This window comes from Rosa chinensis, unplaced genomic scaffold (genome assembly GCF_002994745.2).
Source record: "Rosa chinensis cultivar Old Blush unplaced genomic scaffold, RchiOBHm-V2 RchiOBHmChr0c28, whole genome shotgun sequence".
In the NCBI taxonomy this organism is placed as follows: Eukaryota; Viridiplantae; Streptophyta; class Magnoliopsida; order Rosales; family Rosaceae; genus Rosa; species Rosa chinensis.
In genome coordinates, this window is record NW_020126839.1 from 27,227 (window position 1) to 99,315 (window position 72,089).

General features: G+C 38.1%; 6 protein-coding genes and 3 pseudogenes across 6 annotated transcripts; 2 read left to right on the top strand and 7 right to left on the bottom strand.

Annotated features, from left to right (window-relative positions):
• Positions 1-7,608: 7,608 nt before the first annotated feature.
• Positions 7,609-8,721, bottom strand: LOC112181327 (annotated as a pseudogene).
• A 2,108-nt stretch (positions 8,722-10,829) lies between these two features.
• On the bottom strand, positions 10,830-12,115 carry LOC112181340 (protein PHOSPHATE-INDUCED 1). Its single transcript, XM_024319728.2, has one exon. The coding sequence runs from the start codon at positions 11,933-11,935 to the stop codon at positions 10,976-10,978; it is 960 nt and encodes a 319-aa protein (XP_024175496.1). The 5' UTR covers positions 11,936-12,115; the 3' UTR covers positions 10,830-10,975.
• Positions 12,116-14,106: 1,991 nt separating this feature from the next.
• Positions 14,107-15,209, bottom strand: LOC112181339 (annotated as a pseudogene).
• A 9,629-nt stretch (positions 15,210-24,838) lies between these two features.
• On the top strand, positions 24,839-25,828 carry LOC112181330 (NAC domain-containing protein 71-like). The gene has a single exon (XM_024319720.1). It carries the CDS (start codon positions 24,839-24,841, stop codon positions 25,826-25,828), a length of 990 nt encoding a protein of 329 aa, XP_024175488.1.
• A 2,829-nt stretch (positions 25,829-28,657) lies between these two features.
• LOC112181331 lies at positions 28,658-31,962 on the bottom strand (annotated as a pseudogene).
• A 4,332-nt stretch (positions 31,963-36,294) lies between these two features.
• On the bottom strand, positions 36,295-40,549 carry LOC112181332 (tRNA dimethylallyltransferase 9). The gene is given in 6 exon segments (XM_040512313.1): positions 36,295-36,572; positions 38,196-38,499; positions 38,612-38,834; positions 39,030-39,228; positions 39,550-39,658; positions 40,534-40,549. Coding segments are annotated over 5 exon segments (738 nt in total). The 3' UTR covers positions 36,295-36,572; positions 38,196-38,308.
• Positions 40,550-57,021: 16,472 nt separating this feature from the next.
• LOC112181325 (protein PHOSPHATE-INDUCED 1) lies at positions 57,022-58,124 on the bottom strand. Its single transcript, XM_024319718.2, has one exon. It carries the CDS (start codon positions 57,982-57,984, stop codon positions 57,022-57,024), a length of 963 nt encoding a protein of 320 aa, XP_024175486.1. The 5' UTR covers positions 57,985-58,124.
• Positions 58,125-62,025: 3,901 nt separating this feature from the next.
• Positions 62,026-62,868, top strand: LOC112181333 (NAC domain-containing protein 71-like). The gene has a single exon (XM_024319722.1). The coding sequence runs from the start codon at positions 62,026-62,028 to the stop codon at positions 62,866-62,868; it is 843 nt and encodes a 280-aa protein (XP_024175490.1).
• Positions 62,869-63,417: 549 nt separating this feature from the next.
• LOC112181334 (synaptonemal complex protein 1) lies at positions 63,418-68,991 on the bottom strand. The gene is made up of 16 exons (XM_040512315.1): positions 68,908-68,991; positions 68,743-68,805; positions 67,515-68,352; positions 67,185-67,433; positions 66,981-67,108; positions 66,827-66,896; positions 66,633-66,743; positions 65,981-66,088; positions 65,786-65,896; positions 65,629-65,715; positions 65,138-65,218; positions 64,939-65,049; positions 64,610-64,690; positions 64,424-64,486; positions 63,935-64,037; positions 63,418-63,620 (listed from the first exon to the last, which is right to left on the bottom strand). The coding sequence occupies exons 3-15, from the start codon at positions 68,220-68,222 to the stop codon at positions 63,936-63,938; spliced, it is 2,010 nt and encodes a 669-aa protein (XP_040368249.1). The 5' UTR covers positions 68,223-68,352; positions 68,743-68,805; positions 68,908-68,991; the 3' UTR covers positions 63,418-63,620; position 63,935.
• Between the last annotated feature and the right edge of the window lie 3,098 nt (positions 68,992-72,089).

The window sequence follows — 72,089 nt, forward strand, 5'->3', positions numbered from 1 at the left end:
TTACATAAGCTTACGATTTAAATTATCAACAACAAGATAAAACGTAAATGCTCCTCAGAGTTTACTACATAGCGGAAGTCATAACAATGGCAAAGCCAACCAAATTTGCTTCCTACATGTTCTGCTGCCAACAAGCTACCTCAGCTTCAACCACGATTACCCTGACTTGCAGAAATAACCCCTATACCGTTGGAATGGTGCACTAGGTTATCACACAACAAACCCGGTAAGCTTTTGCAACCCCGTATGAGTAACTCAAAACAACTCACACAAAACCACGGGATAAAACCCGCACGTTTAAGCAAATCACGGGATAAACCCACACGAATCACAAGATAGACTCACACAAATCACATTTAAATCAATAAACAAATCACGGGATAAACCCACACAAATCACGTTTCAATCAAGAAACAAAGCACGGATAAACCCACACGAACCATGAGATAAACTCACACGTTTCAATCAAGAAATAACTCACACAAATCACGTTTAAATCAATAAACAAATCACGTTTCAATCAAGAAACAAAGTAAGAGATAAACTCACACGATTCACTTTTAAATCAATAAACAAATCACGGGATAAACCCACACAAATCACGTTTCAATCAAGAAACAAAGCACTGGATAAACCTACACGAATCACGAGATAAACTCACACGATTCACGTTTAAATCAATAAACAAATCACGGGATAAACCCACACAATCATGTTTCAATCAAGAAACAAAGCATGGGATAAACCCACACGAATCACGAGATAAACTCACATGTTTCAATCAAGAAACAACTCACACAAATCACGTTTAAATCAATAAACAAATCACGTTTCAATCAAGAAATAAAGTACGAGATAAACTCACACGATTCACATTTAAATCAATAAACAAATCACGGGATAAACCCACACAAATCACGTTTCAATCAAGAAACAAAGCAAGCGATAAACTCACACGATTCACGTTTAAATCAATAAACAAATCACGGGATAAACCCACACAAATCACGTTTCAATCAAGAAACAAAGCACGACGGACAGACTAGAGCTCTAACTGATCGTATCCACAAACCCAGCCAAAGGCGTGAAGTCCTATTTTCCCACCCACGATCACATTTCGTGATCCATAATCCTCAACTCGTAAGTCTTTGGATCCACGGTATAAATACCAAAACATTTAAAGGAGTCACAGTAGACCCAAAATGTTACACGAATCTAAAATGAAAGATTCCCCGTAATTGATCCCTATCAATTACTCCTGGTACAAGACCCATATTTAAATAACCCACCGCGAACTAAAATGTTCCACAAATACACAAATCTCAACACTTTTCAAAACAAATCGAAATCAACATTTCCACAATCATTTGTTTTCCAAAAGCCACAACCCAAAACAATAAAAAGCATCATTTCATGCATATTGTTTTCATAAATCTACAAACCCACCAAAACATATATATTTCACGTAAATATATATATACGTAGTCATCCGCTCAGGAATGCCTACTAATACCAACTATAGTTTGTAGTTAAATCAATAACTCTCAAAAGGATAAAGGTAAGCCCGTTCGTGAATGAACTTCGTAAGATTACTCACCTCGAAATTCCCGCTGCGTCTTCAATACAGAAAAAACAGCCTAACCACCAACTAACGTCCAAGAATACTTCGTCAAGTACCTAAGGAAAGTACAGCCTTGATTCAGTCAATGAAACAAAGGAATACGTTCGAAACCCTAAATCGAACCAAAATTCCCCAAAGTGACGTCAAATGAGGCGAAACCACATCTGAGACCACCCAATGTCTCCGGAATACTTATACGATCGACCATGTCCCAACCACAAGTCGATCGGACGCTCAAATTCTCACAGATTGAATAAATCCACCGGTATGAAACTGTAAAAATCATGACAATTCCATACGAACTCCAAAATTTGCATATTATATATCGAAACGCTCGTATCGACGAGTAGAAGATATATAATACTAGAAATAGTTCCTAATATGGCCGGAACGCCGCCAGAATGCCGTCACAGACGGTGGCGCACCGCCGCCGGCCAAAACTCATTATTTCCCAAAATTCCCAACATCAAAGCTACTCATCTAAGCATGCTTGTGAATTTTCATACTTGCTCGAAGTCAAAAAACAAGCATAAAGGGTCGAAAACTACCTCACAAGCTTTGAATTACTGTTCAATCTGAGTTGGACCAAGTTTCACTTGAATCGATCCAAACACCCACCAAGGATAGATCAAGGAGGCTGCTCTGAGCTCCCCAAACTCGGTTTGAAGCCTCGCCGACGTCGGATATTGGAGAACCAATCGGGTCAGATTCCTCCAAAAGTCGCCGCCTTGCTGCACCTCCTCCGCCGTGAATCGTCACTAGAGGACACCACAGGGAGGAGCGGACGGCAACTATGAAGTGATCTGGAAAGTTTCGTCGCCGGAGACCACCGGAGCTCGTCGGAAAAGCCGAGTCAGGTTTCCGGGTTCGGGTCGGGTCAGTCGAAAAACCCAGATACCGAAGGTATCAGTTGAGAGAGAAAAGAGAGAGAAGAGTTGGTTTCTGGAAAAGGAAAGTGGAAAAATGAAAATAGTAACTTTCCCGAAAGGGAAACTCCTATATATAGTAACTTTCTAAATTTTTCAACGCTCATAACTTTCTCATACGAACTCTGATTTCTGCGTTCCACATATCCATGAACTCGTATCGACGCGCTCTACAACTTTCGTGAAGGAATTTTTTGTAGAATCTCAACGCATCAAAAGTCAACCCTTGCCCCCCCCCCCCCCAAAACGACCATTCCTGAATAATTATTCGCCCGAAACACTTCCGCTCCATCCATGAGCCACAAAACTATCCAATAACCACTAATTAAATTCCGGAAAATCCTCGAAAAATAATTACAAATTTCCGAGGCATCACAACCGTCATAAATACAGAATGCTACTATAACACATGTACAAAGCTACTAAATCAGTAACAAAAAGCTACTGACATAGGTAAAAAACTACTATAAAACTTGTACAAAGTTACTGGACCATTAATAAAAGCTACTAATTTTGATATAAAGCTACTATAACACATATACAAAGCTACTAGACTAGTAATAAAAAAGCTACTGACATAAATATTGATTACACAAACCAGCTAATTATACATGTTGATAGTGTAACACAAATTTCAAATAAGAAATGCTTGAAATATGAAATCACAACAGTAAGAAAATTGAATTTCATTCAGGATCATTCTTTTTCATTTTGATAAGCTATTGACAAAAACTACTTAAAATCAATCAAAATGAAAACAAAGAAGCTACTGAGATTAGATTGAAAAGATACTAACATAGAGATAGAAAGCTACTATCACTGTGTTGAAAAACCACTGTAACAGTTATAGCAAGCTACTGACTTGAAATCAATTAAAACAAAAACAGAAAACCTACTGACATCAGCTTGAAAAGATACTAACATAGGCATAAAAACTATTATTACTGTATTGAAGTCACATGTAGTCCATATTTACCAACGGCTGAATACAAAATTCGACTGGTTGATAAAAGAGATTTTAACAAATATGTTTGAGCATCAGCTGCTCTAATGGCAATTACATGATTCACCACAATTGGAGGCAATTGGTATAGAAAACAGAATGGTTAGTCTTGGTTGGTCCCTGCTAAGGGTTGGAAAACTCGGGGTCATGACTTTCCAGCTATGCGACTAATAAGACCACCACGAAATGTATGTAGGAGCCTTCTACCAATTATCATCTAGCAAAAGCTACATTATATGCTGGACCATTTATTGATTTTTCCCTAGGGGTCTGGAAGACAACGGAACTACCTATGAAATCCAACACAATGTATACCACATCAAACTAAAAAATAAGGTGTAATTAATGAATTTACCTTTCTAGAGCAATAGCAAATAGCATATCTAGCTCAATAGGTCGTACATCTCCATCCTAGTGTTTGTCACTAACCCATACAAATTCTTAATAACACAACTCATTAATAATCTTCCAAATGAAAGATAAAACCCTGAAAATCTAACAAGAATTCATCTTGATGGTTCAAATATCACAAAGCCCTACAATTTAACAAGAAGCAGAAGCAGGAGAATCAAAGTAACAACATATGGATGGATTTGTTCGTAACAAAAAAAGTGATCAGTTTCCAAGAATCAAATCTGAACATGAACCAAACACAAGAATCAATGTCAAGCATCCACTCGCTTTAGTTATTTGCTGCGCTTAATACTAGTCTCCATGCTAACAATTCACACATCCACAAAATCAAACGGAGCTCCGTTTCCAGTTGCATAGGGATTTACATCAGAAATCGATAAGTACAACTAACCTGGATGATGTGTCGATGACGGTGACGGGAATATGATCGGAGGAGGTGATCAGTTTTTTGAAGACGAAGCACAGGCCTATCTGATCTCGGAGCGACTCCATTTGCGCCAAGTCGGCGACGGCGAAATCCTGCAGATCGAGTATAAAGCACAGCCCAACCATTTCGGCTCTTCTTCGTCATCACTACCAGAGAATCGGTCGCTGGCGACGTGAGAGCGACATCGAGATGCTTCAATTCAACAAGCGCCTCCGCTATGCTTGGAACGCTGAGAACTCTCGCCGTCAGGTGTACCTTAGGTTGAAAGGTCATTGGTTCTGCTTTGATGAAGGTTGTAGCCGTCTTGGCCGCCGTTGTCGGAAGCCAGAAAAACAAAAGCGACGAGTTTTGTCGGAGGACGAAGAGGAAGAGAGAGGGCTTCCTCGGGAGAGTCGCATAGAGAGAGGGAGAGTGGTTATTCTAATACCAGGCGGTTAGTTTTCTTAGGTAGAAGGGTAAAATGGACAGAGAAAAAATAATTTAAAGAGGCAAGTGGCCTTATGTGTACAAAACAATTTAGGTGACTTTATGACTAATATAAGTCTCAAAGTGATACTTGTTTGTAATTTTCTAAAAAATTTATTCCATATATGACGTAAAGGTTACGGGTTCGTAATGATTATTTTAAGACTACTAATTAATCAACACCAACCTCCACCCATGCATTGAGATATATTAAGAACATCACCAAACCACTTATAGAAGTTAAAATTGAGAAGCAAATTTCCAACGTATTGGAACTGGTCTCCAAGTTTGAACCAAAGGAACTGCGTGCGTGCAAAAAAAAAAAAAAAAAAATTTAAGAAACATGTAATGAACGAATACATTATGTATTCATTCTTTCGCTCTGAATTTATAGTAGAAAATGAAACATCAATCAATCTCAAGTGTGTGCGAACCTCAAATTGCGCAAGCCCCACCAAAAAGATTGCAGGAACTTCCGAGGAAAAAATGCTGATCTTGTAAAGTTAGACTGAAGAGCATAACGAAATATACCAAACTCGAAATTTTTTTTATCCTTTGGATCGCATGATGCCTTTATATGAGTCACGTTGCAGGTTCTAAGTACTCCGGCTGTTACATCCCTATGATCACAGTGGAAATCTTATACATGACATGGCATAAGCAACGAGGCTTCCCTCCAACAGTGTATCTCTCTGTCAACAGCAAAACCGTACCACAAGGCTCCAAATAACTGATGGAACAACAAGTGAATAAGGGCACGTTTACTTACTTCGAAGGAAAGGGAATGATTACGGGATAAAAACATTCCTGCGTTTACTAACACATAAAGGAATCGGAATGATTCAGGGTAAAAGAATTCCTGCGTTTACTAACACATGAAGGAATCGGAATGGATGTATGTCCCACCTCCTTATCAGGAATCGATTCCTGAATACTCAGGAATTCGATACGAAGGGGGAGATGGGTTTAGGAATCATTCCTCCGGAATTAATACCGATTCCTTTCTTCTCCCATTCCACTTGTCTCCGATTCATGATTATTTTCCATTCCAAGTAAGTAAACGTGCCATAATAGTGAAATTTCATAGAAAGTTTATTTTACTACGTACTTAATAAACTTACACATTTGAGAGGGAATGAATGTAATTTACAGAAAATTATTGACAATTTCTCTTTTTTTTTTTTTTTTTTTAAATAAAATGAAAAAAGGAATATAAAGATAAGATGAAGAGTGAAACTTTTTTTTTTTTTTTTTTTTTTGTGTCTTTTAAAGATAAAGGCTAAGACTAGGACTTATATGAGAAGCAATGATAAATGGAAGAAAATCCAATATAGCTTGAAGCCATCTTCCTATTCCAGATTCTCTGTTAGGACGTTGCTTATTCAATCCAAAGATGCAATAAGCCCGTAGAGTATATTGGATTGATAGAAGGAAACTCGAAGAACTTTATACAAAACTCAGTGGTGGAACTGTGTTTCAGTCTGATGGGGTCCAGACCTGCCCAACGTACTATCAGATGTATACTTATATGTGCATTGCTGTTAAACAATCTAAGAAAAAACCTTCCATTCATGAAGAGGACCCCCCCTCCTCCTCCCAAATCCACGTGATAATCAATTCATATATGAAACTTTAATAAAACAATCACTAATAATAAGAATATAGTAATATTAATTAAAAATCAGGTTGCTTTTTTTTTTGAAATGAGAGTTATCTATCAGTTTGTTTCGAATTTATTATTTACTTATGGATTATATTGAATATGATTTTAATTTATTTTTGGTGTAGTTTTTTTTTTATAATTTATGTCTCGACCCCCCCAATGTTTAAATCCTGATTCCGCCCCTTATATGGAATTGGACTTTCAAGCTATCATTGTCTGCTTCCTTAAGATGAAAGTAATTTTTCTTTTGATGTGTACCTCCTTTCCTAGACCTGATACAATTTGAGTTCGATTCATTTTTAGCTCGTTTAGTTCGTGTTTGTAAGATAAATGAGCGGTTTTTTTGTTTTTTAAAAAACTATGATATATTTGGCTCGTCAAGCTCGTGAATAGCTCATATTTTTTTTGAATAGCTTGAGCTTGACTCATGAAAATTTAAAATATAAATATAAAATTGTTATTGTAATAAAAGCCTTTTTTTTTTTCATTGCCTTCCTTTTCAATTAAAAGGCAAATTGAGTATAGCGTGTAACAAAGAAAGACAATATTTGTGCCTCAATTAAAAAAATACGATGGGGTAACCAATCAAATTAAATTCGGATCATTATTTTTATTTAAAATTTTATTCTTAATTAACTTTATTGATTTAGAGCCAAATTAAGCCAATTCGAGCATAAATTGGACTTGAGCTTTGTCCAATAATCGAGTTGAGCTTGAGCTTAAAAAAAACATTCAAGCCGAGCCGAGTTTGAGCTTGAAAAAAGTTAATCAAGCATAAACCCGGCTCAAGCTCGATAAAAAATAACTGAGCTGAGTGCCTGAATTTGATCACCATAGTATTCGCTTAAGCTTATCTCATTTACACCCCTAATGCTTTCTCAAAAAAAAAATTTACACCCCTAATGAGAAGGGTCATAGATGGAAGTATGATGAGAAAAGGAGACAGAAATGTATGAGGTTTATATTAAGTAGTTATTTTAGGAGTGTATATAAAATTTCTTTTTATATGATTTATAAGTGTGATATAAAAGAATAAACGAATAAATAATAAATAATGAATAATTTCAGAAGTAATCCTACTCCCTACTCCCTACATAATTTCTAGTTTCCCACAGCGAAGTGTCAAACAAGAGTTGAACAAGTTGAGGTTGAGGGATCGAACAAAGCAGGGAGCAAGTACTTCTTCCCATTAAAACCATTGGCATTGTAGCTAGCACCAGTTGTAGCTTCTACCAATAGGTCTCCAGCATAACCAGGATGTGCCCCTTTCCCATAGACACCAGGACAAGCCGAAGCAGCCTCTAAGCCTCTTTGGGACCCTGATAAAACCCATTCCCAAAAGGGTTGGTCACCCAGCCAAAGGCTAGCCAGGTTTATGATCATGCCATCCACACCCACATCGTTGTTGGGTGCAACCAAAGCTGGATATTGTGGTCCATAAATTGGCTGATGGAATCGCCAAGCACATTGACCAGGGCACTGGGTCTCGGAGTTTCCGACCCAGATAAGAGACCCAAATGTAAGCGAATTTGGAGCTCTTGCCTCGAAGGAAAGAGCTTCTTGAATACCCATGTGTGCCACATTTGCTAGAGAAAAACCCATCAATAATGACATCTGATGAGGTCAAGACAACATTGATGGCATTACTCTGGCCACCAGTGGCCTCCAACTGTTTGATGTGCGTTCCAAGAGATGGGACTTGCCCAGAGAGTAGCTTTCATCGAGGATTTGGGTACCCAATGAGAGGGAAAGAGATGAGGTTTTCTTGGCATTGGAGAGTAATAGTATTTTTCTATGGATTTCAACCATGTAGCAACAGAGGGTTGATGTTTAGATGGAGAAGAAGAAGAAAGTGAGGTGATGAAATCGGACACAATTGCGCGCTGGGAGGGCTTGAATTGCCATACCAGATTAAATTGATGGATATTTTGCCGTGAGAAGAGGGCCACATTGTGGATTGGAATAGTATAGGCTGCTGGGTTTGGTCTGAGCTGGTCTCAGCAAGGCTCCTAGCTGCTGAGCTAAAATGGCTGAACAAAAATATGAGCGAGACTAGTTGTAGAAGTAAATATGAGGAAGCAAAAGTAGCCATGGTCATCTGTAACAAAGCTATCAATTTGAGAATTGAAATCTTAGTGATTCTACTAAAAATGTATGAAGCTCAAGGTTTGATATATCAGTTGGATTAGAGTGAACTATGAAGATGCCTATTTATAGTGCTGAAGACTTGAATGAAAGAAAGTGCATGGAAGGAGCCAAAGAAAGGAGGGAATTGAAGAGAGTGAAGTGGGAGAGCTAAAGGCCAGATGACAACGCGTTGCATTTTAAATTTAGGCTGCTTTTATTCTGGCTTTTTCGACCAAAACTAAGGATGACAGAGTTTAGCCAGCCGAGTGCATTAGGAAAAATGAGACCATCCCAATAAGGATGAAAAAGACAAAGTAGTGCACCGTCTTTTCTGTGTTAGCAGGTACTTTTTCTTAATTATTGTTTTTATATGCCATGATTAATATAACCCTGCTAGTATTAGTATTATCTATTTCTAGGTTTTCCAAATGGCTGTTTGCTTATCTGCAACTGCTTTAGCGAGAATTTTACGATATTGCAGAGTATTGAAATTCCGGAGCAAAAAATGAGTAGATTGCAGATTGTTTGTAATATACTGATATACTCTGGCCCTGTGAGCTAATCTCCGGATATAAAGTAATGTGAAGTATTAGTTAGTGTCACTGACTAAGTAACTGTGTTAGTGATGTCATCTGGGGTAGTGGGTAGCCAGGGTAGGTGTGAGAAGTGATGTAGGCATACAGCTGGGTTATAGAGGCAGTGAATGAGTGAGTTCGAATTCAGCGCCTGCCGCCCAAGGTTTAAATTTTGAATGAAGTTATTGCAGTGAGGTGGTGGCCTCTCCGGGGAAGGTTTTTGGTTTTGACTTTGCTCAATGCTTTTGTTTTGGTAACCTTGTGGCCAGGACACGACTCTCCTTTGTATCTTCCTGATCTTTCTCCAATTAGGCTCTTGAAGAAAATGAATAAATTATAGCCAACTAGATCGAAGCCTAGAGGAGAAGAACCTTGGGCGATAAGTTAATTTTCTATCGAGAGTATTATGATGGGTCGGAAAGTTCTGTGCCGGATAGTGGGGTGGGTAGTGGTCGGTGAGCATTTTGTGGATATCAAGCATGAGTACCTCACCATATGGAGTAGTTGCATTGTCAAGGCCGGTCTGGTGGTGTACTTCAAGGTATATATGGCTCCGGGCCATTGTGTGTTTATTAGCAAATGGGCGGTTCAATGCCAAATATGCGGCATGTGGAGCACAATTGGACATTGGAGACTATAATCTTTATGGTGTTTCCTTCCTCCTTGTACAGGCATGATCATGCTCCAAGGAATTGTGGTTTTTAGGACCTACCACCAGTGGAATAAGTTTGAGGAACAATATGTAAGAGAGGGCAAAAGGGCATGCGTTTTAGGAGAAATGTAAACTTTTCTTTAATAATTAAAAAAAAATGAGGCGATATTAGTTATTTGGAGACAGATAATTTTAGAGAGCAAATTGAGAGCAAGAGTAGAAAACTTAGATCCTATCAAGGAAGATGAAACTTTTTTTGTTTCTTTGATAAAGCTAGCTTTAATCTAAAGACAATTTATTTAAATTCCTTATGCATTCTTTATTCCCATGGAGTACTTTGCGTTCATGCAATCATGCATCACTCAAGTGTTCAAATGCTAAACGACATTGTCACCTAGTGACACTATGGTAAATGAGATTAAGTTACAAAATCCAATGATAACATCATGGCATGCATTTCACTATTTTGATAGACTTCTCTATTAATTTCATATATTAGTGTATGAACTTCGTTTGTATCAGTTCATCAGTTGATCAGAGATGCCTTTATATAGGTGCAAAAATTTATAGTTAGCTAAGGAAATTAAAAGCTACCGGTAATTACAAATTTCAACTTAAACAATTCCATTACTATGAACGAGTAGCAAATACAATATATATAAGCGTAGTTGACTACTGGAAAAGGTAATTAGCAAAGAGTAATGAAATGGTTGGAGGAGACATTCTGTCAGTAATCAACTGAAGTTTTTGCCTTCTATATGGACTGAGCTTGGTTTGCTCTGGATGCAGATTTTATGGAACTTTCGATTGAAGGAGACGCCGAATATGTGATTAATGCTCAGGTTTGCTTTTAATTCATTTGAACTTGATCTTAGTATGGTAATCTATTGATGGAATCAGATTACGATGATAATTTAGTCTTTGCATTACTATCTCAGTGTCTCATCCTTCTATCATACAATAATGCATGTCGAAACTTTGTATTATTATTTTGATTATACAAAAGAATATAAAAAAGAATGAGATTTCAAGTATTAAGCTCCCTAATGACAGTATTTACTACTTAGTCTATACCCTATACTATAAGTACTCCCAAGTAGTCTCAAACAAGAGTAGAACAAGTTGAGGTTGAGGGGTCAAACAAAGCAGGAAGCAAGTACTTCTTCCCACTCAAACCATTTGCATTGTAGCTAGCACCGGTTGTAGCATCAACCAAGAGGTCTCCAGCATAACCAGGATATGCTCCTTTCCCATAGACACCGGGACAAGCCGAAGCAGCCTCTAATGGAGCCTCTTTGGGACCCTGGTAGAACCCATTTCCAAAAGGGTTGGTCACGGTCCCGGCCAAAAGACTAGCTAGATTGATGATCATACCGTCCACACCGACATCGTTGTTGGGTGCCACCAAAGGTGTGGTCTGTGGTCCATAGATAGGTTGGTGGAATGGCCACGCACATTGACCCGGGCATTGGGTCTCGGAGTTTCCGACCCAGATGTAAGCAAACTTGGAGCTCTTGCCTCTGATGAAAGAGCTCTTTGAAGACCCGTGTGTACCACATCTGCTAGAGCAAAACCCATCAATTAGAACATCTGATGAGGTCAAAACAACATTGATGGCATTCCTCTGGCCACCCTTGGCTGCCAACTGTTTGATGTGTGTTCCAATAGACAGGGACTTGCCCAGAGAGTAGCTCTCATCGAGGACCTGGTTACCCAATGAGAGGGAAAGAGATGAGGTTTTCTTGGCATTGGAGAGGTAGTATTTCTCTATGGATTTCCACCATGTAGCAACTGATGGTTGGTTTATAGATGGAGAAGAAGTGGAAAGGGAGGTGATGAAATCGGAAACAATTGCGCGCTGGGAAGGCTTGAATTTGCCATACCAGATCAAATTGATGGAGATTTTGCCGGTGAGAAGAGGGCCATTGTGGTATTGGAAGAGTATAGGCTGTTGGGTTTGATCTGAGTTGGTCTCAGCAAGGCTCCTAGCTGCTGAGCTAAAATGGAACAGAGAGAGAAGTAGAACAAAGGAAAAGACTTGTTTGGAAGCAGAAGAAACCATGTTGTTTTTTAACAACGAAATCAATTTGGGAAGTTCAGTGATGCTAGAAAAGATTGATAGAGCTCAAGTTTTTGTGGGTTGGATTAGAGTGGACTATGGAGAGGCATATATATAGTGCTGAACTGCTGAAGACTCGGGGGAAAGAAAGTGCATGGAAGGAGCCATAGAAAGGTGGGATTTAATTGGAGTAAAGTGAGAAAGCTAAAGGCCAGCAGGACAATGAGTTGCATTTTAAATTGGGGCTGCTTTTGCTCTGGCATTTCAACCCAACTTAAGGGCTAAGACTAGATGACAGGGTTTATCCAGCTAAGTCAATTAGGACGACGAATAAGACCGTCATCAATTAGGATTCCAATAATTGCATACCACTTTTTGCAGTTTTTCATTAGAGTATACTGCATTGTAGACAGTATGTTTTGCTTAAATGTTTATAGTTAGGAATGCAGAGTGCAGTCTCTACTTTTCATAATTTTTTTTGTTTCGGAGCGCGTATGCGTATGGTGTATAAAATTGGAGGAGATATACAAATCATTAGATTGGAGGTAAAAAATAGATACTCACTTTCAAAAGTTGAAGAATAACAATTTATTGCCATGAAGGAAACTTATCTTTCTAATATTCACAAAATGGTGGGATATTAACTGTGTATATAGCCTTCAACTTGGACAAAAGTTGGAATTTAGCTTCCATGCAGCTTGAATCTAGTAAGTTTACACAGGGCCTATTTGGGACATGAAATGGAAAGTACTATACTTGTCCCATACAAGTCCACTTTGGATCTTGCCAAGTAATTAGTGTTCAGAAATTAGACTTGGAGTTGCCTAAATATCAGCTTCTAGTTCCAAGTTTTACTTTGACATTGTTACGCAAATGGGTAAATGACTAGGATTAGAGTATTTGATTTGGCTGTCGGCTAGGGTTTAGTAGAAGAGTATTTGATTTGACTGTTGGCTAGGATTTAGTAGAACTTAAGTATGTGCTTGTGGATTTGGGAGTATTTATTTATATATGATACAGAATACAGAGGAAGGTAGATTTGGGAAGAGGTACAGTTGGGTAATATAGGGAGTGAGTTAAAAGTCAGTGCATGCCTCCCGGACCATGGTTTCAAATTCAATGGAGTTAAGTAATTCAGATGAGCTGGTGTGTAGGCTTCTGCCATAGAGGTCTTGGTTGATAACCTTGTGAGAGAAATGACTCTCCTCTGTCTTCCTGATGTTTATCCAATCATCCAGATCATGTGATTGAATTTTATCACTTTAGTCCAAGCAACATATTTAATTGCTCACCATTCCATCTGGTATCTTGTAGAACTCAACAAAATCCATTACTCTATATTATGCACATTCTACTTTTGATCATGATGAACAAATATTTTGTGAGCTAGCTACCCAGTTTCATGTGGTGATTGGTGGAACGCTACATTAATAAGAGCAACAAAAATTGCAGATTAAGCATAATGGTGTTTCTGTAGAAGCAAGTGATAATAAGGGGGAATAGTAGGGATCTTAGCTAGATTCCTTCACATAAACTAATGTAGAGTAAGGTTAGGCTACTCCTTGGGAATGTTATATGGGTTTTGACTTTATATCATTTTATTTTGGCGACCCTTGTGAGGGACATGACTCTCCTTCTCTGTATCTTTCCTGATGTTTACACATGATCATGTGTATTTAGTTCTGATCATGTGTATTTAGTCCATTCTATCATTTGACTTTAGTTAAATATATTTCATTGTTAATTATTCTAGCTTCTTGCCTTTACAGAAGGCAATATTCTATTACTAGATTACTATATATTGTGCAAATCCCACTTTAGATTCTGATACACAGATTGGACAAGAGTGGAAAAGTTTGATTCTGTCATTAATCAACAGAAGTTTTTGCCTTATTAGCACGAAATTAGCAAAGAGTAATGAGATGGTTGAAGGAGACATTATGTCATAAATCAACTTAAGTTTTTGCCTTATTATATGCACTGAGTTTGGTTTACTGTGGATGCAGATTTTATGGAACTGAGATTGAAGGAGACGCCGATAACATGATTAATGCTCAGTTTTGCTCTTGTTCATTTGAACTTGATCTTAATGAAGTAATCTATTGATGGAATCAGATTAAGATGATTATTTAGTCTTTGCGTTTCTATATATCTCAGTTTTCATCCCTATATCGTACAATAATGCATGTCAATTTTTATTTTGATTATACAAAAGAATATAACAAAGAATGGGAAGTGAAGTATTAAGCTCCCTAATGACTCTATTTACTACATGGTCTACACGATAAGTACTCCCAAGTAGTCTCATACAAGAGTCGAACAAGTTGAGGTTGAGGGATCAAACAGAGCAGGAAGCAAGTACTTCTTCCCACTCAGACCATTTGCATTGTAGCTAGCACCAGTTGTAGCATCAACCAAGAGGTCTCCAGCATAACCAGGATATGCTCCTTTCCCATAGACACCGGGACAAGCCGAAGCAGCCTCTAATGGAGCCTCTTTGGGACCCTGGTAGAACCCATTTCCAAAAGGGTTGGTCACTGTCCCCGCCAAAAGGCCAGCTAGATTGATGATCATACCGTCCAAACCCACATCATTGTTGGGTGCAACCAAAGGTGGAGATTGTGGTCCGTAAATTGGCTGATGGAATGGCCAAGCACATTGACCCGGGCATTGGGTCTCGGAGTTTCCGACCCAGATGTAAGCGAACTTGGAGCTCTTGCCTCTGATGAAAGAGCTCTTTGAAGACCCGTGTGTACCACATCTGCTAGAGCAAAACCCATCAATTAGAACATCTGATGAGGTCAAAACAACATTGATGGCATTACTCTGGCCACCCTTGGCTGCCAACTGTATGATCTGTGTTCCAACAGATAGGGACTTGCCCAGAGAGTAGCTCTCATCGAGGATTTGGTTACCCAATGAGAGGGAAATAGATGAGGTTTTCTTGGCATTGGAGAGGTGTAGTATTTCTCTATGGATTTCCACCATGTAGCCACTGATGGTTGGTTTGTAGATGGAGAAGAAGTGGAAAGGGAGGTGATGAAATCGGAAACAATTGCGCGCTGGGAAGGCTTGAATTTGCCATACCAGATCAAATTGATGGAGATTTTGCCAGTGAGAAGAGGGCCATTGTGGTATTGGAAGAGTATAGGCTGTTGGGTTTGATCTGAGTTGGTCTCAGCAAGGCTCCTAGCTGCTGAGCTAAAATGGAACAGAGAGAGAAGCAGAACAAAGGAAAAGACTTGTTTGGAAGCGGAAGAAACCATGTTTTTTAACAACGAAAAATTTGGGAAGTTCAGTGATGCTGGAAAAGAATGATAGAGCTCAAGTTTTTTGGGATGGATTAGAGTGGACTATGGAGAGGCATATATAGTGCTGAAGACTTGAGGGAAGAAAGTGAATGGAAGGATCCAAAGATAGGTGGGATTTGATGGGAAGTAATGTGAGAGAGCTAGAGGCCACAAGAAAGCGTGTTGCATTTTAAATTTGGGCTGCTTTTGCACTGGCTTCTTAACCCAACCTAGGGCTAAGACTAGATGACAGGGTGATCCAGCCAAGTCAATACGACGTATAAGACAATGAGGATTCAATTAATCATTTAATTGCATACCACTTTTTGTAGTTTTGCATAAGTATCTTACATTGTAGATAGTATGTTTACTTAAGTGTTAAAGTTAATGATTGAACTCTAGTCTCTACTTTTCGCAATTTTTTTTTTCAAGACGCATTTAGTGCATAAAATTAGAGAGGTATGCTACTCATTAGATTGAAGATAAAAAATAGATGCTAACTTTCACTTTTGTGAAAGTTGAAGGAAAATGATCGATCATCATGAAACAAATTCATCTTTCTGATTCTCACAATCTGGTGGGATATTAACTCTTTGTAAATAATCCATGCATAGCCTTCACTTGGGTAAGTGCTGGAATTTAACTTCCATTTCTTATTGCAATACCACTTGAATCTAGTGAGTTTACATGCCCCCAGATTCTCAACATCAACAGGACCTATTTGGACTGAAATGGAAAGTTAATTACTTGTCCCCATACAAGTCCACTTTGGAGCTTGCCAAGTAAATAGTATTCAAAATTTTACTTGGAGTTGCCTAAAAATCAACTCTAGTTCTAAATTTACTTTGACATTGTGACTCAAGTGGGTAAATAATGAGGATTAGAGTGATTGATTTGGCTGTTGGTTAGGGTTCAGTGGAAGAGTATCTGATTTGGCTGTTGGCTAGGGTTTAGTTAATTTAAGTATGTGTTTGTGGATGTGGGAGTATTTATTTATATATGATACAGAATTCAGAGGAAGGTAGATATGGGAAGATGTATAGCCGGGTAATAGAGGGACTGAGTTAAAAGTCAGTGCATGCCTCTCAGACCAGGGTTTCAAATTCCAATGGAGTGAAGTTATTCAGATGAGCTGGTGTAGGCTTCTGCCATGAGAGGTTTTGGTTGATAACCTTCTGAGAGATATGACTCTCCTTCTCTCTGTCATCCTGATGTTTATCCAATTATCCCAATCATGTGATTAAATTCTATCACTTTAGTCCAATCGATATATTTAATTGCTCACCATTCCATGAGAGCTAGCTACCCCAGTTTCATGTGGATGATTGGTGGAACACTATACATTAATAGGAGCAACAAAAATTGCAGATTAAGCGTAATGGTGTTTCTGTAGAAGCTAGTGATAAACTGATAATAAGGTGGGCATAATAGGGATCTTAGCTAATTTTTATTTTATTTTTTTGAAGTAAAGTGTCAAATCCAGTAATCCACACAAATAATAGCACTTTTCTAATACAAAATCTTACAACAAGAAACAAAAACCACCAGCAGCAGCAAGAGGATATAAATTATATCACACAGGCCAAAGTCTCCATATATGGATAATTAGATGCTTTAGGATAATAAGCTGCGTCAACTCGTAGGTCGTAAGAGAGAATCATCAACTCCGGCCTTGGGGGTTAACAGATTTGAAGGTCTTGCCTCTCAAGATTATAAGAAATGAGTTTACCAGGAGTATGCAGCAACAGAGACGAACTTTCCTCTTCTTCATTTTCGTCTCCATGGATAAAGAGAACAACAAATTGTCCATAAACAAAGAGCGGGAGAGAAGCGCACATGGGATCAAGATCAACATGGTACTTGACGCCAGAGTAGTCTCTTCCCAACTATGACTTAACAAGCGTTAGCTAAATTTCTTTACATATACTAATGAGAGAATTTCACAAATGGTCACTCAACTATGACTCATTCGACATTTTGGTCACTGAAGTTTAAATATATCACTTTGGTTACTCACTATTACACTGTTAATCACTTAAGTCACTCAAAGAGTATTTTTTATTAATTTTTAATGAAAAAATTAACAAAGTGACTTAAGTGATTGACAATGTAATAGTTGGGTGACCAAAATGATATATTTGAAACTTCAGTGACCAAAGTGTTGAATGAGTCATAGTTGAGTGATCATTTGTGAAATTTTCCCTATACTAATATATAAAGGTTAGGCTACTCCTCGGGAATGTTATTTGGGTTTTGACTTGGGAAAAAATTACAAACAGTACCCAACTTATGGGCCACTCCGAATTTCTATACCCAAGCTTCCGAAACTATCATAATAGTACCCCAAATATCCCACCTGACCCAACATTCGTACCTGCTGTCATGGACGGCGTTAACTATCATGCCACGTGGCATTTTCTTAGGGGTAAAACCGACCCTCTGTCTTTACCTCCAGGGAAAAAAATACAAATAGTACCCAACCTATGACCGACTCTGAATTTATGTACCCAAATTTTCAAAAACTATCACAATGGTACCCAGGTTATCTAGCCCGACCCAACATATGTACCCGCGTCCCACGCTTGCGCAGCCCACCCAGTGCCCTGCTCCTACGCAGCCCACCCGTGCCCAAGATGATGGGAGAGTTGGGAGGAAGAAGAAAATGAAGAGAGTTTGAGAAAGAAGAAGAAATCTGGTGAAAGGACGAGAATACCCATCAAAGTTTAACAATTGACTAACTGCGTAACGGCCAACAGTGTTCTAGGTACTAAAGTTGGGTCAGGGTCCGAACTTTAGGTACCAAAGTGATAGTTTTGGAAACTTGGGTACAGATATTCGGAGTCGACCATAGTTTGGGTACTGTTTGTATTTTTTACCCTTTTGACTTTGATATCATTTTATTTTGGTGATCTCGTGAGGGACAGGACACCCCTTCCTCTGTAGCTTCTTGTTGTATATTCTGATCATGCATTATTCAGTCAATTCTATCAGTTGACTTTAGTTAAATATATTTCATTGTTAATTATTCTAGCTTTGATAACTAGAATAAATCTCATAGAAGGCAACATTCGATTACTAGATTACTATATTTCATGCAAATCCCACTTTAGACTCTGATACACAGATTGGATAAGATTAATGGAGAAGTTTGATTCTAATATCCAGCAAAGTTTCATGTGGGCTGTTGGATGTAGTGAGACTAAACTGATTATTTAATCTTTGCATTCTTGCTCTTTGTTGTTCATCCCAGACTTCTCAAGGACTCTTATGCAGTTTACCTTCCATGTATTGCAGTGGCAGATCCGTATAAATTCATTTATTACACAGGTAGATTTACTCTTAATTGCATAGCGGTATCACAACTCCATTCATTGATGAATTCTACGGTATTTTGCTCCATAATTTTACAAAACTGATAAATTTGAAGCCCGTACATAACTTACTAAAAATCTCACTCAGAATAGTTGACTCCGCTCCTAAGTTACAACAATAATAGGTATATAGTGAGAATAATTAAAAAACGACACCAAGTACATCACCGGGAACAACTTTGTAAAACTATGTTTATTTCATCAACAATAACTCATTATTCATACAGTTTCAATGGCATCGAGAAGGGGTGGACTTCCCTCCGGATTGAGTGTGATTCAAAGTAGCAAATCACTTTGTTACCAATAAAGGATGCTCAGTCCTTTGTCGTCTAACTGTTGATTCGATCAATTGTTGTACCATTCTCTTCTCCATGCAGGTTCGATTTTCACATATTTATTGAGAAGGGAATCAAGTGGTTGACTACTTAGCTAACTTTGGGATGGATCATGGGGGGCATTATTGGTGGGACTCTTGCTCTCCTTGTGCTTCAGCTACTTTTGTTCATAATCCGCAGGGCTCACCGAATTTTCACATTGGCTAATTTTGGTATGCTTGATGCACAAATGGTTTGGTGGTGATCATTCATAGATGTGGGCTTGGGCTATAATGATTTATGCTGCATGGAGTGTGTACATGTATTGCAGACTTCTTAAAACTATATAGAGCAGATGCAGAGACATGAACAGTCATATCACCTCTATCAGACTCAAATTGAGTCTAAACGGAAAGATATATCTAGTTCTACCCAATCCAAGATCATTTCTTGCAACTAAAGTAATCCGTTGATTGGTTGAAGTACCTTAATTTAATGCATAGGGGTTCATTTACATATGGATTCAGATACCTTTCTGAAAACAAGTCACATATGCTTGATTCTTGAAGGATCACTTTGCCAATTTTGTAAATCATAAATTCATAATCAACAGGAATGCAGGATTTAATTTAAGCCATGCTACATGTACAAGCATGGTTCACAGCTTTTCCAATGTGCAATACATTAATAAATCTAACACTTCCAATATATACCGTAATTATGAGGTAGCCAAATGAATATGCACAAAAATGAAAAGAAGCAGAATATTTGGAATTGAGTTTTTTAAAAATATTGAGGACTCTTACATCACTATCATTGGCTATATCCACCAATCCACTCAACACTCTTTCAGTCTTTCCAAGACTACTTAAGAAAGTAAGAATCAGAAGAAATTGCAAAAACTGATAATAAGTAGGTGTTAAGCGTTTGTTACCTTACCTACATTAATTCAGGTGCATATATACCTCAAACATGACTATGCTTCTTCTTTTCCTTTTAATTATTCTTCCCTTAGTAGTTTCAACTTCATCTTCATATAATTGCATGCAATGCCATGAAGTAAGTCTCAGCTGGTAGAGGATAAAAACCATGATTTAATTAGATCATATTTGGAAGCAACATTAAACTCTACTAATACCATTGAGACTACCATGAAACTTAATATTAATACTACTTTCTCATTGCTGAAATTGCATTTATAAGTTACAGAAAAGCAAATGTAGCATCATTCATGGATATCCCATCAGTAAAGCTCTACAACAGGAGACTTCTGTGATTCTTCAGAACATTCATCACACGTGGTGTTTTCGCATTCTCTGTAGCTCACTTCAACAACATTCACACTAGTGTTTCTGTCGCTCCAAGTAGAGACGAATCCTATAAACTAAACTGATAAAAATGAAAATGAATGAACGAAAAAGGATCTTTCAATATGGTGCCACCATCTGATCATTCTCTAGGCTCAGTGTCTTACCAGAGAGAGTTGACCTCTTTTATACACACAGGGTGTCTTGTCGACAAAATTGAGTCTTAATGAGACAGAAAGAACTCACTAGATTGATAGTATTTCAGATTCTTTCACCGTTATTCACTAAGAGGGTAAGAGCATTATCTAATTTTTAGGAAATTTCACACTTAAACAGCAGTTCCCCAACACCGTGCTTTTCCAGTTCGCACCAGTAATATGATACTACTTTAACTACAGTCATCACTATTTCCAACTGCTACATCTGATACAAACAAACCATCTTTTTCTTGTTCCCAATCCATGTCATATACGGACGGATATTTGTTATTTCTTTTACTTTTATATAATTATATGACTTTTAAAACATAAATTTTGAAGAAAAATCAAGGTGAATCTTAGCTTTTCTCAAATATTACCATTTGGATATACAAAACTTCAACACATCTAAGTTATTTAATAAATAAATAGTGTAAATAGTACTAGTAATTATATGATTTTTAATTATAAAAGTTTAAAATTCAAAAATTAATCTTAAACTTGACTTTTTTAATTAAAAAATAAAATATTTTTTTTAATTTTTTTTTAAAGTTGGCTTTTTTCAATTGAAAATTTTTGGAATTATGTATTCGATAATTTAGCTACTTAAAATAAAAAAAAGGCTAATTTCTAAATTTTAGGAAATTCCACAGTGATTTTTTTTGAAGAATTTCGTAATTTCGCGAATTATTCGCAAATCAACTAATAGAACAGACATTAGAAACCTTACATACGATCAAATAACTACTCACATTGGGCTTACAAACCTAGAGAGTTAATTTTAATATTTCAAAATTTGGAAGTCTTGGACGTCAATTGATAACTATTTTTCACCCAAGGGTCTGAAGGCTTTGCCTCTGAGAAACCCTAAAGCCGGCCTTCATTCAACTGCGAAATCCTTTCTCGTTCGGTGACATCCAGACGTCCGGGATGGCCTTCTGCCTCGTGGACGTTTAGCAGGTTAATTTGGATAGGTGATTGATTATATTGTCCGGGGGAGCAGATTCTAGTGGAAGTCTATTAGGCTCGGTACCTTGTTGTACAGGTTCGGAGGGCCTCGTCGACGGTGTAGGGAGGTGCTGAATCGACAATGGCATGGATTCGTGGGGTGCTGAAACGGGTGGAGTGGTCCAGACAGGGTCGGACGGAGTTGCATTAGAGAAGTTGTGCGGCTTCTGGGTAGTGGCGACGATATCTAGGCTGGGTCAAGACTACTTTGCTGCCTTGGGTTTGGTCCACTTCTCTTTGGGCTTAGTTATTTGGGTTGGGTTGTTTTTGCCCTAGGCCGTTAGTATGTATTTAGTTAGTCTATTTACAATAATTCATTTTCTTTAGGATTCTAAGAACTTTTTTTCTAGTGTATTTAGTTAGTCTATTTAGTAAGGTGAAGTATTGCTATGGATGTAGTTGTGCTCGAAGTAAATGTAAAGATTGGTTTTGATTAGCTTGTGATCAAAAATTGGTTTCGTCAAGCTTGATTTACCATATTGAAATATGAGTAAGGTAAGTAGGTAACTACAATTTTCTTTCCGTTTCATATCGCTCGAAGATTTCTGTGCTTTGGTATTGAGACTAAAGTACATTCCACTCTCAATCTTGAATAAATCACAAGGAGTTTAAAACTTTAACGTCATTGTATTACAAAGTTCATATAGACAAGAGTTCAGAAGGGTTGATCCGAAAATGGAACCTCCAAATCTGTAAAAATGCCCTAATCCTGTACGCGATCAATCACATGCCTGGCTTGCTGAGCTAAGCAGTCATAGAACTAAGTAACAAAGCTAGAGATTCTTCTGGACCTGAAACAAGAGTAAGAAGTGCTGTAAGGCTTGATTCAGCGTCGTGGAGTGTGTACATGTATTGCAGACTTCTTAAAACGTATGGAGCAGATCAACATGAACAATTAATCATATCACTCTATCTAGTTCTACCCAATTCAGATCATTTCTTGCAACTAAAGTAATCCATGATTGGTTGAAGTACCTTAATCGAATGAAATTTACTATGGATTCAGATACCTTCTAAAAACAAGTCACATATTTTTGAAGGATCACTTTGACATTTGTAAATCATAATTCATAATCAAAGAAGGAATGCTGCAGTGATTTAATTTAAGCCATGCTACATATACAGCATGGTTACATCTTTTCCAATGTGCATACATTAATAAATCTAACACTTCAATATATACCGTAATATGAAGGTAGCCAAATGAAATATGCACAAAAATGAAAGAAGCAGAATATTTGGAATTGAGTTTTTTAAAAGTATTGAGGACTCTTACATCACTATCATTGGCTATATACCACCAATCCACTCAACACCTTTCAGTCTTTCCAAAGACTATTTGAGAAAGTAGGAATAGAAGAAATTGTAAAAACTGATAATAAGTAGGTGTTAAGCGTTTGTTACCTTACCTACATTAATCCAGGTGCATATATACTAAACATGATATGCTTTTTCTTTTCTTTTAATTGTTCTTCCCTTAGTATTCAACTTCATCTCATATAATACCTGCAATGCCATAAAGTAAATCTCAGCTGGTACAGGGATAAACCATGAGTTATTAGATCATATTGGAAGCAACAATAAACTCTACTAATTATATCGTTGAACTACCATGAAACTAATATATACTACTTCTCACTGCTGAAATTGCATTTAGAAGTTACAGAAAGCAAATGTAGTATCATTCATGGATATCTATCAGTAAGCTCTACCAGAAGACTTTTGTGATGCTCAGAACATTCATCACACGTGTGTTTTCGCATTCTCGTAGCTCACTTCAACAACCTTCACATAGTGTTTCTGTCGCTCCAAGTAAAGACGAATCCTATAAACTAAACTGATAAAATGAAAATGAATGAACGAAAAAGGATCTTTCAATATGGTGCCACCATCTGATCATTCTCTAGTCTGAGAGTCTTACCAGAGAGAGTTGACCTCTTTTATACACACAGGGTGTCTTGTCGACAAAATCGAGTCTTAATGATACAGAAGGAACTCACTAGATTGATAGTATTTCAGATTCTTTCACCGTTATTCATTAAGAGGGAAAGAGATTATCTAATTTTTATGAAATTTCACACTTCAACAGCAGTTCCCCAACACTATGCTTTTCCAGTTCCCACCCGCAATATGATACAACTTTAACTACAGTCATCACTGCTACATTTGAAATGAGTTTTATGCTCCCAATCCATTTCATATACAAACAAGCTATATTTTTTTTGTTGCTTGGGCAAGTTGGGTTCAACAATTCTAATCTTCAACTCACAGTCCTCAGTCCTAGGTGAAATATGGGTCGCCAAAAAAAGTATATGAAGCGACAATAGAAAGGTGCAAGTTCAATATAATGTCCCAAACAGTGGAATCAGCTAATACCAACTTTTCTAGAAAGTGAATGAGCAAATATTATTTGAGTTGAAAAGTATTTTTGGTCCTAGAGAACAGATGAGCTCCTCACAGTCTCAGCAGAACCGAAGGTGTGATGCAGCAGCTATTGTTCTTAACATCTTTTCCGGAGTCCTCCTTAAATCCCTAAATCCAGAATTGCCTACAGTCCTAAACCAATTTACCCAATAATCGCAATCTCCTTGTAATTATGTGAATCATATAAAAAAATTACATGCTTTGCCTTACAAGAAATCACAACTGCCATCAATTATAATGTGCAAGGATCAAATTTCAAAATGAGAATATATTATACAATCAACTGGTCCAATTTTCCAGTGCTCGATTGCTTCTTAAGAAGCCCTAACCCCCAATCTCAAGGTTATTTCAACTAAATTTTAAAACTTTAAGCTATACATAAAATGTGGGCATCTGGGCATGTATATAAAAATCTCAAAATGAAGCTATATACAACTCTGAGTCAATTGATCCCCATAAGACACCAAAATTCAAACAATTCTCTAAGCTCAAATTGCACTAGGAACCCTCATCATCATATTAAACTTCAATAACCCATACCTCGTCAGCTTCGCCGTCAGCAACTTACGCCAGCGTGCATTGTTCGCCGTCACCGTCCAGAGAGACTGAAACAGAAGGAAAGGATTTAGGGCCTTTCCTTATCTTTTCAACAAAAAATAATAATAATACTTTCGATCAAAAAATAAAAATAAAAGAAATTAAATAATACTTTCGATCAAAAAATAAAAATAGAAGTTTGAAAGATATTTCAAATTTTGCCTTTCCTTAACTGCTAAGGAGTAAGGAGTCTTCGCCTACGTCATCACCCCAACGGTCATAAAATCTACTTTCCCTAATGTTTTAGGGAACTACTCCAATCGCCTATATAAACCTTCTCACAGACCATTCTCATTTTCAGACATCAAACTCTCCCTCTACAAGTTAGAAAGTTTCTCCCTGTTTTGTTTTTCATCTTATTCGCTTTGATCAAATTCATTTGCTTTGATCAATTAGTCATGGCTCTCGTAGATCAATTCATGACTCTGGATCAACTTGATGTGGGTGTGGTGAAGATGTTTCACCCTACTGAAGCTGAGTTGGTGGGTTTCTTTCTACACAACAAGATTTCCATGGCCTCAAACCCAGGCAATCATATTCAGACCTTCCCTGAAATTTGTATATACGGCGAGACAGGCTTACCACCTTGGGAGATATGGAGGGTATATCAGCAATTCAAGTTTCCCCACCAAGATTTTCTCTACTTCTTCTCCTGGGCCAAGAAAGTGAGCCCCAACAAATCTCGCAACTCTCGCACGGTTGGCTCTGATGGAGGAACGTGGAGCGAGACGGAAGCCGGTAGGCCTGTGTATATCAGTGGAAGTGAAGAGGCGTTTGGGAAAGTCAGGAAGTTTCGGTATGAAAAGAACAAGGACAAAACGTTTGTGCATCACGCTGCTTGGTTGATGGAGGAGTACACCATCAACCAAGCACCAGATCTGGCTTTGTGCCGACTCAAAGTCAATGATAAAGGAGGAGGAAGAAAAAAGAGGAAGAAGAGTTCTGATGAGACTAATGAGGATCAGAATGTGAGAAGCAAAAAGTGTTTGAAAAACCGAAAAGTTGAACCGAGAAGAGATCAAACTAATTTCTTGGATCCTGAGGAGCAACAAGAAGGCAGTGCTTCCTTTGCTACTACTACTTCACAGCTAATTCTCTCTCCCTATCATCATGAAGATGATCAAGCGGTTCAGGTGGTTCCGGAGAACAATTACGATTATGACGAGCTGCAGCAGATCCTCTTTAATGATGATGATTGTATGGATGAGAATCTAATGTTCTCTCCCACTCTCTTGTTTGATGATGCTCAGCTTATGGCTTCTGTTGATCAATCAATAGCTAGTGAGCAACAACAACAACAAGATTCGGATTATTCACTTGCGCCGCAACAGCAATTGGAACCTGACAATAGGTGTCAAGAGGAGGACCAAGTACAACAACAACAATGATCAGCCCTCTCATTCTCATGAGCAGCAGCAGCTCATCGGTGATGGCGATCTGATGATTTATGGCCAACATGACTATAATATTCCACTCGATAACGACTTCTTATGGTCAGATGAATTTAATGGACTCTTGACTCATGAAGATCAGCTGGGAGCTGTGCCATGGCGGGATAGTGATGATCAGTTTCAGTATTCTGACATCTGTGTAGTTTCGTTTTTATTCCTAAATGTAGATATTTTGATTCTGAAGCCAATTAATTGATTGGTGGATACTCTACTTATACTGTAAATCAATTCTTCATCTATCAATTGAAATCAAATTTCTAGTTTACTGTGTACATGTACTGCAGCTTTCTAATATTTTCAAAATTTTACAGAAACATGAAAACAGAATCATACTCAAATTTGAGTCTATACATTTGAAAGAAATATCTTTTGGCCAATTCAGTCCCCATATCTTGCAACTATATAAACTCTGATGTCTTCTTATATCTCCCTCTTCATTCTCATATCCCTTGGAACAAAGAAAAAAAAAAGAGAAGCATATCTGCAAAGTAGCAATCAAATTTTCATTTAAAGTTTTGACCTTTTTTTCACTATCTATTTGCAGTGATCACATAGATCAAGTGCGTACCACTTTCAGTAATGAGTAGATCCCCATATGTACAAAGAGTGTGATGTTAACTAATTACAAAATCCCATATTGACAAAGAGTTCAGAACTGATGATCCAAATCAGTAAAAATTGCCCTAGTTCTATGCCCACTTATACGCAAGACCAAATCCTGTACACGATCAGATCACATGCCCGCTGGTGTGTGAGGCATTTAAGAGGTACCATAGCGGTTTCTTTCCTGACTGAAACAAAAGTAGGAAAAGCCTGCATTAAGGCTTCGATTCGGTATAGTTTAGTGTGTAGTGTATACATGTACTCTAAATTTTCTTAAAGGTTTTCAAAGCATTTCAGAACATGAAAGATTATATCAACCTAAATGGAGTCTAAACTGAGAAAGAAAGACCTAGTTGACCAATTCAAGATCATATCTTGCTTCTAAAGGGATTCAGATATATAAAAATTGAAAACAAGAAGGGAGATCTTAATGCAGATTAGTTTGAGTTTAACAAATAAAGTAAAATCATGTATACTATCATGGTGAAATTGAAATACTTAATCAAATGCATATGGATCATCAGCATATGGATTCAGAGACCCTTAGAAAACAGGTCAACGATGTTGAAGGACGTGGTTGACCCTCTCCCTTAGATCCTAGATAACAAAACACATATTGCAAATTCAGTATTTGCAGAATCAAAATGAGTGCTGCATTATATAACTCAAGCAATGCATCAGCTTTCCAATAATTCAATACAGTAATCTTGGATTTAACATATGTGTTCAAAAAACCAACTTATCCTATATGTTCCAGCTACATGGATTGATTTTCATTATCTGAGGAAACCAAAAGCAGGATCTTTTTACTTGTAATTCTAAATGCATGTGGATTCTTATAGCAACATTAACTGTATCCACTCAGAATATTTATCCAAGAAAACTGAAGCTTCCAAGCAATCTTAGACATGAAAAGTAGATGAATCACAAGATATTACAAAGTGAAATAAAGTAATGGGTTTAGCTTTACCTTGACCACACCCTGGGCTTTTGAGTTTGGTGTACTTGTCCTCTTATTTTTCTTGGATCCTGATGTTATACAGAAAATAAAATTCAGTATTAGGAAATGTATGTACACATAAAGATACATAATTCTGAAGGTGAAATGGAGATCGAGCATATAGCTTCAAGAACCACCAGGTTCATACCTCAAACATGACTGTGCTTCTTAATTCCGTTTAATAGTCTTCCATTACCAGTTTCAACTTCATATTCGTCACGAATTACCTGAAATGCATGAAGTAAGTCTCAGGTAGTTGATGGATAAGGAAAATTAATCTCAGGATGTTGATAGGATAAGGCAAGAATTAATCAGATCTTAACAAGCACATTAAACCGTTGTTAATACTATTGCCCATAGCAAGAAGATTCATATTTATGATCCGTTTTCAACTACAGAAGTTGCTCTAAAGCTAAAGTTGCATTATTATGAATATAACCATCAGTAAAACTGTACGAGAGAAATTTCTACCTTTTGTGGTGCTTTGAATATTCATTACAGTTGGTGAATTGATATTCTCTGAAGCTTTCTTCAACAGTGTTGACACAGGTGTTTGTTTTGCTCCCACTAGAGGTGAATCCTACAAACCAAATAGAATGAAATATCATAATGAGAGTCATATTGTCATGTGAAAGGAAATAAAATGATTTTCAGAATATCGTCCCACCTTCTCATGCTCTGGTCTTCTCAGAGAACGCTGACCTCTCCTCTCACAACAGGGTTTCTCCTTGACGAAATTGAGTATTACTGAGACAGAATGAACTCATCATATTGATAGAAATTCCAGACTATTATCAGATTATGAAATTTATACTTCAACCACGATCACAAAAAAGAAATCTTTAAATATAACGCCCTCCCACTGCATAAATCCATGCCTTTTTGTGTTGTCTTCTATCTTAGTGAAATACTTTCTTGATTAAAGGATCAATCTATTCAATCATGCATATTTTAATAAAAATAAAATAAATTGTGTATCACTGTTCTTATATGATACAAACTCAAATTTAAATAGTAAGTATATCTGGCATAGATTAGTATCACTGCATCCAGATGTTAATGCAAATTCAAACAATTTTGTGTAGGTGTGTAGGTGTGTGTGTGTGTCTGTGAGAGAGAGAGAGAGAGAGATGCATTGGTTATAAAATCAACCTTCTTTGAATTCACTTCTTGCTCCCTTCTGGCTTATCACTCATAACTTTCCACTGCAATTGCAGTAATGCCTCTGCTTCTCCTCCTGTGATAATAAGAATATGTAAAAGATGTACAAAAAATAAATTCAGAAAGAACATAGGAAGATAAGTACTTTGGACTTTTGAACATCCAAGTCCTCCTGAAGCTTCTTAATCTCATCTCATGCTGAAGCCTCAAAGCTTTCAGTTGGGCTTCATGTTCATTCCTCATTGATGTATTTTCTATGACAAAAGTAATCTGATTTAGTTACTTAGGCGTATAAGACCCAACTTAGTTCGAGCTTAGAGCTACATGAAGTTACAAACCTCTCTCAACTCGTTTCAGTTGAAGTTGGATCTGCTTTAGCTCTCACTGTGTTAGCTTTTATACTTCGTTCCTTTTTATCATGCTCCTGCTGAAGACTACTGACCTGTAAATGTGAAAGTCAATAATGTTCTACCCCAAATGTGGCACTCTAGTTAGTGTAGTTGAGAATATAATCAGAAGCATGTAACAGAAATGCCTCAGAAAAGGAGAAACTTCCCCGATCAAAACTGAGCTACGTAGAACATGCCAAGGGTTAAACTAGGATTAATTCTTTGAAAAAAGTGCACAGCCAGTAACAAATTGCAGGTAGGCTATTTAGTAGAATTATACAGGTGCAAACAGACTTGAGTACCAAACAATTTTTCTGCTTTTTTTTGTTTTGTCAGCTTAATAATTTACAAATACTATAGACTAATGGTGAATGCTGAGGAATGAAAACTCCGTTCAATGCAATATATGTTGAGAGGTATTTAACATATGAAAAATAATTTCTCCCCTACTGAATGTAAATGTCTGATAATGTCAGAGAATATGTAGAAAAAAAAAAAAAAAAATTCCGTCGTGTTGTTATATTAAACTAATGTAATTTGTGCAAAAGTGATTATCAATTTTATATTTAATAGCATGCACCACTTTCCCACACATACCAGCGCCAGTATGTTCCTCCTGAACATGCATTAAGTGCTGCCTAGATTCTTCTCTGCATTCTTCAAGTTTTTTCTCACATTCTATCGCCCTTTCTCGAACAAGTTTTTCTGCCTGCAGTTTCAATTAAACGAAGATAATTCAAGAAAATGATTTATCTCTAACATATTCCAGGAGAAGGTAAAAATGAGAAAACCTTTTGCTTTTCCATGTTAACTATCTCCAGCTTCTCCACCTCATACTTCTTCCGGATGTCATTAATTGCCCAAGTAAATTTGTCATAATGCCAATCCAAAGTAGTTAAACAACTGTAATGTGTCCAGATGCCTAGATCATAAGAGGTCAGACCTGGTCTTCCTCTGAGATATGTCTTTCAAATGCCTTGACAGTTCTAGTTGTTTACTCTCAAGCATGAGGTCATAGTGCTTCTTATCTTCCACAAGTTTAATTTCAGCAGCAGTCAGCGATGCAAGATTCTGGAACAAAGTACAGAACTGTAAGTACGTAAAATATGGTTTTACGAACATCTCACATTTATATTGAATTACAAACCTCTGTGATCTGTTCTTCCAGATTCTTCTCTCGTTCCTTATATTGCACAATAAGTTGCTCCTTTTCCTCTAGTGTGCTATGAAGCTGGCTGACTTGTTTATCCATCAAATCTACATGCTGCTCATGTGTTTCACCTTGCTTCAGTAAACCATCTATTGTTCCGCTTCTCTGTATCTCTGCTTGTAGTTTCTCTGTATTATCTTTATTCTCAGTTTCTAGTGCTGAGATTTTCAGCAACAGAATTTGCTGCAAGATAGTACAAAAAAGTTTAATATGACAAAAACACATCTCGTAATATAAAATGTATGAGTTGGAATTTGCAAACCCTTTTATTCTCAGATGATCTTGAACTTTCTGACAGAGAATCAATTTGCAGTTCTAATTCAGACACCAACTTCTCTGTTTCAATCTTCTTTGAGACCAGAGCTTCAGCTTCAAACTCCAACTTCTGTATCCTCTCCCTGGCTATACGGCATTCCTCTGAAAGTTGTGCCATAATAGACTCCTAACTTTCTGAAGTTCCATGACCTTATTGTTCAACTCCTGATTACCAATTGTATAGCATCTTTTCTGATGTCAAGTTCAAGAACCTGCCGTGCAGTTGATCATACTGTCTCTTAGCAAGCTTGGCAGAAAGGTCTCTCTCCTGATTGACCAACCGGAAGCAAGCCTCGTAGACAGAGTTTAGCTTATCAAACTTTTCTAGAAAGTTCAAACTAACTCTGTCCAATTCAGCCAAATGTGCAGCCAACACATGAACAAAACCTTCAAGATTCTTTATCTCAAGGACTGACATATCTAATCTCTTAACAAGGTCATTGTTGCTCATATGAAGATCATACTTTTCTGTTTCCAAGTTCTCCTGACCAGTTATCAAACGTCTGATTTCGTCCTCTTTCAACTTTAACTCAAGATGCACCTCACCCAATTTAGTGTTCAGACTCTCTGTAGCCAACCTATTAGTTGCTAGAGTTTCTTCAAAGTTCTTAATCATAGCATCTGCAAGGAAAAGACATATGACTGCCGTCATAATGAAAGTCCAAGAAAACTTGAACAAACATTTAGGAAAAGTCAGTGCATATGCATATGATCAAAGCATATGATCAGAGACCCTTCTGAAAACCGTCACCAATGTTTGAAGGACGTGGTTGACCCTCTCCCTTAGATCCCAGATTACAAAAACAACATATTGCAAATTCAGTATTTGCAGAATCCAAATGAGTGCTGCATTAATAACTCAAGCAATGCATCCAGCTTTCCAATAATCAATACAGTAATCTTTGGATTATGTGTCCAAAAAACCAACTTATCCTATATGTTCCAGCTACATGGTATTGATTTTCATTATCTGAGGAAACAAAATGCAGGATATTTGTACTTGTAATTCTAAATGCATGCGGATTCTTATAGCAATATTAACTCTATCCACTCAGATATATTTTGTCCAAGACTAGTACAACCAAAGCTTCTAAGCAATCTGAGACATGAGAAACTAGATGAATCACAAGATATTCCAAAACTGAAATAAAGTAATGGGTTTAGCTTACCTGAATACACTCCTGGGGCTTTTGACTTTGGTGTACTTTCCTCTATGTTTCTTGGATCCTGATGTCATACAGAAAATAAAATTCAGTATTGAGAAATGTATGTCTAATGTGAAAATGGAGATTGAGCATATAGCTTCACAGAAGTCACCAGGTTCATACCTCAAACATGACTGTGCTTCTTGATTTCCTTTTATAGTTCTTCCCATTTCCAGTTTCAACTTCATATTCGTCCCGAATGACCTGCAATGCATGAAGAAAGTCCCAGGTAGTTGATGGGATAAAGCAAAAGTTAGTCTCAGGTTGTTGAAGGGATAAGGCAAGAATTAATTGAATCTTAATAAGCAACATTAAATCCTTATTAATACTATTGCCACTAGAAAAAAGATTCATATTAATAATCTGTTTTGACCTACAGAAGTTGCTCTAAACCTAAAGTTGCATTATTTATGAATATACCATCAGTTAAAATGCATGAGAGAAATTTCTACCTTTTTAAGGTGCTTTGAAATATTCATTACACTTGGTGAATTCATATTCTCTGAAGCTTTCTTCAACAGTGTTGACACTGGTGTTTGTGTTGCTCCCGCTAGAGGTGAATCCTACACACCAAATAGAATGAAATATCATAATGAGTCATATTGTCATGTGAAAAGGATCAAACATGAAAGAAATTAAAATGATTTTCAGAATATCGTCCCACCTTCTCATCATGCTTCGGTCTTCTTAGAGAGCGCTGACCTCTCCTTCTCACAACAGGGTTTCTCCTTGACGAAATAGAGTATTCCTGAGACAGAATGAAAGTCATCATATTGGTAGAAATTCCAGACTATTATCAGATTATGAAATTTTATGCTTCAACCAAGATCCCAAGGAGGAAATCTATGAAAAATATACGCTCTCCCACTGCATAAATCCATGCCATTTTGCATTGCCCTTCTAAACCTTAGCACAATGCATTCTTGAATAAAGGATCACTCTATTCGATCATGCATATTTTAATAGAAATAAAATAAATTCGTGTATCTCACTATTCTTATATCAGTAGTTGAATACAAACTTCAAAATTTAAATAGTAAGTTTTATCGGTCATAGATTAGTATCACTGCATCCAGATGTTATTCATGTTAATACAAATTCAAAAACTTTTGTGCAGGTGTGTGTGTGTGTGTGTGTCACAGAGAGAGAGAGAGAGAGAGAAGCATTGGTTTTAAAGCCAACCTTTTTCGAATTCACTTCAGAAGAAACTAAAATACTTGGAAAACTAATCAAATTAAACATTGGACTATAATATTATATCAAAACAGAAATGATTTAGGCACTTATAATAAATAAATGAAACAGAGCTGGTATTGTTTAAGAGTCAATATCCACTCCCACTGGGACAGATGAAGCCACATTTCTCAGCTATACATTCTTTCATGTAGGACAGGGAACAAAAAAGAAAAGACTGTTAAAAAGGAGACTAACCAGAAGAGAATGGGACAATCAAGAAAAAATTTCATTCATAGGGAAATTTACTAAACACAAAAGTACTTTTTCCTCTGTTTTTTCTAGTAAACCAAACAGACCTTCAATTAAAGAAAGCATACGGAAAGCCACACATTAGGAGCTGAAGAAACACAAAAAGATCACAAATTCACATTCTCCGACATTGAAAAAAAAAAAAAGGAGGAAGGAAAATTAAAATGAGACCAACATTTGGGGCTGAATTTGACTCCGCAGGAAGAACTATTTTCCTCTGTTACTTTGATTATATAAACCAAATAAGACCTTCATGTAAGAAAAAACACACATACAACCATGCATTGATCAATACTCAGATAAAGAAACACCAAAAAGATCATAAATTTACATTCTTTAACATCAAATGGAAACGATTTCACTTCTTACAAACAATTTTCCTCTGTTTTTCTCAGCAATACATTGATCAATACCCAGATAAAGAAACACCATAAAGATGATAAATTCACGTTCTTTAACATAAAAAAGAATGAAAGAAAAGAATGAAAGACTGACCATTTGAAACTGAACTCGTGCTCGGGGGAACTTCATCGTCCTTCTTGGGCACACGAGCTGTGGGGTCGATTCTGCAGCCGAAGACTGGTGTAATTGATTGTGTGGTGCCCATCCTCACGTTGAGACTGAATCTCGGTAAGCTCAAAGAAGATGAAGAAGAAGAACCCACTTCAGGTCTTGGAGAAGAAGAGAACCCATTCAGGTCTTCGAGAAGAAGAAGAACCCACATCGGGATTTTGAGGAGGATCCATGTCAGGTGCTTGAACAGAGCAAATGGCTTTTCACTTCTTGGAAATGGGAATTTTGGTGAAGAAAGAAAGAAAAGAGAGAAATGGGTTTTGAGGAAATGGGAGAGAAGAATGAAATGAAGGGTACTTTGGTTTTGGGGGGTTTTGTCAGAGAAACTGGAAAGGTTATGAGTGTGTTAGGAGAGTGTGCCTTCCTTCTTCTCTCTATTTATTGTCTTATTATGGGCGCTATCTTTGTCTGCACGAATGTGTACGGCCGAGTTCACCAAAAATCAATTTTTATTTTGTGTTTTTGTATAGCCTTCAACTTGGGCAAGTGTTGGAATTTAACTTCCATTTCTTATTGCAATACCGCTTGAATCTAGTGAGTTTCCATGCCCCCAGATTCTCAACACCAAACAGGACCTATTTGGGACATGAAATGGAAAGTTAATTACTTGTCCCCATACAAGTCCACTTTGGAGCTTGCCAAGTAAATAGTATTCAAAATTTTACTTGGAGTTGCCTAAAAATCAGCTCCTAGTTCTAAATTTTACTTTGACATTGTGACTCAAGTGGGTAAATAATGAGGATTAGAGTGATTGATTTGGCTGTTGGTTAGGGTTCAGTGGAAGAGTATCTGATTTGGCTGTTGGCTAGGGTTTAGTTAAATTTAAGTATGTGTTTGTGGATGTGGGAGTATTTATTTATATATGATACATTCAGAGGAAGGTAGATATGGGAAGATGTATAGCCGGGTAATAGAGGGACTGAGTTAAAAGTCAGTGCATGCCTCTCAGACCAGGGTTTCAAATTCCAATGGAGTGAAGTTATTCAGATGAGCTGGTGTAGGCTTCTGCCATGAGAGGTTTTGGTTGATAACCTTCTGAGAGATATGACTCTCCTTCTCTCTGTCATCCTGATGTTTATCCAATTATCCCAATCATGTGATTAAATTCTATCACTTTAGTCCAATCGATATATTTAATTGCTCACCATTCCATGAGAGCTAGCTACCCCAGTTTCATGTGGATGATTGGTGGAACACTATACATTAATAGGAGCAACAAAAATTGCAGATTAAGCATAATGGTGTTTCTGTAGAAGCTAGTGATAATAAGGTGGGCATAATAGGGATCTTAACTTTTTTTTTTTTTTTTTTTGAAGTAAAGTGTCAAATCCAGTAATCCACACAAATAAATAGCACTTTTCTAATACAAAGATCTTACAACAAGAAACAAAAACCACACAGCAGCAGCAAGAGGATATAAATTATATCACACAGGCCAAAGTCTCCATATATGGATTATTAGATGCTTTAGGATAATAAGCTGCGTCAACTCGTAAGAGAGAATCATCAACTCCGGCCTTGGGAGTTAACTCAACAGATTTGAAGGTCTTGCTCTCAAGATTATAAGAAATGAGTTTACCAGGAGTATGCAGCAACAGAGACGAACTTTCCTCTTCTTCATTTTCGTCTCGATGGAGAGAGAACAACAAATTGTCCATAAACAAACACTACACCAAAAATCGCATAGACAACGGTAGAAAACCGATGTGGGATTTGGAGTCCCACCGTTGTAGAGTGAGCCGTTGTCTGATGAAAAATCAGACAACGGTGGAACACAGTTGTGTGATAAACATACAGACAACAGGTTTGTGTTATAACTGTTGTGTGATAGCTCGGCAGATGCGAAGCGCAGCTGCGCAGCAATTGAGGCGTTGTCTTCAGACAACAGTGCCAGTTTTAAGTTGTTGTATGTTAAGCATATCAGACAACATTTTTTTATTTTGTCTGTTGTCTGATTGATCTTCAAACTTCAGTTCTTGGACTATATCTGTTGTGTGATTAACTTTAGGACAACAGAGTTCAATTAATTCTGTTGTCTGAGTATAAATCAGAAGACACTAATTCGTTAAAAACCGATGTGTGATATGATTGATTACAATGTGTTTTTGTCCCATTTTTGGCCATTCAGACAACAGGCAATGATCATTATATCTAATCTGTTGTGTGATCATTTGAACATCTCATTCCTAAATTACATTGTGCATTCATTTGGTCCATTTACCAAATACAAACATAGCAAACCATCAAATGATTCATATAACCAATACTTTAAACTTCAAAAGCAAAAGAGGTGCATTTCCCAATCATTGAAGCCAACATTTTACACAAAAGCATTCTAGTGCATGCCCATCTACTTGGGACATCAAAAAATTGATACACATATATATATATTGTTCCAAACCATGCCACACATGGTGCATGACAATGTACCAGCAGAGAAGCACAAAAAATATGCTTTCCTTATCTAAAATGTACCAGCAACAAGCGCGCTACTTCATGACTCTTGCTCATGTGTTGACAACAAACTTCCCCCACTTATTTCGCACTTGATCAATATCCGCTTGGGTGTATTGGCTGCTGCCTCTCCTCTCCCACTGAACATCTTTAACAGCCTCTAGCCTATAAAGTTTTCCAGCTTTCCAAATTGGACCTTCTGCCTTGAATTCCAGATTTACATGGGGACCTTTTATGATGTTACCAAACAATTCCAAAACCCAATTCTCAAGTACATCAAGAGATTCTGCATCGAGTACAATATCACAATGAATATATATTTTGACATCGGACTCTGGAGAATTAAAAAGCAGGATATTATATGTCAATGTAATAACAATGGCTCAATAACAGCATACAAAATTCCATCTACATTATAATAACAACTGCCAAAACACTATGATTTCTAACGGCCCAAGGCCTCATTGAAAAGTGCTAGTGAAATTATTTTCAGATTCAGAAACCAAAATATACCCTAGATCTCTCCAGCACGTTGCCTATTTTGAATTCCCACTATGATTTCTAACGGCCCAAAGGCCTCATCCAAAAGTCCTAGTGAAATTATTTTCGGCTTCATTGCCTATTTAGAATTCTAGGTATCAGAATAGTCACTATGAACACCATTACTGATAGGGGTGTGCAAAACACTGTACAAACCGACCAAACCGGTCGAAACCGACCGTTAAATATGGTTTGGTTAAGGTTTTTTAACTTTAAAAATTAAAAACCAGTTCAATAGCGAACCAAACCATTTATGAGCTGGGTTGGTTTGGTTTCTCTTGTACTTAAACCGCGAAACCCAAACTGACCGGTATGTTTGGAATATAATATATAAGAAAAAATTTAAAATTTATATACATAATATATATATAATTATATATTCTTTTGTCCAGTTTGTTCTAAGTAAGTTCTAAATCTTCATTTATAACTTTATTCTTAGATGATTTACTACCATATTGAATCCAAGACCCAAAAACCTAAAACCCTAATATAGAATTGCTACAATTACTTTGATCCTTTCACATCACATCTCTCAATCTTTCATTCTCTAACCTTTAATATTAACATATTAAGCTAGTACTGATGGCTAAACAATCAAATAAGTGAATAATCTTGAATCTATTCTAGATTTTCGGTTTTGATTGAATTTTACTATGAAATTTTTCATAAACAACATGTTAATATTATATAGGTTAAAACCGTTTATTATATAGGTTAAAACCGTTTAACCGACCGAACCAAACTAGCTTTAATTGGATTGGATTAGATCGGATTAGGCTTAATTTTTTTTGATGACCGGTTGTCCAAAATGCTTAAACCGCTCACTTTGGCATAGAGACGGTTTGGAGTCAAAACCGATCCAACCCAATCCATGTGCAGCCCTAATTACTGACAAACCCACAATGCTTAATTGTGTTCTCCTACATCAACCTCTGGTCCTCTACAAGTTCCTAGAATCAAATATGATAATGAACAGAACAAAATCCCTGGCCTAACAAATGTAATCTAATTGATAACAATATGAGAATGCTACCCTTTGGAACAAATTTGAAAGCAACAAGTACTAATGCTAAGGATGGTGGCACTCATGTACTTTTCTTTCTTGTATTACTTGATCTTTCACCAAGTAAATTCAAATGGATAACTCCTAAAAGATATTTGCAAAATGTCTCTTTGTTCCCCCTAACCCAATGGTTTTATCAGATGTTTCTTTTATAAAAGGTATTAGCAATATTTATTGAGCATGTCCAAAAAGTTGGCTTATGGCTTTTTTTACAGATTTATTTATTTTATACATATATATATATATATATATATATATTATTCAAATGAGCTTTCAAGACAGAATTGTAGAGAAAAAATGCATTACCTAGATGCCTTTTGAAATTCAGTCAAAAAGTTGTAGAACTCTCTTGGTGAAGAACTACCTCCTTGCTCCCTACACACTAACAAATACTCCATAACCTGAAATAATTCCGAGTGTTACCATCCATTGCAAACAATAATAACATGATATAACAAAGTGCATAAGATTCTAATGAAAAAAAAATCAAGAATGATTGTTTGAATAATAATAAAGTTTCTGTAACCAATTGCTCTGGTTGCTGAATTGGAATTTGGAATAAGATCCGCATCAAGAAGCCATCTAGCCTCAGACAAGATACCATCAGTTCCTGCAGTAAACTAAATGATGAGCTTATGTAAAACAAATGAAATTTTCTTATTTGATTCAAGAACACAAAGATGGATGATCAATCTATAGTAATGTACCCCAATATGACTTACCTGACACCATATCTTCACATCGCCAATCAATTGATCTGTATAGATCAACCCTTTGGTTTGAGAGGAAAAATCAAATGAAGTCATAGTCCAATTCCTTTGATTTAACTTCCTCCACAACATCAGCAGAGGAACTAATGTCATTAGTGTCTACTACACTAGAATCACATTCTTTGTGGAAAGAATCATACGGTACTTCGAAGGCAGATGGAGGTGATCTACTAGACTGTCATTTCATGAAAAAAAAAATATTCAACCAGAGAGACAACAATGATTTAAGTTATCAACAAAACACTTATGTTTGTCATGTGTCTCTCTGTTTAAAGAATGTATAGTTTAAGTCCCTATCTTTTTTGTTTGGGGTGGGGCTAGGGGGATATTCCATTATTCACATATATAAGCAGAAACATTACAGACCAACCTTGATGATCTCCAGGCTGCGTCTTAATCGGTACCAATCATTAGCAGCCAAAAATTGAGCCTTAGGGTCACCTGCTTTGATCACCAACTGCACAGCTGCATCCCAGTGTCCATTTCTTTCTAAATCTGCCAACTCAAAAGACACTTCAGATGCGATCTCTTTTGAGGCTTTGGGAACATCTGGTTTTCCATATATTAACCTGATATTTATAACAACAAGTACTGTTATGAATACAACCGAAAAAGAAGAGAAAAACACATAAATAACAGCATCCCTCTAAATTCCAGAGTGTATCTGAATTCAACCTAAAGAGACTGAGTTAAATGGTGCCAATATCACCAACAAACATAGAGTTGTCTTTTCAAAACATATTTGTTTACCAGGAAGGCTATTTTATCAACAACTAAGTGGCATTTCTGTGACTTAACATTCTAACTTTAACATAATTAACATATACACTAATAATAAGACAGAGAAAATTTTGTAGAAAATATTTACACAAGAACATAGTAGCACCTACCATCGCAAGTACAATCCAGTGCCACTAGTAACTATGGGAACACGCCCATTATCAAGAATACACCTTGTAGCTTGCCTTGCATCGTCATAAAATTGTCCAACGGAGTAGTCTGAAGAATAATACATGTGTTAAATTGGGAGAACATATATATCCAAAGTTCCAAACATAGTAGTAGAAAACTCAACATCATCTCAATGGCTTAAAAAAATAAAAGCAAAAATAATAGCAGCATCGATAAAAGCTGCTCCTATCCAGGATTCAGTTCAATTGAGATGTCATAATCACAGAAACAAAAACTGCAGATTGTAAAAAATAAAGGTCCACCTCCACTATCTTTGAAGAAGCCGAATAATAGAAAGACAAGGCACTAACACAAAAACTACATGATAATTTGAATATGACAACCAAAAACTCACAAATAATACGGCACACATAAAACTAACAATTGTGGAAGTGTCAAATTATACAGAACAGTTAAAGTGGAAGGTTCAAGATTTTTTGATTTGTCTGTGCCTGCTCATCAAGTGCTTGAATAAATGAGCCTCTCTTATTCCACGACTTCATATACTATTTCATATACTTTAGTTGTTCTAGGATACTCAGTGTTAAGTTTTTATTAATTATACCATATGCTCTTTGCCTCTTTCCCATCGCAAGTTTACTTGCAACTATTAATTTTCTTTTCTAAATGTTTTACATTCATGCATTTTTTTAAAAAACACAGCATAGGCAAATCTACATTATGAAGCAAAAGCTATCATCTCTCTAGTAAATCAACTTGCAGCAAACAGTCATTCTGGGAGAGGAGGGAATTGCAGCAAACAATGACATTTCTTATTGCAAGTCATAAATCGTTTGCTCTTTTGAAGCACGAATCAAAACAACCTTCATATAAAGATCACATCTTTATAAGCAGAACTGCAGAGCATTAGCCGATATGAAGAAGTGAAGAACGAAGAACTGAAGAACTGAAGAGGGACTTACAGAGTGAAATACCCATTACCCATTACAGAGTGAAGTACTCATTACGGTCATTACCCAAGTACCCACTAATCAAATATTCAAAATACCAATTCAAACTTCCAATTCAAGGGAATAGAGGGACTTACAGAGTTAGAGATTGAAGGCGGTGCGCATTACAAAGCGAGTCTAAGCCGCCGAGATAAAGCACTGGAGCTGCAGTGGCTTGGGGAGAGCTGCGGTGGTTCAAGGGAGCTTCCATGAAGGCGTGGACGAGTGATGCAGAGGTGTGGTGGCTTGGTAGGGAGAGACCGGAGAGCGAATAGGAGTTTTGGGGATCGAATGGTTTAGGCAGATTAGGACTCAATGTGTCATTGATTTGGGGATCGAATGGTTTAGGTCGTTTTAGATGTAGCGAAAAGGGAAAAAAAAAAAAAAACCAGCCTAGTCGCCTTGCCACCCAGACGAAAGCCCAGGCTCCATTACCTTTCTCATTCGAAGACCAACACAAGCCCAGAAATCGCAAATCGAAGAGAGGACGAAGAGCCGTAAAAACCCCAAATCGAGTAGCTGTGAAACCCCCAAATCCCCAAATTGACGTTGTAAACCTAGAGATCGAAGAACCCTAATCTTCAGCAGATTGAAGAACCTCCTCCTTCTTCCCAGTTCCTAATACGCAGAACCCTATTTCTTCACAAATGGAATTGAGTGATGGCTGAATCGAGATAATAGAACCCTAATCTCGGCGGTGATGTGTGTAGGCGAAGATCATGATGTAGATGGAGGAAGGGATTGCGGAGACAATAGGGAGAGGAGCAATCTAGGAAAAGGGACAGTAAAACGCGAGAGGAGATGATGTTTTGAGGAGAGATGCTCGAAGAAAAGGTCCTTTGTTATTTTGTGCTAGTGGGAGATAATAGCTATCTTGCGCGGGGGTTTGGTTTTTTTTAAAAAAAAATTTGTATTCATGAATCAGACAACACATATATGAAGTTATGTTGTCTGATTATACATAGTTTAAATTTGAGCTGAGGGAGCAAGGAGGGATAGTTCCCGCCTATGTGCAATCATAGTACCAGTTTTGGCGCTAGAAATATGTATCTCTCATTCAAACAACACAAATAAGAAATTACGTTGTAGGAGTACATATATGTACCCTATATTTCGATCAAAGTTTGTTCATTTTGGGGGAATGAATGACATTTTGGATGCATTGAAATTTCCCAGTATATATCTTCATTACTTGGACAACACAAAGTAAAAAACTGTTGTATGATGTTTTGCAAGCTACACTCATACAACAGATATAACTATTCTATTGTCCTTTGGAGTACCAATTTGGAGCCAAATTTGAGTTAGGCTAAGAGGGAAATCTGCCTCTGTTTTTTTTTTTTCATTCACACAACAGATTATTCTTGTAACCATTGTGCAATGACCTTCTAAACAAAAACTTCATAATTTTAACCACCTTATACAACGTAAGTTTACTAAACGTGTTGTGTGATTCACTTTTCTTCATCACACAACACTTTTTTTTTTCGTTGTGCAAAAAGTGTTGTGTGTTAACGTTTTTGGTGTAGTGAAAGAGCGGGAAAGAAGCGCACAAGGGATCAAGATCAACATGGTACTTGACAAACCAGCCAAGTAGTCTCTTCCCATCTCCAACACTTCAAATTTAGTAAGACAGGGATCAAAAAGATCAATAAGATGCAAATGGTGCCCCTCACAAGACTCCCGAAAGTATCTAGATTTCCTCTTGCAAATGTCCTTCTAGTAAAGGTGAGGAGGATTATCAATAAAATCGTCCGTTCTTCATCTATGTGAAAGTATGCTACCTCACCATACATGCCTAACCAATTAATTACTCCATTCCAGTCTAGCATGCATTCATGATAAGGGATGCTAAATACCCTCTCAATAAAAGAATCAAGAAACCTCCAACTTTGAGTCTCGGATGAATATATCACTACGTGAAAGATGGTGCATTTTTTGGATCCATCAATGGTCCAAAGACAGACCACCTTGTAATGAGGTGATTTGGAGGGGTCAAAGGCCTAAGCAATAGAGATGATATAGGGTTCTACTTGTTCACCGGTAGCGGTGGTAACAAGAGTAGTTGGAGGAGGAATAAGTGTGTGGAACTGATTGGTTGTAGGATTGAGAATAAAATATTGGGGTGGGTGTGGGGGTGGGGGTTTACATTTTCAGAACGAAAAAGACTACACAAGAAGAGGCCATTGCAGGACTGGATAATTCTGATGGCATCATCATATTGGTTTTGAGCAAAGTTAAGAGGATTGAACAAGGTTGAACCAGACCGAGATGGGCTTTTGTTACAACAAAGAGGAAAGGGTCAACGGGAAAGGTCTGGCCAGTTTTGGTATCGTAATCATACTCGAGAGGATTACAAATAGGTGAAGTAGAGCCAGATGGGTTTTGGTTTTCATGGTTAGTACTTGATGCAGAATGGATGGCAGCCCAATTCGAAAAACAGTTGGATCATACTAAAGGAGGAAAACGAAAAGTGACTAGTAGACACGAAATAGCTCGGTGTCGATTAGGACGTGCCTTACCTTTCCGGAAAGGGAATTGCGCCAGAAACAAGACTCATAGCTTAGCTATGGCTTGTGGCCTTTTTGGGGCTTTCGGGGTCGTTTAGGGCCTCAAAACTGTATTTTTCTATTTTTCCCGTTTTGGTTTTCCTAGTTATTTTTTTGTTTTCATTTTTATCCATGGGCTTTAGGGTTTCATTGTTAGTCGCCCTATGGTTACTTTTCTCTTATTTATGCAGCCGCAAGCAGCTTCAATAAAATAGAGAATTTCTCTTTTATCTCTGGTGGACTCCAGAACTTTTGTTAGGTTTATTGCTGGTAAACCTAGTTATCAATCCGACTGCGTCAGGTGGTATCAGAGCAGGTCTTCCCTGTCTCTTTTATTTGTCTTAGTAGCAATGGGTGAAGTTACGAAATCAGATATTGAAGCTCTTACGACAGCGTTTACCGCTGCCATCAATTCCATGAATAATCAGATTGGAGAAATTCGTGGATTGTTGGGTGAGAGGAACAACAACAACAATCGGAATAAAGGCGGGGAAGGAGGCCAGCGAGTTAGGGCTCCACGTGGTGAAGTTGTTGTTAATCCTTCAGAGTCTGGAGTCTGAAGAAAGAAATGTGCAACATGAACACCAAGGACAAGCCGACCAGGATTACAAAGTCAAGGCTGAGATTCCTTTCTTTTCAAGCAACTTGGGTGTAGAAGATTATCTGGATTGGCAGCTTCAGGTGGACAGATTCTTTGAGATTATGGAAGTGCCTGAACATAAGCAGGTTAAGCATGTTTCCTGGAGATTGAAGAGTACTGCAGCAGTTTTGGTGGGATAAATTGCAGAACACTCGAAGGAAGCAGAGGAAACAGGATGTTAGAACATGGTGAAGAATGAAGCAGTTGATGATGGAGATATTCTTGCCAGATGATTATGAGCAGATTTTGTACAGGTTATATATTGAATGTGTCCAGGGAAACTAGACAGTGGCTAAGTACACTGCTGAGTTCTTACCCTAGTTAGAGAGTAATGAATTAGGAGAAACTGAAGGCCAGAAGGTGGCTCGCTATATCAGTAGGCTGAAGCCTTTCATTCAGGAGAAAATTGGGTTAGTCACTATGTGGACTGTGGCAGAAGCTTCAAACCTAGCATTGAAGGCAGAGTTGTTAGATAAGCCCTCACGAGCTTCTTCTTTCCAGAGATATAACTACCAAGGAGCACATATTTGGTTAACTCCTCAACTGACAGGGGTAAAACCACACTGCAGAAAACAGAAAACGCTTTTAGGGCTTCCAATCCTCCTTTTAAAGGGGCTGGCAGTTCTAACAGTTCTAGTGGTGCTCAAAACAAGACCTCGAACCAGAGACTTAATAATCCTTATGCTAGATCTACAACAGACGTCTGTTATCGATGCAACAAACCTGGGCATAGATCTAATGTGTGTCCTGAGAGGAGACAAACTACTCTTATAGGTGAATATGATGAAGATGAAGATGAAGAAGAAGGAGGAAGAGGTGACGATTATGATGGGGCTGAGTTTGCGGAGGAGGAGTCTCCTGAAAAGGTTAATATTGTGTTGCAGCAGGTCTTATTATGTCCTCAAGAAGATGGGCAGCGACGCAATATTTTCAGGTCATTTTGTTCCATCAATAACAAAGTGTGCAATTTGATTGTGGATAATGGGAGCTGTGAAAAATTTGTAGCCAAGAAGCTGGTGGAATACTTGCAGTTACCTATGCAGCCTCATGAAGCACCTTATTCCCTTGGTTGGGTCAAGAAAGGTCCACAAGTTCGAGTTACTGATTCCTGCAAAGTACCGGTATCCATTGGTAAGCATTATAAAGATGAAGTTCTGTGTGATATTATTGATATGGATGCTTGTCATATTTTATTTGGACGACCTTGGCAATATGATGTGGATGTGATTTATAAAGGCAGAGATAATGTGATGATGTTTATGTGGATAGTCATAAAATTGCTATGGCTCCTGTGTGTCAATTTGAGAAATCTGGTGGAAAGAAAGGGGAGAGTTTTCTGACCTTGTCTAGTAGTGAATTTCAGATGGAGGAGGCCTTTAAAGAATCTGAAGTTTTCTGCCCAGTGGTGATAAAGGGGTTGTTGGCTGCAGAAAAGGAAGATGTGGTGATCCCTAAGGAAGTGCAGAATATGTTGGGAGAGTTGAAGAGTTGATTTCAGATGAGTTGCCCAACGAACTACCATCTATGAGGGACATTCAACATCAAATTGATTTGGTTCCTGGAGCTAGTTTGCCAAATCTGCCACATTCTGAATGAGTCCCAAGGAGAATGAGATTTTGAGGGAGCAGATTGAAGACTTGTTGAAAAAGGTTCATTCGTGAAAGTATGAGTCCTTGTGCAGTTCCAGTCCTCCTTGTGCCTAAGAAGGGCAATCAATGGCGGATGTGTGTTGATAGCAGGGCCATAAATAAGATAACTGTGAATACAGGTTTCCCATTCCTCGTTTGGAGGACATGCTTGATGAACTAGAAGGTTCCAAAGTGTTTACCAAGATAGACCTTCAAAGTGGTTACCACCAGATTCCAATCAAGCCAGGAGATGAGTGGAAGATAGCTTTTTAAGAGCAAGGATGGCTTGTTTGAGTGGATGGTTATGCCATTCGGATTGTCTAATGCACCTAGCACTTTTATAAGGCTTATGAACCAGGTTCTTCGTCCTTCTATTGGTTCCTTTGTCGTGGTGTATTTTGATGATATATTGATCTATAGCAGGACCAAAGAAGAACATCTGGTACATTTGAGACAGGTTTTAGGATCTTTACAGGAAAATATACTGTACATTAAGAAGAAGTGTACTTTCTGTACCAACAAACTGTTATTTTTAGGATTTGTGGTTGGAGAAGAAGGCATTCAGGTTGATGAAGAGAAGGTGAGAGCAATAAGAGAATGGCCAGCTCCAAAAAACAGTTTCTGAGGTGCGGAGCTTTCTTGGTTTAGCTACTTTCTACAGGAGGTTTGTGAAGAATTTCAGTACCATACTGCCCCTATTATGAATGTTTGAAGAAAGGCAAATTCCAATGGGGAGAGGAACAAGAGAAGAGTTTTGCCTTAATCAAGGAGAAACTTTGTACTGCACCAATTCTTGCTCTTCCTAATTTTGACAAGGTATTTCAGGTTGAATGTGATGCTAGTGGCATGGGGGTAGGTGCTGTGTTGTCACAAGAAAAGAAACCAGTAGCATTCTTTAGTGAAAAGCTGAGTGAAGCTCGTCAGAAGTGGAGCATTTATGACCAAGAATTTTATGCAGTGTTCCGGGCATTGAGGCAATGGGAGCACTACCTGATTCAGAGGGAGTTTGTACTGTTCACTGATCATCAGGCCTTGAAGTACCTTAATAGCCAGAAACTGTGAATAAGATGAATGCAAGGTGGGTGAGTTTTCTGTAGAAATTCCCTTTTGTGATTCAGCATAAATCTAGTACTCTTAACCGAGTTGCAGATGCTTTGAGTAGGAGGGCTTCCTTGCTGGTCACTTTAGCTCAGGAGATTGTGGGGTTTGATCTCTTGAAGGAGTTGTATGAGGAAGATGTCGATTTCAAGGAGAATTGGGCCAAATGCAGCAACAATAATACAGTTGCAGATTTTTATGAGAATGAAGGATATTTATTCAAGGGCAACCGGCTATGTATCCCTAGTTCTTCATTGAGGGAGAAACTGATCAGAGATTTTCATGGAGGGGGATTGAGTGGGCACTTGGGCCGAGACAAAACTATTGCTAGGCTTGAGGAGAGGTATTTCTGGCCACAGTTGAAGAAGGATGCAGGAACTATCGTGAGAAAGTGTTACACCTGCCAGGTTTCTAAGGGTCAGTCCCAAAACACAGGTCTTTATCTACCTTTACATGTTCCTGAAGATATTTGGCAGTATCTTGCTATGGATTTTGTATTGGGATTACCCCGTACCCAACGGGGTGTGGATTCAGTATTTATGGTAGTTGACAGGTTCTCCAAGATGGCGCATTTCATTGCATGTAAGAAGACTGCTGATGCTTCTCATATAGCCAAACTGTTCTTCAGGGAGGTGGTTCATTTGCATGGAGTTCCCAAGTCCATTACTTCTGACAGAGACACAAAGTTCCTTAACCATTTTTGGATTACCTTGTGGAGGATGTTTGGAACAGTTTTGAACCGTAGCAGCACAGCTCATCCTCAAACTGATGGGCAGACAGAGGTTACTAACAGAACTTTGGGTAACATGGTCTGAAGTGTTTGTGAAGATCGACCTAAACAGTGGGATTATGCTTTGCCACAGGTGGAGTTTGCTTATAACAGTGCAGTGCATAGTGCAACAGGGAAGTCACCATTCTCCTTAGTTTATACTGTTGTTCCTCGACATGTGGTTGATCTGGTGAAGCTTCCTAGTGTTAGTGTTACTGCTGAGGGTATGGCTAGAGATATGCAGGCTGTTCGAGACAAAGTTAAGGACAAGCTGGAAGCAACTAATGGTAAGTATAAAGCTGCAGCTGATAAACATCGCAGAGGAAAAGTGTTCCAAGAGGGTGATGACGTGATGGTGTTTCTGAGGAAAGAGAGATTTCCTGTTGGTACCTATAACAAGCTGAAGCCTAGAAAATATGGTCCTTTTAAGGTGCTGCGGAAAATCAACGACAATGCTTATGTTGTTGCCCTTCCTGATTGCATGGGTATCTCTAACACCTTTAATGTGGTTGACCTGCATGAGTTTCGTGAAGATGAGGTTCTTTATCTAGATGAGAACTCGGGGTCAAGTTCTTCGGAGGTGGAGGAGACTAATGCAGAAAGGATGGCAGCCCAATTCGAAGAACAGTTGGATCGTGTTAAAGGAGGAAAACGAAAAGTGACTAGTAGACAGAAATCAGCTCGGTGTCCGATTGGGACGTGCCTTCCCTTTCCGGAAAGGAAATTGGGCCAGAAAAAAGACTCATAGCTTTGCTATGATCTGTGGCCTTTTTTGGGCTTTCGGGGTAGTTTAGGGCCTCCAAACTGCATTTTTCTATTTCTCCCGTTTTGGTTTTCCTAGTTATTTTTTGGGTTGTTTTCATTTTTACCCATGGGGTTTAGGGTTTCATTGTTAGTCGCCCTAGGGTTACTTTTCTCTTATTTATGCAGCCGCAAGCGGCTGCAAAACGGATCTTTCAACTTTTAATCAATAAAATAGAGAATTTTCTCTTTTATCTCTTGTGGACTCCAGAACCCTTTTGTTAGGTTTATTGCTGGTAAACATAGTTATCAATCCGACTGCGTCAGTACTACTAGTTCCACGCATGTGATCAAGATCATTAAGAGGGATGAAACGAAAGGGGTGTTTGGATGTGTCAATGAAGACGGCGGAGATAGGAGTGTGGTGGTGACAGAATCTGGGGTCGGATATAAGAGAGAGCCAGTGCTTGGAGACACATTTGAATCGGACCAGAGGTCTAGTAGGCACACGCACAAGGATTTGGGTAAGGAGTTCTTCGGTGTTGGCTACCGTTTCTGCTGTGCTACTGATGCAGCGTTCGGGGTAGAATCTCTGCGCCATCTAAATTCTAATTGAACAAGGCTTTTATAAGGCTACAGAACCGACCTTGATCAACAAGTCCTGATGAATAAAGGAAAACATTAAATCTGAATCCATTAGTCTATCCTAGCTTAGCTCCTCCTTCGAATCCCCACAACACAACCATCGTTCAAATCCTCACAACACAACCCTCAACTTGCTGGAAGGGGAGCTAAGACCGAACCCAACTTCAATTCAGCTCACTTTTCCTCAACCAAGTGTAACGACGAATTGATTGTGTCGGTGCCAGCTGTCGGAGTGGGCTATGGCTGGGTGAGTTGATCTTCAATCTATCGTTTCGAAACTAAAACTACCCAGATTTGGCTTGGGCTTTGCTGAGTTCTGGTGAAGTTTCAAAACTGGATGGAAGTTGCAGGTCGAAGAATGAAGAGATCTGTTATCGCAGTCGGGATGGGAGTTACATGTAAAGGGAGATCCGAATCGAAACTGACGGTTCAGTTCGGTTCGGTTCGGTGCGGTTCAAAGACTTAACAAGCGTTAGCTAAATTTCTTTACATATACTAATATATAAAGGTTAGGCTACTCCTCGGGAATGTTATTTGGGTTTCGACTTTGATATCATTTTATTTTAGTGATCTCGTGAGGGACAGGACTCTCCTTCCTCTGTAGCTTCTTGATGTATATTCTGATCATGCATTATTCAATCAATTCTTTCAGTTGACTTTAGTTAAATATATTTCATTGTTAATTATTCTAGCTTTGATAACTAGAATAAATCTCATAGTGTTGAAGGATGTCGACATAATGTGTGCCTCTACAAACTAGGGTTTAGAGTTTGTAATAGGAAGAGGTTCTAGGTATTCAATTGTATTCGGATTCTTACCTTTTGTGTACCTTGTAACTCCCTATTTAAAGGGCTCCTATTATCAATGAATAGACAATTACAATTCTCCACAACACGTTATCAGCACGAGTTCTAACCTTAGCCTAAAAGAAAAAAAACCCTAAAAACCAAAACTGCAGCAAGCTTTGCAGCCTCCTACCGAAAACCCTAGCCTCCACTACGCCCAGCCCTACTGCCCTTGCAGCCAGCCAAACCACTGCAGCCTCCCTGGCTCAAGCCTGCAGCTTCCTGTCGCATGACCTGCAACCCCTACGACAAGTCCTCGCCTGCTGCCCTGTAGTCCGTGCCCCTGCAGCACATCTACTGCCCAGCAGCCCTACTACCCCTGCAGCCCACTCCCTACAACCCTCACCGCAGCCTCACAGCAGCTCCCCGCAGCAGCACCGTCCCCGCAGCAACCAACCTTAGCTGCTGCCCTTGCACAGTAGCCTCACAGCCTTGCAACCACGCAGCCCATCAGCCTCGCAGACCTACAGCCGAGCAGCCGAGCAGCCATAGCCAGCTTGCCTAGCCACACCGCTAGCTGCAGCCCCCGCAGCGAAAGAAAAAACACCCAGAAAACAGAGGGAAGAAGAAGAAGACGCGTAGAAGGAGGGAGAAGGAGTGGGCCCAGAAAAGAAAGGAAGAAGGAAAGAAGAAAAAAAAAAAAAAAGGGAAGCAGGCCTGGGCCACGAAAGAGAAAAAAAAAAAAAAAAGGAAGGGAGAAAGGCAGCCCACCAACTGCCAATTTCCGACCAGATTATGGCAATCCTAATTTAGCTACACGCCTGCATCAACACGCCCGTGTATAAAGAATCGTGAAGCAAAGCTTCAAATTACCAAGTAAGTTTTTACGATTAAAGTTCATGCTTTCTTGTCTTTTAAATTCCTTTTATTTTCTGCAGAATATTGGAATATATGTTGCCAAATGGTTTTGAGTGTTTAACAAAGCGGAATTGTGGGGATTCACGCTTAACGACCTAAGAATGTTTGTATGAACTAAGAATGTTTATAATTAAATGAACTAAGAGCGTTTGTATGAACTAAGAGTGTTCATAATGCTTGGACTAAGAGCGTCCGCAAGCATCAAATTGTGACCATATTAAAATATTATTGTTTGGTCTAATCCAAAAGAGATTCTTGGAAATTGATTTCTTGGTAGCATAGCTCGGAAATCTTATTGTTTTAGTTTTCGTGGAAGTTTAACTCCGAAACTAATATATCTTCTCTTTTTATTTTCAGGATGTCGAATGAACCTAGACTCGACTTTCCCATGCTTGACTCAACAGGCTCGGATTACCACAGTTGGGTAACCGATGTTGAGAACCATCTCACTTCAAAGGGAATATTACCCATAATCCAGGCACCTAACCCGGATCTTGTGTTCATGCGAACACCTACAAAGCATGCTCAAGCAGTTATCTTGATGCGACACCATATGGACAAGGCACTCAGATTGGAGTATATGTCGATCAAGAATGCAAGAGAGCTATGGGTAGCGCTAGAAGAGCGCTTTGGCAATGTCCAAGATTCCCTCCTCCCTGACTTGAAGGTTCAATGGAACAATTTGCGCTTTGCTGATTTTAAGTCTGTTGCTGAATATAATTCAGAAGCTCTTCGCATACAGTCTATGTTGACGTTTTATAGACAACCTGTCACAGAGCAAGAGCTAATTGAGAAAACTCTCTCCACCTTCCCCGTTTTAGCCATTGTGGTATCAAAGCAATACCATACTTAAGTCAATGCTGGACGGATCACGAGGTTTCGTCAGCTTATTAATGTTATATCTGTAGCTGAGAAACATGATAACATACTCGTGAGGAATTATAATTCAAGGCCCATTAGAACTAAAAGCGTTTATGAGGCGAATTATAATGCACCCAAAGGAGGGCGCAAGGAGCAGTACCCTAAGAATGGGTGACATGAGGGACGTATGGCCCATATAACCGCCCTAACCAGGAAGGAAACCGCAAGTTTGGTGTGGATACACGTTGTGGTAATGCCACACGTGGGAGAGGGGGTCATGGTATCTCCAGCCGTAATGGTGGCACCATGGGTCGTGGTGGTGGCACCAACCCTCCTAGGGAACGCCCGCAACATGCACAACGTGCACCTCAATTAAAGGGAGGCAACCATAATGATGTGTGTCATCGATGTGGATCAATTGATCATTGGTTCAAGCAATGCAAGGCAAGCGAACAACTAGCTGCAAGATACAGGGCATACAGGGACCTGAAGGAGCAAGAAGTGTACCATGCAGAAGAAGAAGAAGATGGTGGAGATGTCAATCTCACCATAGAGGACTTCAAAGCTGAAGATGAAGTGCACAAGGATGTAGCAGACTTTGATTAGATTAGTCCTTTTAGTTTTCCAAGAACTTTTGTAATGGCAATATGCCTTAGTCAATAAATGACAATTGTATTAACTCTTTCTTATGTGGCGGACCCAATAAAATGTGATGTCTAGGAAAGTCATTGAGATTATTGGTACTTAAGAGAGTCTCGCTCCACCAACATCTCTCTCTACTTTCCTGGTCATATTTGATTGGAGTTACCAAAAGGATAGAGTGACTACAATGTGTCTTAGTTTGATTTTATTTTGGATTAGATTTTGGAAACTTTGATGTAATCGTTGGCTATTAATAAAGTGTCAATTCTTTTACTTAATGTCTTGGACATACCTTAATTCGAACTTTATTATATAAGAGCCAATGGTTTTCATGTGGAAACACATTATGAGAATGGACAAAGTTCCTTTGCATCACCTCTAATGACTATGGACACAAACGAGTATTAGAGAAACATATGTGTCGCTCTAGTGGGTTGTATGCAACCACTATTCGAGTTATTGAATCCAACCATGTCATGAGAGATGACTTATGGGATTCTGACACATATAGGCTTTGGCATGATAATCTGTGTACTAAAGACTTTACACGAACATCCATTTTCAGAACGAAGAAAAGTAAGAACCAAAATTGGTTTAAGGAGCTACACATGTGCCTCATGGTGCCATGATTGTGCAAAGACCGGCCACACATGGCAGACGCCGCCTACCCCCTGCGGCAAATACATAACATTAACACCATAAACCTTTATTCAACTCCTCTCCCTACTTCTCAAGTCCATTGTGACATTGTGGCTTAACCAAAACCTTCATTGGTTGATTATAAGGCCCATGTTTCGTTCTGTAAAGCCTGTTATTTAGGATTGAGACCATCCTATGCAAAGGAGATTGAGGAAATAATTCCATTCTCACAAAGAATCAAAGGGAATTCTATGGATTTGATCAACCAACTTGCAGACCGTATAGATGTTTTATGGTGTTGGTTGATACGCAAACACGCTGGTCACGTGTTGTGCCATTATCCACTCATAATGCTGCTTATACTACACTCTTAGCACATAACATATGGCTACAGGCTCACTACCTAGATCATCCCATTCAGTCAATTTGACTTGATAATGCTAGAGAGTTTACATCGAAAATTTTCGATGACTATTGCATATCATTGGGTATTGATATCAAGTATCATATTCTCATGTACACACCCAATTGGTCTGGCGGAAAAGCCACCATTAAAAGACTACAATGGTAGCCCGGACTTTGGTAATGCGTACCAGTATTTCCGTTTGGGTTATGCAATATCGCATGCAGCTATGCTCATTCGTCTACGACTCATAGCATCCACTCAACTTTTATTTGCATTACAGCTAGTGACTGGGTTCGAGTCTAAATATCTCGTACTTATGCATATTTGAGTGCACGGTTTATATGCCAATTGCTCCGCCACAGCGCATCAACATGAGTCATTGCAATGAATGCATATATATATATATATATATATAATATATATATATATATATATATTTGTGTTGGCCATAGGCCTCTAACTATAAGTTCGCTACGTAAAAACCTTGACAGGCGATCTCTATTTCGCTGGATTTGCGAATTGTCACCTTGATGAGACAGTCTTCCCGTCGTTAGGGGGAGATTAGAACGTCAATGTTCAACAGGAACGATAGGAATTGTCGTGGTCTGTCCCTACTATGTCTCATCTTGATCCCCTAAAAGTGACGAGATCACATATACCTGCTCCAAATATGTCTGCAAGGATTGATGTCCCTATAGGAGGACATGGTGCCACCCAGAGAAGATGGGTACAGCACCACCACCATGGATGGTGGTATGGTGACACCACAAGGTGGCATAATGGCGTCATAGGCCATGGGTTCGGCTAGAGAGCGTAGGAGACCCATAGGTTCGATGGATTCTTGCCCAAGGAAGAGAGCGAGATCGGCACAACTTGATCCATTGATCATTGATACTCAAAATCCGTCTTATGAGAATATTCTGGATTGTGGTTATGTCAAAGAGACATCGTTGGGGAAAGCCTTAATGTTAGAATCAATTCCTGAAAATATAGAGATCTCTACAAGCTACACTAGTGTACATGAGGACGTGGAATTATTGAGACCAATGACATCAAACCTTATTCCGTTGAAGAATGCCAACATAGAGAAAATTGGCCTAAATGGAAAGATGTGATCCAAGTTGAATTGGATTCACTAACGAAGAGGAAGGATTTCGGGCCTGAGATACCAACACCTCCTTACATAAAACCTATTGACATTAATAGGTCTTCGTTAGATAGCGTGATGAGAAAAAGAGATGGTAATCTCGCCTTATGGCCCAAGGTTTCTCACAACGCTCTGGAATTGACTACGAGAAGACATATTCTCTCGTAATGGATGTCATTGCACTCCACTACCTTGTCAGTTTGGTAGTTTCCAAATAACTGAACATGCAGCTTACGGATGTGGTCACTGCGTATCTCTATGGGGATCTAGATACGGAATATAATGAAGGTTCTTATGGACTTCATTTACCCAAGTCAAGTGGCTCTAGACCACGGAGCTTATTTGCAATGAGGTTGAAATGCTCACTAAAATGACTACTTGATTGGGAAGCGATATGATGAACTATGCCCAAGCGTTTCCATGACAAGTTCCGGATTTGCAATTGTCGCGGTTTATGTTGATAAACATAATTGAAACCCTTAAGAGCTAAGGGAAATCGCTGAACACCTGAAATCCGAGTTTGAGAGGAAGGACCTTGGGAGAACACGGTTTTGTCTAGATTCAGAACTTGTATACCTTGTCAATAGATGCTTAGGCATAAAGTCAATAATGCACTCCCATGGTCGTCTGTAGTCTTGGCCCTAAAAGGGATCCGTTTCATCCCAGGGATGATGACGAAGACTTGTTAATAGCAGAAGTGCTTACTTATGTACAATAGGCGCATTATTGTACTTAGCACAATACAAGACCGGACACCTCAATTATTATGAACTTGTTGGCTAGATATAGCCCAGCGCCAAAGCAACGCCATTATATTGGTATAAAGTCAATCTTTCGATATTGAGAGATACGATTGATATGGGCTTGTTCTATCCCTACAGAGAGAAAAGAAATGATGGAAGTGTGGGATCGGACCCCACAAGGCAAAATACCACCTTCCGTGCTCCTCCTCCCCTCCATCGAAATGACAATAAGCACTTCTAAATATGAAGTGAACCAAATCCGATCTGAGGATAATGTAGCGGACTTATTTACTCAGTCGTTACCTAAATCCACCTTTGAGAAACATGTGAAGAGCATCGAATTGAGAAAGTTATCCGAACTCCCATGATTGTAGAAATCATGAGGGGATATTGACATTAGGGGGAGGCATGATGTCTACATGTTCGGTCTCGAAGAGTGAAGGACGTGTTGTGCTCTTTTTGTCCTTCGACTAGGGTTATTTTTGTCCCACAGGGTTTTTGTTACCTGGCAAGGTTTTTAAAGAGGCAACGATCAAAGCATCATCACCAAGTTTAAGCGGCACAAGGGGGAGTGTTGAAGGATCTCGACATAATGTGTACCTCTACAAACTAGGGTTTAGAGTTTGTAATAGGAAGAGGTTCTAGGTATTCAATTGTATTCGGATTCTTACCTTTTGTGTACCTTATAACTCCCTATTTAAAGGGCTCCTATTATCAATGAATAGAAAATTACAATTCTCTACAACACATAGAAGGCAACATTCGATTACTAGATTACTATATATCGTGCAAATCCCACTTTAGACTCTGATACACAGATTGGATAAGATTAATGGAGAAAACTAAAGTTTCATGTGGGCTGTTGGATGTAGTGAGACTAAACTGATTATTTAATCTTTGCATTCTTGTTCTTTGTTGTTCATCCCAGACTTCTCAAGGACTCTTATGCAGTTTACCTTCCATGTATTGCAGTGGCAGATCCACAAACTTGACTTCTTGTATAAATTCATTTATTACACAGGTAGATTTACTCTTAATTGCATAGTGGTATCACAACTCCATCCATTGATGAATTCTACGGTATTTTGCTCCATAATTTTACAAAACTGATAAATTTGAAGCCCATACATAACTTACTAAAAATCTCACTCTGAATAGTTGACTCCGCTCCTAAGTTACAACAATAATAGGTATATAGTGAGAATAATTAAAAAAACGACACCAAGTACATCAACGAGAACAACTTTGTAAAACTATGTTTATTTGATCAACAATAACTCATTATTCAAACAATTTCAATGGCATCGAGAAGGGGTGGACTTCCCTCCGGATTGAGTGTGATTCAAATTAGCAAATCACTTTGTTACCAATAAAGGATGCTCAGTCCTTTGGCGTCTAACTGTTAATTGGGTCAATTGTTGTACCATTCTCTTCTCCATGAAGGTTCGATTTTCACATATTTATTGAGAAGGGAATCAAGTGGTTGATTGCTTAGCTAACTTTGGGATGGATCATGGGGGACATTATTGGTGGGACTCTTGCTCTCCTTGTGCTTCGCCTACTTTTCTTCATAATCAGCAGGGCTCACCGAATTTTCACATTGGCTAATTTTGGTATGCTTGATGCACAAATGGTTTGGTGGTGATCATTCATAGATGTGGGATTGGGTTATAATGATTTATGCTGCATGGTTGCTGAAATTTTGGGTGTGTTCCATATATGTGGTTGCTGCATGGGCGGTGAGTTCTTGGTTTTCAGGATTGTGAGTGGGTGCTAGTCACCCTAAATCGGTTATCGCAAAGGAACTAATATCGCCTAATCCTCTGTTTAATTATTATAAAAAAAAAACTCATCAAACGATAAAGATTTTTTCTTTGCTTTTAACTCTTTTGAATCAAATTTTTTTTATCAGTTTTTGGTAAAAGTTTGTCCCCTCCTTGGTGTGCATGTACCTATGGTCCATAATGTTGTCACCATGACACTATGGTTTGTGAATCATTAAAATCTATTCCAATTTTGACCTATTATTGTTGTAACTATGGTTTATAATATTTTTTTTTATTTTTTTTAACTACATAACATAAAGGTCAGTGGTTAGTTCAGTGAAGAAATCGCAGATAAAAGCATTTGAAACTTTGTTATTTTTCGTTTAAAACAATAAAGAATATATATATATATATATATATATTATCATAATGTCTGTATCCTTTACATTCTATACTCTAACGTGGTCTCAACCGACAAGTAGTTTCAAACTAGAGTGGAACAAGCTGAGGTTGAAGGGTCAAACAAAGCAGGCAGCAAATACTTCTTCCCATTCAAACCATTGGCATTGTAGCTAGCACCAGTTGTAGCATCATCCAAGAGGTCTCCTGCATAACCAGGATAAGCTCCTTTCCCATAGACACCAGGACAAGCCGAAGCAGCCTCTAGTGGAGCCTCTTTGGGACCCTGGTAGAATCCATTTCCAAAAGGGTTGGTCACAGTCCCCGCCAAAAGGTTAGCCAGATTGATGATCATACCGTCCAAACCCACATCATTGTTGGGTGCAACCAAAGGTGGAGATTGTGGTCCGTAAATTGGCTGATGGAATGGCCAAGCACATTGACCAGGGCATTGGGTCTCTGAGTTTCCGACCCAGATGTATGCAAACTTGGAGCTCTTGCCACTGATGAAAGAGCTCTTTGAAGACCCGTGTGTACCACATCTGCTAGAGCAAAATCCATCAATAAGAACATCTGATGAGGTTAAAACAACATTGATGGCATTACTCTGGTCACCCTTGGCTGCCAACTGTTTGATGTGTTTTCCAACAGATAGGGACTTGCCCATAGAGTAGCTCTCATCGAGGATTTGGTTACCCAATGAGAGGTAAAGAGATGAGGTTTTCTTGGCATTGGAGTGGTGGTAGTATTTTTCTATGGATTTCCACCATGTAGCAACTGATGGTTGGTTTGTAGACTGAGAAGAAGTGGAAAGGGAGGTGATGAAATCAGAAACAATTGAGCGCTGCGAAGGCTTGAATTTTCCGTACCAGATCAAATTGATGGAGATTTTGCCAGTGAGAAGAGGGCCATTGTGGTATTGGAATAGTATAGGCTGCTGGGTTTGGTCAAAGGTCTCAGCAAGGCTCCTAGCTGCTGAGCCAAAATAGAACAAGGAGATGAGCAGGACTAGTTGTAGAAAAAGATAAGAGGAAGCAAAAGCAGCCATGGTTTTGTATAGCAAAGCTATCAGTTTGGGAATTGAGAGTTTAGTGATTTTACAAAAGAGGTATGGAGCTCAAGGTTTGGTGGATTGGAATGGTATTTGGAGAGGCATATATATAGTGCTGAAGATCGACTTGGAGGAAAGAAAGTGCATGGAAGGAGCCAAAGAAAGGTTGGATTTGATGGGAGTAAAGTGAGAGAGCTAACGGCCAGTTGGACAACGCGTTGCATTTTAAATTGCATTTTAAAGTGAGAGAGCTCTGGCTTTTCAACCCCACCTACAGCCTAAGACTAGGATGACAGGGTTTATCCAGCCAAGTCAATTAGGACGAATACGACCGTGATCAATGGGATGAAAGGGAAAGTTTGGCACTAGCCGTTTTTGCGTAACTTTGAAGGTACTTTTTATAATCGCTATTTTCATGAAGCAAAACCATGATCAAAATACTAATCAGAAGCTATGAGTATTTTTCACATTAAATGGTACTTCTTTTCTTAGTTTGCGTGCGTCGGAAGACAGATTTGTATGGCACTACGATATGAAGGGCTATTATACCGTCTGTAATGGGTATCATGTAGCTAGAAGGGCAGCTGAATGTGATTCTAGGGCGTCTGGATCTAATGGGTCATGTGGCGTTAATAGGTTGTACTGGAAGGGTGTTTGGCATGCATATGGAGACAGAGGCTTGTAGGGCTGGATTTCTTTTGGCAATTCGCTAATATTGGGATGCCTTCGACCTTGAGAGTGATTGCTCACTCGTGGTGCCTGCGTTACAATAAAATGTGGAAGATCAATCTGACATAGGGCGTATTATCAATGATTCTAAGTCATATTTGACATCTTTCCACTCTATTCAGATTAGGCATATTTTTTGTGAAGCAAATAGTGTAGCCCATAGATTAGCTCATCTTGCTAGTCTTAATAATCTAGATGATATTTGGTTAGAGGAGGCTCATGTGATAATCCAGGATGTACTGTACGAGAATTTCTGTACTAGTGCTAGAGGTCAAGGTATGTGTTATGTCCCCCTCTTTGCACAATTCTAATTTTAAAATAATAAGTCAGGTGTGTGGATGAGCCTCCTAACTTAGCTGAGTTCCAAACCCTTTTTAAAAAAAAAATGATGAAAAATAGAGAATGTAGCATGTACTGATTTGTGTCATTTCGCATAGCATTTTCTTTTCTCATTGTAAACGTTTGACTTGGTGAGGTCTTCTACAATTTTTTCCCGGACAATTAGTATGTCCCCATATTTAATTTTGTCTCTTACAATCCATTAAATTCATTGTTGAAACCAAATGCCATTTATTATTTTGTGTGCCTTATAGCCTCTTTTTTTGGTGCATTAGATTGGATTGAATATGCAACTCATTAAATTGAAGTAAAATTATGGATGCTAACTTTCAACTTTTAACCAAGAAAGAAGATCGATTGTCTTATGAAGGACACTTGTAATTAATCCATCTGCTTCGTACTTCCTTCAACTTGAATCTAATCAATTTAGTAGATGTGAACTATTGGATCGAATGCGGTTCGGAAGAGTGCTTGTGGATGTAGGAGTAGTCATTTATAAATATAACAGAATACGGATGAAGGTAGATGTTGGAAGAGGCGCAGCTGATTTAAAAGTCAGTGCATGCCTCACAGGGTATTTCAATTTCCAATGGTTCAAGTTATTCAGATGAGCTGGTGTGTAGGATTCTGCGATGAAAGTTTTTGACTTTGATCGTTCTATTTAGATAGCCATTTTGGGAGACAAGACTCTCTTCATTGTATGATCTTCTCCTAGCTTAGAGAACACAACAAAACTGATTACTCTAGAGTATGCACATTCCACTTGTGATCATGATGAACAAATATTGTAATACCTAGTCAAGTTTCATGTGCTGGATTGGTGGAACGCTCTGCATTAATAACAACGAGAAAGAGGCAAATTAAGTGAGATTGTGTTTCTGTGGAAGCTACTGATGTTGTCATCTTAGATAGAATTTCTTCACATGTATACCAATTCATATCAAGGCTAGGCTTGTCCTTCGGAATGTTACTTGGGTCTTGACTTTGATATCGTTTTCTTTTGGTGACCTTGAGAGACAAGACTCTCCTTCCTCTGTATCTTCATGTTCAGCTTATTCTGATCATCCATGTTTGGTCAATTCTATCAATACTGGACTTGGCTTTTTGCCTTATTATATTTCATATAGTTCTAGCTCTTTCCCTTATTCGATTATTACTATATCTTGCAAATCCACTGTAGGTTAGGATAAGAAAGGACAAGTTTGATTCTAACAGCTAGACAAGTTTTTATTTGAGGGTTGTTGGTTAGTGACACATTGTATATAATTCTATTCAAAGTGCTTAACTAGTTGAGTCATTTCATCAAAGTTTTATAATTCTATGATTCCAATCAAACAAAATCTGGGCAGCATATTTAAAGTTTCATAATCCTATTCAAAGTTTGATAATAGGATTCAAAATTTCATAATCCAATCACTCATTCAAATATGAAGACTCTCAAATGAAATCTGGGCAGCAAATTTGAAGACTATCAAACAAAATCTGGGCAAGGAGTCAATGATATAGAACGTCTGAATCAATTTCTTTTGCTGCAATCTGTAAAATAATGAAAAGCAAAAAACCAAAAACATTCGTCTATGGCCAATTTGATTGAATTAAGCAACAGAAGTACTCAGTTGTAACAATCAACAATCACATATTCACAAAGCCTTTGAAAAGCCTTGAATCACTCATTCAAGTGCGAAAATCAAATTCATATCATACCTTCAAATCTTTTGCCGCCAACCGAACTCCCATAATCCAAATCTCTTGCTCGGTTGCTCCAAGTCTCCAACTCGAATTCCAAGTGAGAAAAGAATCGCCTTTAAAGCCAAATTCTTGAGAAAACTAATGGGTTCTAACAGATTTTTATCATTTTTCTGGGTTAGGTTTGAATTTGCTGGGTTTTGGGAGTGCGAAGGCTGAAATCGGTTCTGGAACTCTGTTCTGCTATTTCTCGCGACCAGCGTCTTTGGGTTTAGGCTGAAAAAAATGGACTGGGAATTAGTATTAGCTCGTTTTGTTGAAATCTGTAATGGAGAATTGACGTACCAAAGAGGTGGCGGAAGGCGTCGTAGACGAAGGAGGCGTACTGGTCGTCCTTTTCGGCGGCTCTCATGACCTCCGGCTGAGCCGCCAGTGGGAAACGGCGTGCTGCGCTCGGGTTGCTGCTACTGCTGGGACCCGCTTCTCCTCCGCTCGGCCCGGCCTGCTGGCCCGACCCGGTTGTTTCGTTACTACCCATATGCTATGCTGGGAAGGATTACTCTGCTCTGTTATCACTGTTTTGTGTTCGGCTCTGTTTCAGCTTTAATAACTGGAATGGATTTCAGTATGTAAAAGAGAAGATAACTGCAGCAAAACGGCGTCGTACAGTGGGGAGGAATTCCAGTTTGCAGGTTGGAGTGAAACTGTGAAGGAGGGAAGATAACTGGAAACAGTAAAACGGTGTCGTTTCGGTCAGGAAGAACCAAAATTTAAAAAACAAAAGACATAAACCGACACCGTTTCAATCAGGAAATAGAAAAAAAGAAAAGAAAAAAGAAAAATAGAAGTGGAAGGAAATTTCAAATTTGGCTTTTCCTTATCTGTTAAGGGAGCCTTCAGTTAACCAAGAACAAAAAGGAAAGGAAAGAGAGAGGCTTGCGTTGCGTGTGTGACCCGTACCAGCTGGATATAGGCCCGACTAATCATACCCTAGCAATGGAGTCTTTTGGGTATTTCAATTTTAAAAAAGAGGGTAGTTTCGGAACAAAGAAAAAAATTTCTGATGTCTGATTGGTGTATCTTATATCAAAGCGGTGGGGAAGCCCCCACCTAATAATTTCTCCTGCTGTAATCGCCTATATAAACGTCACAAATCCTCTCATTTCCGGACTCAACGATCAAGCTCTCCCTCTACAAATCAGAGAGTTTCTCCCTCATAATTTCCTGGTTCTGTTTTTCATCTTATTCGCTTTGATCAAATTCATTTGCTTTGATCAATTAGTAATGGCTCTCGTAGATCAATTCATGACTCTGGATCAACTTGATGTGGGTGTGGTGAAGACGTTTCACCCTACTGAAGCTGAGTTGGTGGGTTTCTTTCTATACAACAAGATTTCCATGGCCTCAAACCCAGGCAATCATATTCAGACCTTCCCTGAAATTTGTATATACGGCGAGACAGGCTTACCACCTTGGGAGATATGGAGGGTATATCAGCAATTCAAGTTTCCCCACCAAGATTTTCTCTACTTCTTCTCCTGGGCCAAGAAAGTGAGCCCCAACAAATCTCGCAACTCTCGCACGGTTGGCTCTGATGGAGGAACGTGGAGCGAGACGGAAGCCGGTAGGCCTGTGTATATCAGTGGAAGTGAAGAGGCGTTTGGGAAAGTCAGAAAGTTTCGGTATGAAAGGAACAAGGACAAAACGTTTGAGCATCACGGTGCTTGGTTGATGGAGGAGTACACCATCAACCAGGCACCAGATCTGGCTTTGTGCCGACTCAAAGTCAATGATAAAGGAGGAGGAAGAAAAAAGAGGAAGAATAGTTCTGATGAGACTAATGAGGATCAGAATGTGAGAAGCAAAAAGTGTTTGAAAAACCGAAAGGTTGAACCGAGAAGAGATCAAGCTAGTTTCTTGGATCCTGAGGAGCAACAAGAAGGCAGTGCTTCCTTTGCTACTACTACTTCACAGCTAATTCTCTCTCCCTATCATCATGAAGATGATCAAGCGGTTCAGGTGGTTCCGGAGAACAATTACGATTATGACGAGCTGCAGCAGATCCTCTTTAGTGATGATGATTGTATGGATGAGAATCTAATGTTCTCTCCCACTATCTTCTTATGAATTTAATGGACTCTTGATCACTCATGAAGATCAGCTGGGAGCTGTGCCATGGCGGGATAGTGATGATCAGTTTCAGTATTCTGACATCTTGTAGTTTCGTTTTTATTCCTAAATATTGTAGATATTTTGATTCTGAAGCCAATTAATTGATTGGTGGATACTCTACTTATACTGTAAATCAATTCTTCATCTATCAATGAAATCAAATTTCTAGTTTACTGTGTACTGTACTGCAGCTTTCTAATATTTTCAAAATTTTACAGAAACATGAAAACAGAATCATACTCAAATAAATTTGAGTCTATTCTGACTGAAAGAAATATCTTTTGGCCAATTCAAACCCCATATCTTGAAACTATATAAACTCTGATGTCTTCTTATATCTCCCTCCTCTTCATTTCATATCCCTTGGAACAAAGAAAAAAAAAAAGAGAAGCATATCTGCAAAGTAGCAATCAAATTTTCATTTAAGGTTTTGACCTTTTTTTCACTATCTATTTGCAGTGATCACATAGATCAAGTGCGTACCACTTTCAGTAATGAGTAGATCCCCATATGTACAAAGTGTGTGATGTTAACTAATTACAAAATCCCATATTGACAAAGAATTCAGAACTGATGATCCAAATCAGTAAAAATTGCCCTAGTTCTATGTCCACTTATACGCAAGACCAAATCCTGTACACGATCAGATCACATGCCCGCTAGTGTGTGAGGCATTTAAGAGGTACCATAGCGGTTTCTTTCCTGACCTGAAACAAAAGTAGGAAAAGCTGCATTAAGGCTTCGATTCGGTATAGTTTAGTGTGTAGTGTATACATGTACTCTAAATTTTCTTAAAGGTTTTCAAAGCATTTCAGAAACATGAAAGATTATATCAAACCTAAATGGAGTCTAAACTGAGAAAGAAAGACCTAGTTGACCAATTCAAGATCATATCTTGCTTCTAAAGGGATTCAGATATATAAAAATTGAAAACAAGAAGGGAGATCTTAATGCAGATTTAGTTTGAGTTTAACAAATAAAGTAAAATCATGTAGACTATCATTGGTTGAAATTGAAATACCTTAATCAAATGCATATGGATCATCAGCATATGGATTCAGAGACCCTTTAGAAAACAGGTCAACGATGTTTGAAGGACGTGGTTGACCCTCTCCCTTAGATCCCTACATAACAAAAACAACATATTGCAAATTCAGTATTTGCAGAATCAAAATGAGTGCTGCATTATATAACTCAAGCAATGCATCCAGCTTTTCCAATAATTCAATACAGTAATCTTTGGATTTAACAATATGTGTTCCAAAAAACCAACTTATCCTATATGTTCCAGCTACATGGTATTGATTTTCATTATCTGAGGAAACCAAAAGCAGGATCTTTTTACTTGTAATTCTAAATGCATGCGGATTCTTATAGCAACATTAACTGTATCCACTCAGATATATTTTATCCAAGAAAACTGAAGCTTCCAAGCAATCTTAGACATGAGAAAGTAGATGAATCACAAGATATATTACAAAAGTGAAATAAAGTAATGGGTTTAGCTTACCTTGACCACACTCCTGGGGCTTTTGACTTTTGGTGTACTTGTCCTCTTATGTTTTCTTGGATCCTGATGTTACACAGAAAATAAAATTCAGTTATTAGGAAATGTATGTACACATAAAGATACATAATTCTGAAGGTGAAAATGGAGATCGAGCATATAGCTTCACAGAAGCCACCAGGTTCATACCTCAAACATGACTGTGCTTCTTAATTTCCGTTTAATAGTTCTTCCATTACCAGTTTCAACTTCATATTCGTCACGAATTACCTGAAATGCATGAAGTAAGTCTCAGGTAGTTGATGGGATAAGGGAAAAATTAATCTCAGGATGTTGATAGGATAAGGCAAGAATTAATCAGATCTTAACAAGCAACATTAAACCGTTGTTAACACTATTGCCACTAGCAAGAAGATTCATATTTATGATCCATTTTCAACTACAGAAGTTGCTCTAAAGCTAAAGTTGCATTATTTATGAATATACCATCAGTAAAACTGTACGAGAGAAATTTCTACCTTTTTGTGGTGCTTTGAAATATTCATTACAGTTGGTGAATTGATATTCTCTGAAGCTTTCTTCAACAGTGTTGACACAGGTGTTTGTTTTGCTCCCACTAGAGGTGAATCCTACAAACCAAATAGAATGAAATATCATAATGAGAGTCATATTGTCATGTGAAAAGGAAATAAAATGATTTTCAGAATATCGTCCCACTTTCTCATGCTCTGGTCTTCTCAGAGAACGCTGACCTCTCCTTCTCACAACAGGGTTTCTCCTTGACGAAATTGAGTATTCCTGAGACAGAATGAACTCATCATATTGATAGAAATTCCAGACTATTATCAGATTATGAAATTTTATACTTCAACCACGATCACAAAAAAGAAATCTTTTAAATATACGCCCTCCCACTGCATAAATCCATGCCTTTTTGTGTTGTCTTCTATCTTAGTGAAATACTTTCTTGATTAAAGGATCAATCTATTCAATCATGCATATTTTAATAAAAATAAAATAAATTTGTGTATCACTGTTCTTATATGATTACAAACTTCAAAATTTAAATAGCAAGTATATCTGGCATAGATTAGTATCACTGCATCCAGATGTTAATGCAAATTCAAACAATTTTGTGTAGGTGTGTAGGTGTGTGTGTGTGTCTGTGAGAGAGAGAGAGAGAGAGATGCATTGGTTATAAAATCAACCTTCTTTGAATTCACTTCTTGCTCCTCTTCTGGCTTATCACTCATAACTTTCCACTGCAATTGCAGTAATGCCCTCTGCTTCTCCTCCTGTGATAATAAGAATATGTAAAAGATGTACAAAAAAATAAATTCAGAAAGAACATAGGAAGATAAGTACTTTGGACTTTTGAAGATCCAAGTCCTCCTGAAGCTTCTTAATCTCATCTTCATGCTGAAGCCTCAAAGCTTTCAGTTGGGCTTCATGTTCATTCCTCATTGATGAAATTTTCTATGACAAAAGTAATCTGATTTAGTTACTTAGGCGTATAAGACCCAACTTAGTTCGAGCTTAGAGCTACACGAAGTTACAAACCTCTCTCAACTCGTTTTCAGCTTGAAGTTGGATCTGCTTTAGCTCTTCACTGTGTTTAGCTTTTATACTTCGTTCCTTTTTATCATGCTCCTGCTGAAGACTACTGACCTGTAAATGTGAAAGTCAATAATGTTCTACCCCAAATGTGGCACTCTAGTTAGTGTAGTTGAGAATATAATCAGAAGCATGTAACAGAAATGCCTCAGAAAAGGAGAAACTTCCCCGATCAAAACTGAGCTACGTAGAACACGCCAAGGGTTAAACTAGGATTAATTCTTTGAAAAAAGTTGCACAGCCAGTAACAAATTGCAGGTAGGCTATTTAGTAGAATTATTACAGGTGCAAACAGACTTGAGTACCAAACAATTTTTTCTGCTTTTTTATGTTTTGTCAGCTTAATAATTTACAAATACTATAGACTAATGGTGAATGCTGAGGAATGAAAACTCCGTTCAATGCAATATATGTTGAGAGGTATTTAACATATGAAAAATAATTTCTCCCCTACTGAATGTAAATGTCTGATAATGTCAGAGAATATGTAGAAAAAAAAAAAAATTCCGTCGTGTTGTTATATTAAACTAATGTAATTTGTGCAAAAAGTGATTATCAATTTTATATTTAATAGCATGCACCACTTTCCCACACATACCAGCGCAGTATGTTCCTCCTGAACATGCATTAAGTGCTGCCTAGATTCTTCTCTGCATTCTTCAAGTTTTTTCTCACATTCTATCGCCCTTTCTCGAACAAGTTTTTCTGCCTGCAGTTTCAATTAAACGAAGATCAATTCAAGAAAATGATTTATCTCTAACATATTCCAGGAGAAGGTAAAAATGAGAAAACCTTTTGCTTTTCCATGTTAACTATCTCCAGCTTCTCCACCTCATACTTCTTCCGGATGTCATTAATTGCCCAAGTAAATTTGTCATAATGCCAATCCAAAAGTAGTTAAACAACTGTAATGTGTCCAGATGCCTAGATCATAAGAGGTCAGACCTGGTCATTCCTCTGAGATATGTCTTTCAAATGCCTTGACAGTTCTAGTTGTTTACTCTCAAGCATGAGGTCATAGTGTTTCTTATCTTCCACAAGTTTAATTTCAGCAGCAGTCAGCGATGCAAGATTCTGGAACAAAGTACAGAACTGTAAGTACGTAAAATATGGTTTTACGAACATCTCACATTTATATTGAATTACAAACCTCTGTGATCTGTTCTTCCAGATTCTTCTCTCGTTCCTTATATTGCACAATAAGTTGCTCCTTTTCCTCTAGTGTGCTATGAAGCTGGCTGACTTGTTTATCCATCAAATCTACATGCTGCTCATGTGTTTCACCTTGCTTCAGTAAACCATCTATTTGTTCCGCTTTCTTCTGTATCTCTGCTTGTAGTTTCTCTGTATTATCTTTATTCTCAGTTTCTAGTGCTGAGATTTTCAGCAACAGAATTTGCTGCAAGATAGTACAAAAACAAGTTTAATATGACAAAAACACATCTCGTAATATAAAATGTATGTGTTGGTATTTGCAAACCCTTTTATTCTCAGATGATCTTGAACTTTCTGACAGAGAATCAATTTGCAGTTCTAATTCAGACACCAACTTCTCTGTTTCAATCTTCTTTGAGACCAGAGCTTCAGCTTCAAACTCCAACTTCTGTATCCTCTCCCTGGCTATACGGCATTCCTCTGAAAGTTGTGCCATAATAGACTCCTGAACTTTCTGAAGTTCCATGACCTTATTGTTCAACTCCTGATTTACCAATTGTATAGCATCTTTTTCTGATGTCAAGTTCAAGAACCTGACGTGCAGTTGATCATACTGTCTATTAGCAAGCTTGGCAGAAAGGTCTCTCTCCTGATTGACCAACCGGAAGCAAGCCTCGTAGACAGAGTTTAGCTTATCAAACTTTTCTAGAAAGTTCAAACTAACTCTGTCCAATTCAGCCAAATGTGCAGCCAACACATGAACAAAACCTTCAAGATTCTTTATCTCAAGGACTGACATATCTAATCTCTTAACAAGGTCATTGTTGCTCATATGAAGATCATACTTTTCTGTTTCCAAGTTCTCCTGACCAGTTATCAAACGTCTGATTTCGTCCTCTTTCAACTTTAACTCAAGATGCACCTCACCCAATTTAGTGTTCAGACTCTCTGTAGCCAACCTATTAGTTGCTAGAGTTTCTTCAAAGTTCTTAATCATAGCATCTGCAAGGAAAAGACATATGACTGCCGTCATAATGAAAGTCCAAGAGAACTTGAACAAACAATTTAGGAAAAGTCAGCGCATATGCATATGGATTCAGAGACCCTTCTGAAAACCGGTCACCAATGTTTGAAGGATGTGGTTGACCCTCTCCCTTAGATCCCTAGATTACAAAAACAACATATTGCAAATTCAGTATTTGCAGAATCCAAATGAGTGCTGCATTATATAACTCAAGCAATGCATCCAGCTTTTCCAATAAGTCAATACTGTAATCTTTGGATTTAACAATATGTGTTCCAAAAAACCAACTTATCCTATACGTTCCAGCTATATGGTATTGATTTTCATTATCTGAGGAAACAAAATGCAGGATATTTGTACTTGTAATTCTAAATGCATGCGGATTCTTATAGCAATATTAACTCTATCCACTCAGATATATTTTGTCCAAGACTAGTACAACCAAAGCTTCTAAGCAATCTGAGACATGAGAAACTAGATGAATCACAAGATATTCCAAAACTGAAATAAAGTAATGGGTTTAGCTTACCTTGACTACACTCCTGGGGCTTTTGACTTTTGGTGTACTTGTCCTCTTATGTTTTCTTGGATCCTGATGTCATACAGAAAATAAAATTCAGTATTGAGAAATGTATGTCTAAATGTGAAAATGGAGATTGAGCATATAGCTTCACAGAAGTCACCAGGTTCATACCTCAAACATGACTGTGCTTCTTGATTTCCTTTTAATAGTTCTTCCCATTTCCAGTTTCAACTTCATATTCGTCCCGAATGACCTGCAATGCATGAAGAAAGTCCCAGGTAGTTGATGGGATAAAGCAAAAGTTAGTCTCAGGTTGTTGAAGGGATAAGGCAAGAATTAATTGAATCTTAATAAGCAACATTAAATCCTTATTAATACTATTGCCACTAGAAAAAAGATTCATATTAATAATCTGTTTTGACCTACAGAAGTTGCTCTAAACCTAAAGTTGCATTATTTATGAATATACCATCAGTTAAAATGCATGAGAGAAATTTCTACCCTTTTAAGGTGCTTTGAAATATTCATTACACTTGGTGAATTCATATTCTCTGAAGCTTTCTTCAACAGTGTTGACACTGGTGTTAGTGTTGCTCCCGCTAGAGGTGAATCCTACACACCAAATAGAATGAAATATCATAATGAGTCATATTGTCATGTGAAAAGGATCAAACATGAAAGAAATTAAAATGATTTTCAGAATATCGTCCCACCTTCTCATCATGCTTCGGTCTTCTTAGAGAGCGCTGACCTCTCCTTCTCACAACAGGGTTTCTCCTTGACGAAATAGAGTATTCCTGAGACAGAATGAAAGTCATCATATTGGTAGAAATTCCAGACTATTATCAGATTATGAAATTTTATGCTTCAACCAAGATCCCAAGGAGGAAATCTATGAAAAATATACGCTCTCCCACTGCATAAATCCATGCCATTTTGCATTGCCCTTCTAAACCTTAGCACAATGCATTCTTGAATAAAGGATCACTCTATTCGATCATGCATATTTTAATAGAAATAAAATAAATTCGTGTATCTCACTATTCTTATATCAGTAGTTGAATACAAACTTCAAAATTTAAATAGTAAGTTTTATCGGTCATAGATTAGTATCACTGCATCCAGATGTTATTCATGTTAATACAAATTCAAAAACTTTTGTGCAGGTGTGTGTGTGTGTGTGTGTGTGTCACAGAGAGAGAGAGAGAGAGAGAGAGAGAGAAGCATTGGTTTTAAAGCCAACCTTTTTCGAATTCACTTCAGAAGAAACTAAAATACTTGGAAAACTAATCAAATTAAACATTGGACTATAATATTATATCAAAACAGAAATGATTTAGGCACTTATAATAAATAAATGAAACAGAGCTGGTATTGTTTAAGAGTCAATATCCACTCCCACTGGGACAGATGAAGCCACATTTCTCAGCTATACATTCTTTCATGTAGGACAGGGAACAAAAAAGAAAAGACTGTTAAAAAGGAGACTAACCAGAAGAGAATGGGACAATCAAGAAAAAATTTCATTCATAGGGAAATTTACTAAACACAAAAGTACTTTTTCCTCTGTTTTTTCTAGTAAACCAAACAGACCTTCAATTAAAGAAAGCATACGGAAAGCCACACATTAGGAGCTGAAGAAACACAAAAAGATCACAAATTCACATTCTCCTACATTGAAAAAAAAAAAAAAGGAGGAAGGAAAAATTAAAATGAGACCAACATTTGGGGCTGAATTTGACTCCGCAGGAAGAACTATTTTCCTCTGTTACTTTGATTATATAAACCAAATAAGACCTTCATGTAAGAAAAAACACACATACAACCATGCATTGATCAATACTCAGATAAAGAAACACCAAAAAGATCATAAATTTACATTCTTTAACATCAAATGGAAACGATTTCACTTCTTACAAACAATTTTCCTCTGTTTTTCTCAGCAATACATTGATCAATACCCAGATAAAGAAACACCATAAAGATGATAAATTCACGTTCTTTAACATAAAAAAGAATGAAAGAAAAGAATGAAAGACTGACCATTTGAAACTGAACTCGTGCTCGGGGGAACTTCATCGTCCTTCTTGGGCACACGAGCTGTGGGGTCGATTCTGCAGCCGAAGACTGGTGTAATTGATTGTGTGGTGCCCATCCTCACGTTGAGACTGAATCTCGGTAAGCTCAAAGAAGATGAAGAAGAAGAACCCACTTCAGGTCTTCGAGAAGAAGAAGAACCCACATCGGGATTTTGAGGAGGATCCATGTCAGGTGCTTGAACAGAGCAAATGGCTTTTCACTTCTTGGAAATGGGAATTTTGGTGAAGAAAGAAAGAAAAGAGAGAAATGGGTTTTGAGGAGAAATGGGAGAGAAGAGAATGAAATGAAGGGTGCTTTGGTTTTGGGGGGTTTTTGTCAGAGAAACTGGAAAGGTTATGAGTGTGTTAGGAGAGTGTGCCTTCCTTCTTCTCTCTATTTATTGTCTTATTATGGGCGCTATCTTTGTCTGCACGAATGTGTACGGCCGAGTTCACCAAAAATCAATTTTTATTTTGTGTTTTTGTATAGCCTTCAACTTGGGCAAGTGTTGGAATTTAACTTCCATTTCTTATTGCAATACCGCTTGAATCTAGTGAGTTTCCATGCCCCCAGATTCTCAACACCAAACAGGACCTATTTGGGACATGAAATGGAAAGTTAATTACTTGTCCCCATACAAGTCCACTTTGGAGCTTGCCAAGTAAATAGTATTCAAAATTTTACTTGGAGTTGCCTAAAAATCAGCTCCTAGTTCTAAATTTTACTTTGACATTGTGACTCAAGTGGGTAAATAATGAGGATTAGAGTGATTGATTTGGCTGTTGTTTAGGGTTCAGTGGAAGAGTATCTGATTTGGCTGTTGGCTAGGGTTTAGTTAAATTTAAGTATGTGTTTGTGGATTTATTTATATATGATACAGAATTCAGAGGAAGGTAGATATGGGAAGATGTATAGCCGGGTAATAGAGGGACTGAGTTAAAAGTCAGTGCATGCCTCTCAGACCAGGGTTTCAAATTCCAATGGAGTGAAGTTATTCAGATGAGCTGGTGTAGGCTTCTGCCATGAGAGGTTTTGGTTGATAACCTTCTGAGAGATATGACTCTCCTTCTCTCTGTCATCCTGATGTTTATCCAATTATCCCAATCATGTGAATAAATTCTATCACTTTAGTCCAATCGATATATTTAATTGCTCACCATTACATGAGAGCTAGCTACCCCAGTTTCATGTGGATGATTGGTGGAACACTATGTAAGATCAAATATGGACATAACACATATCATCATAAAGTAATTGATGATTAGCTTAATATC

Coding starts and splice junctions, on each gene's coding strand:
- LOC112181340 (XM_024319728.2), bottom strand. CDS start 11,935: ATGGTTTCTTCTGCTTCCAAACAAGTCTTTTCCTTTGTTCTACTTCTC.
- LOC112181330 (XM_024319720.1), top strand. CDS start 24,839: ATGGCTCTCGTAGATCAATTCATGACTCTGGATCAACTTGATGTGGGT.
- LOC112181325 (XM_024319718.2), bottom strand. CDS start 57,984: ATGGCTGCTTTTGCTTCCTCTTATCTTTTTCTACAACTAGTCCTGCTC.
- LOC112181333 (XM_024319722.1), top strand. CDS start 62,026: ATGGCTCTCGTAGATCAATTCATGACTCTGGATCAACTTGATGTGGGT.
- LOC112181334 (XM_040512315.1), bottom strand. CDS start 68,222: ATGACGGCAGTCATATGTCTTTTCCTTGCAGATGCTATGATTAAGAAC. Junction 67,434..67,514: donor GATCATCTGAGAATAAAAGG/GTTTGCAAATAC, acceptor ACTATCTTGCAG/CAAATTCTGTTGCTGAAAAT. Junction 66,897..66,980: donor ATATCTCAGAGGAATGACCA/GGTCTGACCTCT, acceptor CAAATTTACTTG/GGCAATTAATGACATCCGGA.